The sequence below is a fragment of the Dermacentor andersoni genome, chromosome 11 (assembly GCF_023375885.2).
Source record: "Dermacentor andersoni chromosome 11, qqDerAnde1_hic_scaffold, whole genome shotgun sequence".
Classification (NCBI taxonomy): domain Eukaryota; kingdom Metazoa; phylum Arthropoda; class Arachnida; order Ixodida; family Ixodidae; genus Dermacentor; species Dermacentor andersoni.
In genome coordinates, this window is record NC_092824.1 from 104,914,177 (window position 1) to 104,969,848 (window position 55,672).

A 55,672-nucleotide genomic window follows, 5' to 3' on the forward strand; every position below is an offset into this window, starting at 1 on the left:
CGATAGCAAATTATTAGACAGATATACGAAGTAAGAATATTAATTTTATCGGCCCATAAACTTGTAAATATTTGCTTACTAACTAAATTAACAAGCATGGGGTAACGCTCGCACAGGCAAACATGAACACATCTCACTCGCTGACCACGGACACTCGCTGTCAAAACACTGATATGAGTGAGCGCGGCAGAGACAGCGAGGGAAGTGACCTTCGTGCTGCCTATCGCTTCAACGCAAACTAAGTGGCGCGAACACAACGCACACGAAGCTATCAGCCGTCGGCCTCCCCATCGCAGTTCACTTTCGAGATGGGGCCCGCGCGGCCGTGTTCAGCCGCGCCATACGCAGCCACGGCCGGAGAAGAACGCCCCCCCCCCCCCCCCCCCCTGTGCTTTGCGCACGGCACGCTTTTTCTCCGCCTTCCTCCTGGCGCGCACGAGATCGAGCCACCATCTTCGACTCACCCTCGCTCGCTTTCACTCGCACACACAGCATACATGGTTCGCGGCCACAATGTTATCGCGCTTGGACTTTATGCGGAACATCGCGGCGACGGCGACTGCGCAAATGCGCCTGGAGTGTCTATAAATTTCTATCGCAATAAGTATCCAACAGGTGTAATCAGCTTGGAACGTTGTTGTAACCTGGTGACACTTGTTGGACACTCATTGGAAGCGGTTGCTGGTACGTACAGAGCGTACTTGGAAACCTGATTAAACCTATTAGAAACGTGATGACGTTAAGAAAGCCCAGAAGCCATAATTAATCAGAAACCCTACACTACGGTGTCTGTCATAACCCGCTCTACAGTTTGGGGACGGTGAAATCCAAATTGTGCCTAATTTTAGTAAAACGTGTTAGTCGTAGTTGTTTCTGGGGCAGATCGCACTTGGAGCGTTTTTAAAACCCTCACGCAGTACGTTGGAAACGCGTTGGCAGCGATGTTAACGATACGACCGGACTGACGACGTATCGCGTGCGCAATCATACCATGTGTCTTCCACTTCTTAATAGTCAAAATATCGCGTCGTTGAAACCAGCCGACGTTTCGGATACGTGGGACAACACCAGGAAAAGAGGACTGCTCGAACTGTTGGATCCTACTGGGATTTGTTGCAACCACGATGGAAACTTCGTGAGAGCTTGTTGAACGCGTTGTTGGTACAGATACTTGTCTGATAGGTGGGACGGTTATTGAGCACGTGTGTATCGCGCTTAAGCTCAGGGCCCAGAAATGACGCAAAAAGCCAAGGCAGGTGGCGCCGCCACGTCAAAGTTCCCGCATCAGTTGGCCGTGACATCACAGATTTTGCCGGCATCCGTTCGGGCCTAGGGAATTGTTTATCGGCGAAGATAGACTGGAGTTTATTGTAGAAGCGCCGAAGGTATTCAACTTAACAGGGTTAGAGAACTATTACTGCGCCCAGAACGGTTAAAATACAAGAAAATGTAGTCGCGTTGAAAAAGACAAGTCCACTTGTCGAAACGTTGGCTCCCGCTTTTACCTTGTTCTCGTTTCTCTCATCGTATCGAATTACTATCTCCCGCCTTCCCCTTGTTTCCCCGATAAATAAAATGTTTTGAATTCTATGACGTCAGACTGATGGCACCGGCGCATAGGCTTAGGTGCGACATTCAAGAAATTGAATTTTGGCTTTCATTTCCTCTTTCAGTGATCACGCTGTTACCTCAAAATTAATTATCAGTCCTTATCAGTCTAAACTGGTGTTCCTCTTTAGCAGCTCTTTAAGAGAAAGCAAAATTATGCCGGCTAGTTAGACTCACGCTAAGAATAAGAGAATATAATCCTGGGTTTTTACGTGCAGTATCGTTAACGTACACCCAACGCACAGTACCGAGCGTTCTTGCGTTCCGCCCTCATCGGAATGCAGTCGGCAGGCATCGAACCTGCGACCTCGCGCTCTGCAATGCAATGCCATTGCTATAGGGCCACCGCGGCAAGTGTCACGGTAGAAGTGAGCATCGCAGCGTTCTAGAAGTGTGATTTACCTAGCACATCCTAACCTAACCGATTACTTAAACAGCTTTCGCTGTAGTACGGCGGTTTGTTGCGATGTCAGCACAGAAGGCAGTGAAGGCACTTCTGTGCTCTCTGAGAACGTCTGATTTGCACGACCGACTTTGACTCGATCAATGACTGTCTGTGCACGTCTCTATACCCCCCTCTCTCTCTCTCTCTCCCTTCTATCTCCTTCCCTTCCCCCAGCGTAGGGTAGCCAACCAGACTCTTGACTGGTTAACATCCCTGCCTCCCTTATATCCTCTCTCTCTATCTATCTATCTATCTATCTATCTATCTATCTATCTATCTATCTATCTCTCTCTCTCTCTCTCTCTCTCTCTCTCTCTCTCTCTCTCTCTCTCTGGCTTCAGCATGCACGCGCCTACCTGAAGGCAGCAGAAGCAGAGACAGGAAGTGCATCGTAGCGGCCGGTACAGTCGCATCACCTCGACGCTGCGGTAGTCGAACAGCGGCATCTCGAAGGCCCGGCAGTTGCTGCAGCAGCAACGGCTCGCCAGGTCGCTCTGTTCGAACCCCATGAAGACAAACTGGCCCATGGAGTTCTTCACCACGTACCTGTTCTGCTGCTCGTAGGGCACCAGCACTGCGTCCGCCAGCGAAGCGTGACGTCAGCGTTGTGTACAGTCGATGCGGATCAAATATAAGCGAAGGGCTCGAGTTCTCCTTTTGGTTAACAAACAGATGAAGCCAATCACAACCATGTGAACTCGAGAACGCACGGGCGGGGGGGGGGGGGGGGGCAGCGCCGTTGTAAGTCGAACTGGTAAAGCTTCGCAAGACACTGGGTATGTGTCCGAATAGACACATACTTGGCATGGGTGCCGCTGGGTACGTTTACATGGGTAATTACATAATATAGACATAATAATTAAATGTCTACCAGTAATGAATTTCGCATCACCAAGTTACGTATGCGCCCACAGTCGATCGAATGCTGAGTCGCATTGACGTAGATGACCATCCCCAAAGCACTCTCCCAGCATCATCTTTTACGAGGTTCGCGTGATTGCAGATTGTCCTTATACTTTCCAAGAGCTGCAGCTGCTGGTGGACGAGGAGCTGGTCCACGGCACTCAGGTACTCCAGGCCCCGCGGGCATCCCGGGATCGGTTGCATGGCCGGCTGTTGCTCGAGGCCTGGTGTCGGCGTCCGTGCCACGGGGCGAAGCCTCACCATACCTGGATCGGCTGGCGGTGGCACGAGCACTACCTGAGGCCTCGCTGGCCGATAAGGTTGGGCCGCCGACGCTGGTAGCCGCGCATATGCCATCGTTGCGGGAGCGCGCCTGTTCTTTGTCCACTCTCTCTAGACGCTTAGCTCCACTTCCCAGCTGCGTCAGTTGTGACCCACGCAGGTCATTAGATCCTGATTGATTGATTGATTGATTGATTGATTGATTGATTGATTTATTTATTTATTTATTGATTGATTGATTGATTGATTGATTGATTGATTGATTGATTGATTGATTGATTGATTGATTGATTGATTGATTGATCAGGCGGGTCTAGTCGTGACAGAATCTGGTGTCGAGTGCAGATCCCTGACCCTTTATTACTAAAGGAGATCACGGCACCAAGTAGATATGACGACCCATATTTGCCACCCGCCGCGGTTGCTTAGTGGCAATGGTGTCGGGCTACTAAGCACGGGGTCGCGGGATCGAATCCCGGCCACGGCGGCCGGATTTCGACGGGGCGAAATGCGAAAACACCCGCGTACATGGATTTAGGTGCACGTTAAAGAACCCCAGTAGGTCCAAATTTCCGGAGTACCCGACTACGGCGTGCCTCATAATCAGAAACTGGTTTTGACACGTAAAATCTCATAGTTTAATTTTCAATCCATATTTGTGTTGGACTCAATGTATACACCGACTAATAAACTCAAAGCAATAAACCTGACGTGCAGGCTGTTCGTCAATATGCAGCTCTAACAACCTGCCCCACATACCGTGCTTGTCTAGGCGTACGCAGCGCCTGACTGCGTCGCTTAAGTGTAACGTGTTATAAGAATTTCAGTGTTGATAACGTTTGCGTGATAGCGCGCATGTCACGTCGCCTGAACAATAGCCGTAGTTTCACGCGCATTACATAGTTTAACGCACTACACTGTTAACGCATCAGCGCTACCGCGTGTCATAGCAGTGTGGAACAGTCTTCCTGATAACATTGCGCCCCTAACAAATCGTGACGCCTTTCGCGAAAAATTGCGAGGCATCTTGAAGTAACATTATATAAGGATGTTTTTGACCGGCTTTCTTGCCCTGTTTTGCGTACCTGTATTATTTCATTTTTAGTGTGTGTGAGTGTATCATTGTGATTATGCTGTGTAAAGTTTAACCTGGACAAACGTTTTCTAACTTTGTTTTTCTTGTGACTGCCTTTATTAATATTTATATTAATTACTCCTGCAGAAACACTTACATTGTATCCTCCCTTACTCAATGCCCTTAAATGGACATGTAAGGTATTTTAAATAAATAATTAAACAAATAAATTAAAAAAAATAAAAAGAAATGGAATAGGAGAAAAACATACTAGGCTTCGACATTGTCACGTGACGCTTCCTACTATAACCTTTTTTTCCTTCGACCGTGATCCAAAATGATGTACAGGAGCTTCAGCAACCTACGTAGCAGATAAATGCGGGAACAAATAACCACAACGGACAGCAACTCACCGAACGTGGCCGGCAGCAGGATGCGGGAGTCGTATTGCCTTTCTTTCGCTTTCCCGTAAGAACGCTGGCGCTGTATGGTGGTGTTTCGTCTCTAAAACATGTTCGATCCGTTGGGCGGCTTGCTCACAATGCTGGCTTTCTCTTCCTCTTGAACGTGACACGTGTTCATTTTTTCGTAAACGTATGACACTCACCCAAAGTGATGATGATGATGATGATGATGATGATGATGATGATGATGGTGGTGGTGGTGGTGGTGGTGGTGGTGGTGGTGGTGGTGGTGGTGGTGGTGGTGGTGGTGGTGGTGATCATGATGATGATGAGGACGACGACGACGACGATGACGTGAAAGGCAATGCCGCTTAACCCGTCGCAAAGGAATACCATACCATACCATGCCGCTTAACCACTACGGTGGATTGGCCAAGAATGGAGTGGCTCTCGTAAATGCACTGGATATATCGTTCCTAATTAGGCGCCCACTACGGAGATGGGGCCTGTCGTAACAGTCTGTACACTATTGTGAGGGGCCCCAGACTGTGCATAGTTGATAAAGTGAGGTGGCCCAATTTTATACCATCGCATGTCATACGTGCACAGAGTTGCACTAGTCAGTGGTTGGGGGGCCCGTCTCACTGGGGCGCACAGTAGCAATGTAAGAACGCGTCATTATTCATTGGTCTGCGGCCGCGAACGCGGCATCTACCTAAGGCTGGGTAGCCCCTAAGGCTACCCTCGGGCTACCCCTCGGGCTACGCAACGGGTCGCTTCGCTCCCCTTGGCTGCAGCCCTACGTGTCAGGCGTGGTGGTGAACCATAGGACGAAGGAACCAGTGCGACATCAAACGAGAAAAATAACCGTGCAGCAACGTACGAAAAATTACAGCGACGTTTCACTTCGTGAACGCGGGTTTAAGCTCAAGTATAGGCGCTGTTCAATTTTTGTGCATTGCGCGTACAATGTTTTAAAAATTAATTTAATTATGGGGTTTTACGTGCCAAAACCACTTTCTGATTACGAGGCACGCCGTAGTGGAGGACTCCGGAAATTTCGGCCGCCTGGGGTTCTTTAACGTGCACCTAAATCTAAGTACACTGGTGTTTTCGCATTTCGCCCCCATCGAAATGCGGCCGCCGTGGCCGGGATTCGATCCCGCGACCTCGTGCTCAGCAGCCCAACACCATAGCCACTGAGCAACCACGGCGGGTAATGTTTTAAAAATGTTGATTGTGTGTAAGTGTGGCGTTTTATTATGGCTTATATTTTGTGTGTGTTGTGTCCGTTTTTTGATCTCTGTAATGCGTAAAGTGCCGTTAGGAAAGGTGGTAAGGCATTGTAAGGATGCTATTCCCTTTTTGTGCGTTGCGCGTACAATGTTTTAAACATGATGATTGTGTGTAAGTGTGGCGTTTTCTTTTATTCATGGCTTATTTTTTTTAATGTCTTCTGTCCGTTTTTCGATCTTTACAATGTGGAAAGTGTAATTAGGAAAGATAATAAGGCGCTGTAAGTAAATGTACACTCTTTATTATTTCAAGCAATTCAGTAACGAACTATTCACACCATTCATCTTCTCCTTCCTCCTCTTCTCGAGTCTCCTGAGCAAGCCAAGCCGGCGCATTTTGCCGGACTTGTTCAGCCCGTGCCCGGCGCTTGGCGACGGCTTCAGGGGCGGCTTGCCCGGACATTTATTAACAAAAATAACAACGAATTTAAAAACACGTTCTTAAATGCTCCCTAGAAAACTCCTATATAGTCCGCACTAGAGCGCATCCTTAAATTCGTTATTATTTTCTTCCTGCTCCACGTTTCACCTCCTCTATGCTTCCCCGCTTCGCTCAACGCCACATACACTCTACCAGCTATGAATTGTAGGGGTTCTCGCTTCTACTTCACTGTATCTTCACTGTATCAACAGAACTTCACTGTATATGTTCGCAGTTCTAACAGATACAGTGAATCTGTATCCTTAGATACTTGTTTAAGGACATTTAAAATGAAATAAGAGATCCCTTAAATAGGGAAGACATATACTTTAAAATTGAATAAACGAGTTCATTAAATGAAAAATGTCTCTGCCATGAATTGCATATATTTTCTTTTCAGGATCCACACGATATCATTTCGTTTAATATTTTCGTTATTGCCTTTCTTTATTAATAATACAGGAAATTTTAAACACGACATGGATGCATTCAAATACAAATGTTTTGCATTTATATTTGAATGCATTCATGCCCTGTTTCCAATTTCGTTTTTTTTCTTCATTTTATTTTGTATTATTATAGCACACAATTAGGAAGTGATTTTCTTTCTTTCTTATTTTTCCTTTTTCCTGTGCATACTGTTGCTTTAAAATGGTGTAAAAATTCAATAACGTTTATTTTTGCTAAAAAATTACTTGTAGAATTTTAGCACGTCATTAGAATCTGAATCGTGCTGTTTATAAATTTGAATGTATTTGAATACAATAACAATAGACATTCTTGGTATAACTTTTTTTTTCTCGCAATAATCAAGTCTGTTGCAACTTGCGAAATACTGCATATCTGTGTGATCTGCTGTCAAACCCGCCGCTTAAGGGGGGGGGGGGGGACATTTGCCAGGTTTTATGCCTATAGTCTCACTCTCAGTCTACCCTCGTTTGAATGAATGATAAAAAAAAATTCAACGGCGATTACGATACTCCCTAATGCGAAATTTGAGCGCAGCTCTAAACGTGTTTTCATTTCGCGACATATTGAGAGAAAGAATTTGAGAGAGGCATGTAGCAGAATCTTCGAAAATCTGATCTGCGCGTCAAGAACGTCGGCTTTCATATATGACTCATCGAAGGTTCCAGTGTAATCGCTGGTGCGGCGTGGCTCCCAGAAAGCACTACACAGTACGCGTCGCGCATACAATCAGATTGCAAAACAGTCTCAATCAAGCGCGAAAGAGACCAAACCAAACAAGCGCGAGCGAGAGCCGACGCGAGCAGACGATAGTACGAAACTAGCGGTCGGGCTGAAACCAGGTACGAGTACGCATCGAGCGGTTGGGCGGTTCCGCATGACACCAGTCGCGGGTAACCATAACGTGAACCATAAAGACCAACAAGCCGAATCCTTGTGTAAAAATAAAGATGACGAAAACCGGCAGGACATAAGAGCCCAACCATAAAGAATTGTCGTGGGCAACAACTAAAATATTCAGACGTTGTTGACCAAAAACTTAGCGCAAGGTATTTCACTTATCGGAAAAAGTGATGTCCGAACGTGCGACAGACAGCGTTGGCACAGCTAAATGACTCCAGTTAACATTCAATAAATGTGCAGAACGGCTTAGAACGGCACACAACTGGCATAACGTATACGAACCCGCGACCGAGACATTGCGTGCCGCAGAGATAGGGTGGCTCGAATGCAGTGGCCGTTTTTTCAAACGTCCTGACACCGCGACGATCACAGTGCTAGCCAACGTGATGCAATCACTGCGACACCGGCGTTTCGCTCCTGCTGTCAGCGCCTGCTGCGCGAGCATAGAATGGCTTCCAGGCGTTGTTTGCGTGGCCTGGGTTGAAAACGATAACACGCCCTTGATTGTTGAAGTTCTGATGTGAAATTATCCATGGCGTCCTTTGTTCGTTAACGTCGACGATCACCGTACTTATTTATAACACGCCGTTTGGCACTGCCGTTTTGGACAAAAGCATCTAAACCAGTTCTTGAGTTAGATGTGAATTCGTTTACCAAAATAGACTCTAGTAACACCAGCAGTGGTTTGTTACTGCAGATAGAACATATACCTGTATACTTCAGGTGCTTATGTTGTGTTTAGAAGAAATTCTATTTTCAGTCTTATCGTAGACCAAGACGTCCATAGCCGTTTCAAGACGTTTTTAAGAGGTTATGTGTTTCGTGGGCTGCAGTGCTCTCTAACCATCAAATTAGCTTGCGCCCGCTTTGTTGAACTCAAGCAAAGTAACATTACGTGAGGGCGCAAACCAGGGGCGCAATCGGAGATCGTTTTTCGAAACACGCGTTCAGTTTGTGTTCAGTTTCGCCTCGCGCGATTGGCCTAGCCGCGCCTGGTCTTTAGAGGGCCCGTGAAAGGGGGAGTCGAGAAGAGTAATGGCTCCATGCGCACCGTCTTCCCGCTCACCCCGTGTTCGCGAAAGGGAGGAAGTGCGCTCTAAGGGGGGAGGGGAGGAGGCAGGTGAACGGGCATCTTCAATTCTCGCCCGACCGTTGCTGCGCGTGAACCGGCTGAGCGGGGCTGCAGCTTGGAGGTAATCTGAAGCGGTTACAGATGATAGGCGAGCCGAGACGTCTGGCGGCTTCGTGTGCGCTGTAATCTCGCGCGTCTAGTTTGGAGGTCGCGTAGTCTCGAGTGTCGGGAGGCACGTTGAAGTGAGAGGCAGCGTGAAGCGTTCGCTCACTGACGCTCTTTACGTCAGCGCTGTGACAGCGAGTGTCGGCTGTCATAGTTAGATCTGTTCAAGTTTGTATGTTTGTAAATTTAGTTAGTAAGCGTACGTATACTTCGTATAGTTGTCTAATAATCTGTATCGCAATCAGTGCTCCGCCCTTCGGGCAAGACTGCGACGTTGTTTGGCCATTAATTTTTACAAAAATTCTTAAAATGTCCTTTGTCAAGGCGTTGGCTCAAAACGTTGGCTCTAGGTTGAGTAGGCTTGCGGGAAAATTCGATCCAAAATCATACTATTTGACATGGGTTTCAGCTTGACTTTCAATATTAGAAACGTCATCATCATTATCATCAGCCTATTTTATGTTCACTGCAAGACGAAGGCCTCTCCCTTCGATTTCCAATTACCCCTGTCCTGTGCCAATCGATTCCAACTAGCACCTGCGAATTTCCTAATTTCATAGCACCACCTTGTCTTCCACCGTACTCGACTGTGCTTCACTTCTTCTCTTGGCACCCATTCTATAACCCTAATCGTCTGCCGGTTACCTAAGCTGCGCATTACATGACCTTCCCTGTTCCATTTTATTCTCTTAATGTCAATTAGAATATCTGCTATACCCATTTACTTTCTGATCTCTTTCTGTCTCTTAACATTATGCCTAGCATTCTTCATTCCATCGCTCGTTGTGCGGTCCTTAACTTGTTCTCAAGCTTCCTTGTCAGTATGGAAGTTTCTGCCCCCCCCTTTCTTTTATTTGTCAACCTCTGGCACTTGTATCAAGACTTTGTGCAAATCCCACAACTATGTGAACTATTCCCTTCAAAAATTTTCAACACCAATTACTATACACACTGACTTTGCTTCGAACAAATAAATTTATATTTGCAAAAGACTGAGACTTCTCTTGGTCACCCACTGTTGATTGTTTCTTACAGGGTCCAACGAATCTTGCATCAGAGAAAGAACCAAAAGTTTGTGTTATAATCATTTATTCAAATAAAAATATAATATGCAAACAGCTTGCAATGCAGGTACCACTTGAGAGAGAACAAACCAGAGTATGTCTCTCGGTTTAGTCATTTATTGATGTATAAAGAGCAGTCATGCTACAGTTGTATAACTAAATCAGGATAACAATTGACACTCCAACTATGAGCAGCAACGAAACAAGTTTGCGACGGCTGCCACTTGGCTTCCATAACATTTACAAAATATATAATTTTTATTGTTTAAAATCAACAATAGTATTATGAAGACAGTGAATTGTTTTCTACACAGCTGCATGCAAAACATTATTTATGAAATAAAAACAAAAAAATACGCCCTCAGCCACATCATGGCTGCACAAAGCAGTGAAAGAAATGTTGCACTATTTGAGGTGTGCTTTTGTGAAAGAAACGGGCTTCTCAGAATCGTTTAATGAGAGGTAAAACTGGGATAGTTGGCTATTTCAGCACTGAACATCTACTGCACAAGAAAAAAACCACAAACTCGGAAGGCATGACACAAATACAAGCACTGCCCGTATCATAAGCTTGTCTCGCAAGGGTACAATTATCACCATTCTTACATACTTTACCTTCATTTGTTGCTGTGGTCTCCTAGCCACTTGCACACCAACACCGTTATTTAAAGTAAGACAACTTGCACTACTATTACTATTGAGTTTTAACCTGATGCATAGTATGCACCTCTGTTACCACAGTAACACAACACCAGTGACATAGATAGAAACTTCATGTGATAATATGTTCAACCATGAGTTACTGCAGTGTTTAGTGTTGTAGTGTGAGCAGCGCCACAATCTGTACGAAGGTTTTTTCTTCTGATTTCTCACTTCTTCTGGAGAAGGGCTACGCAGTCATTAAAACAATTTAACACATTGCACATGAAAGCAATACTACCAACACTGCTGTTCCTATCTACATGCCCAGTGTCGTGAAAATAGGCAACAATATTATGCATACATCAGGCTTAAATCCTCTGTTAATGAGAGGTACTGTAGAATAAAATCGCTGTTACTGCTATACAACAATAGTACACCTCAAAAAGTGTGTAAATTCCTACTGTGTTGTGCTATGGCTACAGTACTGCACTGTAGTCATTCCTTTACCACGCTTAGTGAACTTAAAATACCCGCCAAAGATGATTAGTGCTTACCCTAAGCATTACTACAATAAATTGAACTACTGATTTCACAAGGCAACAGTCTGTGTGAGGGGCTTCTTGTAGAGCTACTCATTACAGCCGCAGCATGGTGGCTGTGAATCAAGATATCCTTGCACAACCATGGATACCTTTCCTCAGAAAGGCAGTGACTAGAGCTACAACATTGACGGCACGACAAGTTCAAGCTAGGAATTACCCCACGTTCCTCAGGAACAAACTGTAGCAAATAGAGCATCCAGAGAATTGTTGCTCCGGTCAATCGACGTTTCAGCATAGATAACTATCACATGCAAAATGTCCAGCATTTAGCCACGTGTTACTATTTTGTTGTCGCACAATATTCCGATAGCAGGAGATGAAACTTCCAGGTAGCTATCAGGGCAGTTGGCTTATCATTATTACTCAGCGAAAAAAAGAATCAGAAATGGACTAGAAAGTGCCTCCAAAAGAGGCGCAAGCTCCTGTGCTAGCGTAATGTAAAGATTCCTTTCGCTCAATTCAATTCCTTTCTTATCATCCACTGCTCGTGACTGTCCGATCCTAATGGCAATGTGAGCATAATGCTGATCAACCCAATGATACAGCATGAAAAAAAAAGCAACACAAGGAATAGAATCAGGACATTAACCCAGCCTTGCACGCCCAGAGGCAAGGGCTTAGGAAGGGAGCACAAACTTCAGAAACAACTCTTTCCCCTGTTTTATCTTTAACAAATAGAAATTCCAAATTCATATACATTAAAGCCTGTTGCATGGGCCTGGATGGACATTGCTTCTCCGGTTAAAGAGACGCCAAAGTGTCTAGTAGCAAACACATTTATCACAACATGATATGAGATCAGGCTGTACAGCAGCTCTAGCCTTGGCATCAGAGATTAGTCTTACGGCATGATCCCGTCTTATGTGTCACAAATACAGAAGGAAGGGTCCCAGAATCTTTATACACCGTATTTTCTCGCTGTATAACCCAAAGCAAAAAAGGTTTATCTTCATGAAGTGGAGGTGTAATTAGGCATGAATTTTTTCCTCGCAGAACAATTTCTGTGTGCTTCAATATTATGCTGCTATAGAAACAGCATTTCAAGTGGTAATGAGATCCTATTTGCAGAGCTTTTGTGTTGTGCCTATAATTGTGCAAGGTTCTTGTAGATTTAGGCATCATTCCGTACTTTTATATTCAGCACAGGCTATCGTAATATTTTTTTTCTACAACAGGATTATGCATGGGTCAGTGGGTTGTATGCATATGAGGATAAAGTAAACGTCAATAAAGTATGTGGACTATGTTCTGTCGCATTCTTTGTGCGACAGAACTCATTGCTCAAAGCATTACAGGAGCTCTGACAGATACTTTCGAGCCTGTAGAATTTCTACCCATTTGCTTCTCACATGTAAAAGAATGACACCTGGCAAAATATGGAGCTTGGGAAACACTTAGGAGATGTTTAAGTTTGATGCTAAAGCTGGTTGTCAGAACATCAGACCTGGTGACATCAACATTACTGTGACATCACGACACAGAGAGTTCTACTATTGTGAAGCAATAAGGCTAGCTACGATGACTTCCCTCATAAAAAGAAAATGAGAATGCTTTGCCCATTTCTCCTGACAGCCCTCGTGTTTATCGGCTGCAGCAAACCTGGGAAATTTGACGTCGCAATGCACCTAACCCCCCTGACAATGAAACGGGTTCATGCAAAACAAGTATTATAGTAAAATATTTACGGTTCTACAACACTTGCCAATAATTTTTCGAGGGCTTTAGGGGCATATTTCATTTCACACGAGAATGGCAGGTCGAATACAATGTGTCATCACTCCTTTTAAGCAGCTGCGGCAATCTGCAGACAATGGCTACGTAGTCGAAATGACAGCAAAAAAGCAACGAGCCACTACCCATTCTACAGAAATATCCCCTTGCGAGTTTCTATGTGCAGCAAAGCATATTCGGTGAGATGTCATTAACTAAACAATATGCAAGATTGCATTGGCTAACAGCAAATTTGCTCAACTTAGCAACTGTGCAGTAATATCAGTGCAATGAAAGTACAAATACCCACTTTGAAAGTGCTCGCATGGCAGTAAAATTTTTGCATGATTTCCGGGCTATACATATATCGGGAGTACAAAAACAGGCAGGGGGGGGGGGGAAGAAAGATGATCAAAATAAAATCAGAGCTTAGGTTATCATACAAGAGACCCTCCAACACTTTTCGAGACATTGCTGAATATGATTTAAACTACATTTTCCAATGCTGCGCGCGAGGCAAGCGCAAATGGGAAAATGACGGAAATCGGTGCATGTGGTTGGTGGTTATCCAGTAGAGGAATTTCGATATCGAAACAAATGATAATGTTGCCCTCAACTTGAATTTTCACATGAAGATGTCACTGTGGAAACTCTCACCCTCTTTCCACTTGCCCACCGACATTGTCGTGTGCACACAATGCTAAGTGCCTACTGTGCACACATAAGGAAAGCTCACACACCACGTTCGCCCATTCATCATGTGACTCTGTGGTAGCTGGCAGAACTGACACCACACGGTTACCCCAACTAAGCAAAGTAACCTGAGGGAAGGGCTGTGAAGAAAGTGCTACATCTCAATGCTGGCAGAAAACAGCTGGTGTCGATGCTTGGACCACGATTAATGCCGCTCACTGCAACTCTCTGCTTCTGCGCGGCGGCTCATTTTCATACGTGCGACTAATTACCGCCGAAGCTTACATAATCCGTAAGGTGAACCGACTACCTCACTAGCAAGTATTAAAGAAGGCTCATGGTCTTTACAAGCCTGCAGGAAAACTAGCAGATGCAAAGGGGGTAGTCAATGCCTATACAATACTTTTGAGCAACGCTTCTTCATGTTTCTCGTGTGCATGCAAGAATTACAAAGGCTTAATAAATGGAAAGGCTTATTGCACCTTAACACATAGGAACTGATTAGGAACATTGCAGACACAATTTGGGCTTAACAAAGAGTTCAACAAAAAGTTCAACAAAAAGTTCAACGAAAAGTTAGAGACACTATAGATGACAATGCTTTCTTTTACAGTGGTGTAAATCACCACCGCACTGCTGTGTGGTGGTGACGGCATCAGCACCAGTATCTTGATTTCTTGGACAGATAAATAAATAAGCGATATGGGTGCTGTGACAAATGCTGACACCTACAGCCACCACTCTGTGCAGACAAGGAAAAAAAAGCAGTAGTTTAATTTGTGTTGGAGGGACCCTTTAAAAACAGCCTGGCATTTAACGCAGCAAAAATATACAAAGAAAGGTTGAAGAAGAAAGGTGGTATTAAAGAATTCAGTCATATGTGCTTCGACTAATCACAAAACATGTGAAAAAATAGAGCCTTCCTAAGCATTATGTTGGCTTCTGCTTGCTTATATAAAACCTTAACATAAAATTTATGAAGAAAAATGTATCAAGACTCTTTTCTAATCAAATTAAGATGTTCATAAAATGTGTAAAAAGAAACTCAGTAGCAGTAATGATGACTGGATGCAGCAATGAAAGAAAATGTGCTGGTAATGGTTAGTGTAAAGACGTGTTAGCATTTTGCATAGCAATGAGGTGTCTGGTAAGGTTATCAAATTTTTTACAAAGCTCCCTTATATACAGAGATTAAAAACGCAGAGATTAAAAACGCAGAAAAAAGTGTCAAGCTGCATCAAATGTTCCTCCACCTAGACCCATTACCTAAGCATGGAACATATAGTATATTTGAGGGATGGCTGGTATTGTGACATTAACTTTTGTAGCAGGTCTTACACTATGCATTCAGAATGCAGACCAAGATTTCAGATGTGAAGCTTTGGTTTGGCAGTCCCACTAAATGGGCACTGACACTTCACAGCCTGTAGGTGTTTTTCCATGTTTCACCATGTTTCAGTGCACTAACATAGGATAAAACCATGTTTCTGTGCATCAAAATTACCACAGTATAAAGCTATGTTTCTGCACAATGCTCACGGAATGAAACACGACAGGGAGCAGTTAGTAGAACCCTGAATATGTGCAAAGTGCTCGAGAGTACCGTGTCATGTCACTAGGAATCTGGTCACCAAAGGTGGCGCAGACTCCGATCTAAGTGTACGCGCCGAAATCGCGTCAATGTGGCACGAACAGCGGCCAGTGGAAACAAAAGTCTGTGCATTACTTAGCCCTAAATTGACACGTTTCATTGCGGGAGCACAGTACATCAAAATATATAATTAAGCCATGTTCCATTGCATTACCATAGCATTAAATCGTGTTTCTTTGGAGTAAATTAGAGCATTAACTCCTTCAGACACCATTAATTCTGTCAATTGAAAATTTTCTCTCACCACATTTCTTGCATCTTCAGAATCGTGAAAAGCATACTGCTGCAGAACGGATGAAAAATGCTTCATTCTTCAGTAGGTTTTGTCAAGTTTGCAGAATGCGGATTTTTTTCGATAACTTTATACAGGAACATCAAACTTGAGAACGAGCTATTTCATGTCTTGCACACTTGGAAAGCACCCATCTAACCACTTGAGATATAAGCTAGACCTATAACATTGTGAAACACAATGAAAGATGTGACACCGCCTACGTGATGACATATTGATACTGAACACAAACATCATCTACCTTCTAACTCGTTTTACTAAAACAACTTGCACATGTTATTCAATCTTGTAGATCAACTCTAATCAAAAGTGTTTGAATATGTTTGCGACACATTTTAAATATTAATATTGTCATCAGTGTTTTCATTTTGATGTACTAACCTGGTGTACGCAATTGTGTACACAGTGCCTGGATGGGTTAAACCAAATTTCTGTGCTTGTAACGACGGTGGCGCTGCCTAGGATGATACCACCACCACACATTTCTTTCAGCAAGATTTCTAAAACCAGCAGATGCTTTTCAAGCTCTGCCACTTTTTGTAACATAACACAAACACACTATGCAATTTATTACTGGTCAACATGGTGAAGCGTGAGCACCTACATTACGCGACACCAGCCGTTCTCACAACAACAGGAGGAAACGGTTGAGAGAGTTTGGTTGAAATCATATTTAATGTAACCAGCACAAAGGACAAAGACAAAAATCACTAATAATATTAACTCTCTCTCTCCCTCTTTTTTCCTTTTTACAATTCTGCAATGTTCCCATATGAGAACGATAATGTAATTTTAGGAGTCGGCAAGTCAGAATCCAAAGTATTGGATGATATGTGTCTGATAATTGCACACCATGATCTGTCCGCGGCACATTTATGAAAACACCGGATCATCAAAATGTTCTTGCAATACAGGACAGATGCTGAAAAGCTCCCACTGTTTAAGATGCAGAAAAAGGAAAACACATTTTTATGCCACCTGAGCGATGACCAGTGCCCCAACCTGTTCCTTTTTACCACCGTATTACACCGCCACTAACTTTCTCAAAGTTCAATTGTGTTGCATCATCTTAGTAAGAGAGGTCAACATAAGCCAAGGTCACGGTGCTGTAAGCCTACAAAATAAAACCATAGACCACAATACCTCCATATCCAACAATCCCATAACACCCTATGATGATGACCGGAGGATGACTTTTATATATGGAATCCTATGTAAAACCTATAAAAATATGCGGTGACTGGACATGGAGGTCAACACAAAAGATTACGCAGGATCATACAGGTGTTTGCATGGGATCCCGCCTAAAAACCTGTAAAAATATGGGGCTACTGATTATCAAGGATAATCCAACAATCTCGCAACATTACATAAAATGACAGCATTTTTTATGCAGGATCAATTATAAAAATGGGCGGGAATAGGGCGAGTATCACATATGGAGGTTATGGGGCACCCATTTCCTCCACATCATACAGTAACACATGATCGAATGAGATAGCACAGGCTTTTATACAGGACGCATGCAGCTGTTTATATAAGATACTGCATGGGATTATATTGGATACGGAGGCTATGGGTGTGTGTGGCTTTTTTTAATAGGACAACCCGAGTTTTATATTCAGCAGCAAACATGTTTTCAGGTGAGATAGCAGCGTGGGGCGAGCAGGCACTAGGCAAATATGATCAAATCAAAAGGGATGCTCAGAGTATGATGTACTCTTCCGAGTGGGAGCGGTCCGTGCTCTCCCTTAGATCCTGGAGGAAGTGGGCAAAGTCTGCTCCGTCGGTTTCCGACGTGTCCGTGTGGTCCACGCAGCTCCCTTCGGAGACGAGGAAGACAGGGTATTCGTGCCGCGACTCCATCGGCACTGCCAGCTACGAGGGCCAAGAAAAAGTGAAACCGAATCTGAATTGTGCATAAAATTTTGACACCGTGCTCCAGTTTAGGGTTAACCAGTACATATACAAGGGACGTTTGTAAAGTTTGTATCATTGGTACCACAAATTCGGGAAGAGGCATACACAGTGGGCATCAAAATTAGTGCACGTCTTTCTAGTATTAGCAGAACATAATTTTCTTTTTCTATACAGTACTGAAGAACACCACTAAGGCATCAAAACAAGAATGGCAGTGCATTAAGGAATCCTGTTGAAGCATTAGCAGTGATTCGCTTTCTCCATTTCACAGGAGACTGCCAAGCTGGTGGTGATGCACAGTAACCACCACTGTACATCCCAACATCACTGAAGAGGGCGCAGGGAGGGGAGTTGCACTTATTTTTAAAGTTTTTCCTGTGCACAAACCTTTGTACCGTACATTTGCACTATATTAACGATGATTTACCTTTAGACACCATACACAAGTGGCTGCAAACTTGAGACAGCAGAGAATGACAACACATTGCTTTCAGGTCACAGCGATTTTGGTTGCAAATTTTGCCTGCTGCAGGATCTCCAAAGCAAGTGCCCCTTTGGTGTCCTTTCACCATTAAAGAACTTCAAAGTGTATGGTTGAAGACTGGTGAGCGAAAATTTTTTTTTTTTTTCAAATGGAATTTTTTGTAGAACTTGACACAACGATCGTAAAATGGCATAACGAGCCCAAATTTGTAAACTTCATGTAAAACTCAGGAGAGTTGGCATGTATTCCCTTGGCACCCAATCTGTAAACTCTCTAGCAGCCATCAGGTATCTGTTCTACGCATTACGCCATTCCAACCAGCTCCGCTTCTCCCACTTAATCTCAAACTGAATGTAATCTACAAGGACTGGCCGTTCAGTCTCTAACCCATGCTGCTGTGAAGTGCACAGAGACACTCATCTTTAAGATAGGTGTGCGACCACTGTCGTGAAAGAAGAAATCCAAAACTGAAGACTACTTTTGGAAACATTCCATACCACATCTTGTGAAGATTGCAAGAAGCAAGCTATATCAAGAACACTCGTGCACTATCTGATCATTATTAAAACTTCCAAAGCAAGCACAAAAGGAGTAAGTAGCCCTAAGATAGCACAGGCAGAAAAGGCAAGCCCCTTATCAGATACCATTGTCCACTGATGTTAAGCTTTTGTACTGTGCAGAAAGTGCATAATTCTGACAATGTATAACTGTTCCTTTTATTTTTTCCATGCATAACTGGCTTTGTGACAAAATAATAAGAAAAGGACCACAGCATTCATGGTACTATGCCAAGATAGACCTTGGCCCAGTTGCAGGAATGCTGTCAGCCCATAACATGTACTAAATGCCGATGCGCCCGACGCAGTGTCACGGAAATTTTTTCGAAAAGTATAGTACCCCTGAAAGTGATCGCTTGAGAACACTGCCCCCCTGAGTGTCGTTCCACTTACCAGCTTAACGTCCTTCACAAACCGCTCAAACTCCTCCTCCGTTTTGCAGTAGAAACCCATGGTGCAACTTGGGTCCATTTTGTAGAAAGACATCTTCCGTGGCCATGAACAGTGAAAGGACTGCAGTAAAGAGAAACGTGCAAACAGATACAAAGCCATGATGTGCGAGATTCTGGTCGTACTGCATTCTTTTACATCTGAAGCACTGGTTCAGCATCTTTTCAGGCATCAACAAGCCATCAAAAGTAGTAGACTGGAGGTTAATTCTGAGTTGACTGACTGGCTGGTTGATTGGGTTTAACATCCCAAAGCAACAGTCAAATTCAGAATGTGCTTCTTATGAACTGCACATAGTCAGCTTCTACTGCTTTACATCGAATGTTTTTGGACATTGTAAGCCCTTCTGGCGAAATCATAACTAAAGTCCTAATGGAGATTGTCACAGTCCTCTGTGAGGCCTTGGCACAGCCTCAATTGCGATCATTGGAAAGTTGGGCACCTGGTAAGCTTGCAGGGCCAAAAACATAGTTGTGCTATTTGCTAGTCCATACAAGAGGCAGTGAAACATGACACAGTTGTAAATGAAATTCTAAAATATTGCAGACGGTCCTTCAGGCGAAGAAAGCTCTGTGACAGATTCCAATACAGAAGCCCTGCTCCATGAAATATGTATAAAGTCAAATACAGTTATAACAAAGTTGCATTCAACACTAAAGTAACCTTGTTACACATAATATTTGTTGTAAGCATATATTCATTACAAGCTGACATTGGCAAACACCTTAGATTTACTTCATTATTCCTTGCATCGAGGTTTAAGGGCAGCCAGGTCACACAATTACTTCACAAAGTTTGCACTATAAAAGGCACATGCTCATATAAGTTGGAAGCTCAGTGAACATCTATCTCAGTGGGACATACTATACATGAACCTAAAATAGTTACTGTTAAAAATATGAAAGGCTTCACGTACGTCAAGAGGAAAATCTTGTGTGCCTACATCGACTGCTTCTTGAACATAGTGAGGGTCCAGGTAGACCACTTTTTCGCCTGAAACAATGCAATGAAAAACAAGCAATGATATCAATTAACACTTTATGATAGTTACATCCCTGAATGACAATTGATAGAAGTAACAACGACAAAAAAAAAAAACTACATTTCCAGAATTACAAAACACAATTGTGACCAGCATTGTCCCAAGTGTGAATCGGTGGTTATACCACTAGAGAACACCTGATTGTTCTTGTTACGCTTTCTTATCATATATTTCAGTCATTGCCTGGAGAAGCCCAACTGAAAGTGCACTTCATGTTTCATTTCCAGCAATGGCTGCATCTCTCATCAGTCTAGACTAGACTGATGAGTGTAGGTCTAGACAACTAGACCAACACTCTGCACTAAGACGCCATTTTTCTCGTGTCCCCTGTATTCATTCTGCAAAGCAGAAACACAATTACAAATGTTTTTAGGCTTGTTAATCAAGTAATCTGAGAAATGACAGAAGCATATTACACATAAATTAGTAGCAGCATCCCCATTAACCAACCTTCAGTGCCCTTTTTGATTGGGCAGAATTTGATTGCTGATGACTCCATTCACGGAAGCCATATTTCAAATCTTGTAGGTGGAACAAAATTTGGAAAGTGATGCCTTTTAATGTGACACACATTCCACAGCTTTACAAAGGATGTTGCTGGGTTCCTTCAGTGATGTGCTAGCTATTACTGTCGGTGCTTTGCATGTGGAGCAATACTACTGCAGTTCAAGCTACACAACCATCCCAACCACACTGATACTAGCTGTGCAACAAGAAATCACTAAGAAAGGAGCCAGATGAGCGCACACTTATAACGGAGCTTATTTGAAGACAATAAAACAAAGCATGTACTGGATCACCAAGCTGTCACGCAATGAAAATGAAGAACTATTGCTCCCACCCTTCTGATAACACTTTAAAATGAATAATACAGCTGTACCTGTTCCAAAAGCGATAGATGTGAATTGTGTGTTTCAACGCGATAACCTTAAGGAGCCTGTGTCGCAGAAAATTCGGCGTCGACGCCCCACGCCGGCATTCGGCATCGGACGTCATTTCAGCAAAAAGATTTTCAAACCACCCATACGCAGGTCCTCCATATGACGCAAGGTATTTACTGAATTGATTTTCTTAAGCTAAAATACGTGAAAAAATCGTAAACTATGACTTACGCACAACCTACAGACATGATAGCTCTCGGATTGTAATTTGACTATACGAGAAAACATCATTCTGCTATGCAATAACTCAAAGAAACACCTTTTCTAGCATTTCTACCATTCGCAGACCAGTTGTGGCACCTTCCATTTGCATGCACCAGTGCGAGTGTCCTGGAGGCCACGGAGCAGCACGCCCAGTTCCTTGCAATACCTCCAGCTGGCACTCGCTTCCGTCGCATCACGGCCAACGCAAGAGGCTGCGTTTCTGCCACAAAGCCCGCCTTCATGCATGACGTTTGCAGACAGCATTTCCCGGTAAACATTATGGTCACATACGCTCCAGTTGCCGGGAAGCATGAGATGCAGTCAGGTATCTTTGAATGCTATTGAGTCCCGCTCTTAAAGGCGAAGCTTAAGCGTCCTCTGAAAATGTTTGGTTTCATGCTTTGTTTTCTTTGTTTTCTGTGTTGTTTAGCAGTGACTGTTAGGTCACGCTTATTGTCTTCAAGTAAATTCACTTGGTAGTCAGCGCTCATCTGCTCCCAATATTTCTTTACCACTTGGCAATAAATCCCCTTCACAAATCCATAGAGGTACCAGTGACCGCAAGTTAAAGCCTGTAACATGAAAGCTAGATGTCGCCCACTGCCCTGACATTGTCTAACAAAAAGGGTTTATTGCTCACGCACTGAACAGACAGACAACCAAACAACAGTCTTGGCACCAACTGCCCATGACCAATGCTTGCACCTTAGCGATGAGAATGCACCAGCACTGATTGCTTTTAATGCGAATCGCATTCTAGCCTACTTCAGCTACTTTGTGTCTATACACCTAGCCTCTTTACGTTGCTCTTCCCAGTGGTTGAAGTCTGCCTACTAGCTTGGGCCACTAGGTACATGCTTATTGAATTTGTAATATACTCATGAAATAAAGATTATTATTATTATTATTATTATTATTATTATTATTATTATTATTATTATTATCATCATCATCATCATCATCATTATCATTATTACTGCTGCTGCTGCTGCTGTCTTGCTGAGCAGACAACATGGCCCACAGGGTACGTAACGGATGCACACCTTACACTACCATAATTACGTAATATATAATAAATTTCCCATCACTAAATTGTGTGCACCACCACTTGAATGCCGATTGCATTAATGTAAATAATCGTCTCCAGAATATGTGATCTGCCATTTTTTTCATTACGACACAAACATACCCTGCCAGCCGAGAAAGTACAGCGAGTGGCGTGGGCGACCACCGATGACACCTATGCAGTTGGGGTGCGACAGCATGCCCTTGACGCACGGGATGTACGTGGCATTCAGGTGCTCGCCGCCCAGGCGCACGGGCACCAGGACGATGAGTGAGCGCCACAGCGGTGTTCCGTCGGGCCTGGTGCCCCGGCAGAGCGCCCGCACGTCCTCCAGGTAGATGGTGCAGTCCTGCGCAACGTAGATGCGCAAGTCCCACAGCAGGCGCTCCATCTGGCAGGCACCCTCAAGGGCCTCCTTGAGGATGTAGGCGGCACTGGACGGACCATACCAGTCGCCTGCCTGCTTGCCACTTTCGTGACCCATTTGCACCAGCTTGTGCAGAGAGAAGGGGCTTGCATCGGCCGTCCGGTCGCCGAACCACCTGTCGGGAATGAGGAAGCCAGCACCACTCGAATCTCAGGAGACCTCAAAGCGAAAAATAATTTGATCTGTAGGTAGATTACTTTTCTACAGGCCAAAACAGACCCATGGGAATAGTCCTGGTAAGCCATAAAAGATGTAAATATGATAGATGCGTGGTGACGTAGCTTTGAAGTTCCCGCAAGTGCTTGCCGTTACGAATTTTGACATCATTTGCTTGGTCCTGGTTAACTTTTTGATTGCTAAAGATGGGCTAAAGACTGAACCGTAGACTGAATTTAGCAAATTTGATGAAAATTTGCAGAGTCACGATTGCCCACATATGGAAATATACTTTTAAATGCGTGACATTACACTAACATACCAGCGGTATGGCTGCTGTGCGAAATTTTAATTGGGTTTAGCGTGCTGAAACTTCACATAGGGTTATGACAAACGTAACGAGAGTGTCGTTGACACTAGGTGCTGCATTTTGAGATTTGGTTTAGTATCAAATTTAAGCTTCTTATAACTAGGTGTGTTTGAACATAAGAATTCAAGGGGGAGGCACACCAGGCATGAGTTATAGCATTCAACAACATTCGAACAAACATTTCACAGCCTCGAATAGTGAATTCTTGCATCGAATAACAACACTTATTTGATTCGAAATATAGAATATTTGCACACCCTTTATTATAGGTATATCCCAACCTTGATAATGGCTAAGTACCATCCTTTTATGTGCGAGAGATGCATGATATAGAGTTTCTACATTTTCAATAATATAATCCAGCACTTTCTTAATGCACACAATATGTTACAGAAGCATGAAACAAAACTATGCGCAAACACTATGCGAAACCTCCTCCTTTGCTTTCAAGTACACACAAAGAAAGCTAAAGTCCCCAAGAACAGAAATGAAAAAAAGAGAGAGAGACAGCCAATTGCTGAAAGCTGGCATTTTTTAGCATATAGCACAACAACAGTGAGGCACATGGCTGACACACAAGTGCCTTGTTTGGTAGATACAGGAAGCTACGGTAATCTCACGGGAAGCCACGGTAATCTCACTCGCTGTCTGATGCCAGTTACGGCAGATAACGTCTGTCTACGTTGGTTGTACAGTACACTGACTCTTCCTACAAGGCAAGGCGAATGACGGCCGATGACTTCAAACTATTGCTGTGGTCCTGTAGCACAGGCTATACGAACTACTTGACATTTACCATAAGGCAGAGGAATGCAAAGCGCAACATCCATTGCACACGATACAAATTGTCTCTTGTGACGTAGTCAGCAGAGTTGAAGCTGTTGGTGGTGCACTTATTTCATTAAAGCTTTATTTTTCTTTCTTTTATGGTTGCCTAAAGGGTAGTTTTCTCTGGTTTACATTTCTTTATCATGGGAGAGTAAGAGTGCCTTTCAATAGGAGGTAGCGGCAAGTGTAACTACTTTCTTGTAAATTCTAGAATTCCCAAAGCCCTCAAAGCAATGCTAAAAACAAACAGTAATTCAATTTATATGGACAAACTCTATTTTTATTATTTCCACAGAATGAGATTGATTACTAGAAAATAAAATGAAAACCAAACTTTCTTGCTGTGTAATTCAACATCAAAACCCCCCAACACCAATACATCAGTGTACCACCACATATTTCAAGGTATTATTGGCCATTTGTGGCCCAGTGACTAGCATACGGAGCAAATGCTCACGTACAAGTTCTGTTGCTCAACCATGGATCAACCAGCAAGGTTTAATAAGCAACGAGAGAAAGATGAAAATGTGAGACAAGTAGGCTGAACGAGCGCTCACTCAGTACATTTCCTGTCTCACGTTTTTGTCTTCTCCGTGGCATTTATTCTACTACAGTCACAAGACTTGCCCAACTATTCAATTCTTGCACCACAGTTTGACATAACACGCACAACAAAGTTGCAAATACTGCACCTTAAAGCAATGCAAAGTACATCGAATCTCAGTTATAACCGTACATGTTGAATTGACAGTTACTTGCTTTTTGTGCATGGGTGCACATTGGTGATGTACAATCAAACTCTTTCTTTCATTACAGGCTCTCACTCTATTGTCACTTTGTGATTTGACGTCAAGAATATGTATTTAAACAGAAGCAGGGATGCAACACTAGAGCTGGTTGCAATACACACGCAGCAAGAGTGAAATTAGTTGCAAATTGATATGATGTGCACTACAATACTGCTGATTAGCCACTCATTGGATGCGTGCACATTCGGAACGCTGCACACCCACCGCGATACCTGATAAATATAAAGAAATTAAATGAGTCCGCGAGCTATAAAAGCACGTGAAGCGCATTTGGCAGCAACAAAATGGGCAATCCGGGTAGAAATGTTACAGAAGACTCGGTATAGCGAATCGCATCGGTACGAAAAGCTCGGTAAAGCGAATCGGGCGCAATTTTACATGCACACACAGAGGTGGTAGTAGGTTACGCAAACTACGAAGCGCCAATGAATCGCACCTCATCGATACGGAAATTATTCTACGTAATGCCCTTCACGAGCAAGGCTTTAAGCGCGCGCTGTGAAAGCTGACCTGACGATGGTGCGATGCATGTAGTCGGAGGCCTCGGTCTGGCGGTTCCTACGGTAGCGCCAGTTGCGGCCAAGGACGTGCGTCATTAAAGCTTGCGCAAGCATCATCTGGCTGCTGCGAAGCATGCATCCCCAACCGCAGTCCGAGGTGATGTCCGTGCCCGGGATGGGCGAGAACTCGCGCCGGTACGTGAACCACAGGCGGCTCGAAAAGTCCTCGAGGAACAGCTCGTAGCTGGCGAGCCTGCCGTCGTCCTCGTCCGCCACCGCCGGCTCGGACTGGCCCCAGATCGGCCTGGACGAGAGCGTCATGGGAGTCCAAGACTTCTGCGAGGACATAGACGACGTGCACGACCAGAGAGGGGTCGAACTCTTCGTCTGTATCTTGCGGTGATACATGACGCCCAGGAGCCAGATGGCCTCTTCGTCGCTGAAGTTGGCCTTCTTGCGCATCGTCCAGCCGTAGCGAACGTTGTTCCACACTGACATTAACTTCGTCCTGACCTTTTCCGGGGACTGCGGTGGTTGCTTAGCGGCAGCGGCGCCGGTTGGTACTGGCGCTGACGCGGCGAACGAACCGAACGAAGACGACAACGACGAGGAGGAAGACGGGCACTCTCGAGGCTGCTGATGGTCGTCGTCGAACCTCAGGTCGTCGCACGAGCTGGTGCGGCGATGTCGCACGACGATCTGATCGGAGTTGGGCGCGTGCTCGCAGAACGGGAATATCGACGGCATATTGGGCACCGTCGTTTGCGTCGTGCGCCTGGCGAGCATGTCGGCGCCGTTGAACATGGTGGTTATTTGGCGCGTCGCCGACACAGATAAGAGGACGAAAACTTCCAGGGCACTTCCCAACTATAATTCGATCAGATGAGCACGGCCTGGCACCGCGCTGCCGTCGCACTCCTCGTTGGGGTGTGACATATCAGCAGTTTTGGCACGACACACAAATAGAGGACAGTTTAAAGAATTTCTCGCCTCGTAGCTTGCCCTGCCGACAGTCCATGGAAATGAAAGTAAACCTAGACACATGAACTTCAACGAAAGTGACTTTTACGGCTTAAAAGAAAAGTAGATTATCGCTACCTTCGCCCCATTAAGCACCGTGCCTTTAGACACCACTTTAGCTTTTAGCTCCACCACTTGCTATCATTACTATGGCCTTACCGTGTTTGTTCATAAGGTAGTATGACATATAGATGTCGCTAACAACTAGTTGATATTCAGTCCACTTTAGTGTTGTAAAAGTGACGTCCAAACCAACGTTCATGACGCGTTTCCGGCTCCCAAAATCGCTTCCGCCACATTCAACCAGCGAAAGCATTGCCTTAAGGATTTGCGTTTTAACCTTAGAGAGCGTCAACCTGTGAGACGTGTATTTGGACACCACCCTTCAACAGCTGACTAAAGTAACATTCAAGTGTAACTACAATAGCTGTTTGCCCGCTATATTGAAAAAAAAAAATTCGAAATGTGGTACCCCAAGGACGTTTATCTAGTGACAGTGCTGCCATGCTGCCCTGCACAAAGTCACGTCTTGTCAATTTACTGCCCCACTACTGTATGCCTTGTGCACCCGGCTTGGCAGAGCGAAGGAAAGGTATGTGTGTGATTCAGTGTCTGGATGTAAACTTCCGTGAATGCTATTGCGTGAGCGAATTTAATGTTTGTCATAGTACCTTCGCGGCCTATTGTCGGTTCAGCTAGAAGTGTGTCAACTGCGCTTGCAAGGGAGCTATACCAACTTTAAACTCAATCTCCGCGAAACGACTGAACATGCTCCGGTGACCCTGCAAATAATTTTTTTTGTTTATTTTTAACTTCGGAGTTCTTGATGTGCGATCGCAAGCCTCAAAGTAACAACCGTTCTTTTGCAGTAATTCTGCAACCTGTGGTAGCAAGCTTGATATGCACGCACGCCAAGTTTTTACTCTTAAAAATGCCGCAGTAAGCAGGGACGCTTGTTTACGTTCTTTTAGCACACCGAAACGCAGAATTCCTTGTGCCTTTTCCTACTTTTTCTGCTAGTTTTGTTAACGATTTAAACGGTACGTAACGAAGACGCTGAGCGCATTTTGCCCCTTTGTGCCCGTGGTCTCTTCAAACTGCGGTTTTCAAGTTGACCGTGCGTACCCGGGCGGTTTAACACGTGTCCCTAAGTGGTTGGCAGTGAGACTGCTTGAAATAAAAGAAAAATTCAGTGATAGAGAGGACACCTGCTTTCATTAGCAACAGTTCAATTTAGACAGCTGATGATATTGTTACCGGCATCCACGGCCGGATTTGATGTGGCGGTCAGCCGCTGCCTCGTTCCTTGAATTTTGCTGTTTAACGTTGTGGTCGATGTCATCGTTTCCGGTGATGTCGTAATTTTACGCCTATTTCCCCTTTTCATGGATGTTGAGTTAGCGTAGCGTACGGTCACTGGTACAGCAGCTTTCTACGAACCGTAGATTGACGCGCGTCGACTCCACAGGTCATGCCCGAGTGCCCGTGTACCTTTACTTTAGGAACGCGAGAGGAAAATGTTACGCTAGCTTGGTACACTGCGATTCTAGGACAGCAAATGCATAGGAAGTGTTAACTTGTGTCGTGAGCGGATGGATTTGCTTTGACCGAAAACGACGCACGAAGAAAGACCAGTGGCGACGGCGCGTTGAGGTTTCCGCACCATGTGCGGTGACGTCACAGATGGCAGCCAGCGGTCGATCCTAGTTAATTCTTTATTTTGGGGCAAAACGTACTCGTCATTAAAGAAAAAAAACGACACCCATCCCGGCATCATTCGTAGTCATTTCCTGCCGCGGGAAGACCCCATTCACGGAAAGGTTGTGGGAGTTGTGACGTTATGCAGTGACGCCATCCGTTCATTCCATGCGTGAGTGAAATAGAGGAAGGAAAGTTCGGCCATAAGAATGCAGTTATTAGCCGTTCTTCATGAAACAAATTGTCATTATTCAAGGAAAATGAAGTACTGGCATAGCATGATCATGTGTTTCTGTGGTTGGATATTGAGCTGCACGTGTCGAAGTGTCCAATCAGTAAATGTAATTGTGTGGCTACAGTGAATGTGTGCCAAAAATATTATGAGAAGGCTGACGACATGTGTTACCTGTCTTCTTCATATATATATTTTTTCTAATTGTCTGCACTTCTCTCCTGTCTCCTCTTCAAGATTGCTGAACAGACGCTGACTGGGACAAAACAAATTTTTTCAGTGATTGGGAATGTCGCACGTCAAGAGGCTCGTGCTTTCCATAGTCCAGTTTCTTCGTCAGCAACTCCAGACTGCTGACTTGAGTGCAGACGCTAAGGAGAGCGTTGAAGGTTTGTTGTTCTTTCGAAATGTCAACATGAATATAAATTCACCCTTAGGTGCACAAATGGCAGTTTGTTGGCTCGCCATTTTGAGAGTGAATTGTTTGATTGCTTCGGCATTGCACTTGCGTGACATGCTTGCCTCCTTTGTGTCGTTGGTTGATAGAGGATCCAGAACAGGTGTGAATGTGTGGTTGACATAAACAGCCACACGTATGTGTATTATGATATTCATCTAGGGAACATTTTGCACGTCCTTTGGGAACCTTTGGAAATCCACCTGAGCTATTTGCTAAAGTCACTTCGAAAGCTTGTGTCCACCTTGAAATTTCATTGGCGACTCTTTTAGAATAATGGATACCAATTAGGAGTAGGATTAGAAGCAGGGAAAAATTAAATTTATGACTGGCCCTGCACTCTCTTATGGCTCGCTTGCAGTACAGTACTCAAACAGTTACTGAGGTGACATGATCTTAATTACCTTGTTCACCTTCATAACATTGCGACAAAGGTCTGCGTGTGCATTAGAATTTGCAGGGCGTCCAAGATTGCTGTGTTGCAGTCTTGGAATCTCTGTTGCAATCCGACAGTGTCTTGGCAACACTTCTCGCAACTCAAGAACTTTCATTTCGAGGCTGCCACTGTTTGTCACGTGCTCATTTTATGAGTGTGGCTGTTTTTTAATTGTGGAGTTCTGCAACAGAAACAGTTAAAAAGTGCTAACTCATATTTTCGAAGTTCTAGAAGCCCTATCAAACATTTCTTGCCTGATTTATTTATTTATTTATTTATTTATTTATTTATTTATTTATTTATTTATTTATTATCTTCAGAGCCTGTAAGTGTAAGATGTTACAGGAGGGAGTGCAGCATCAAGTGCTACAAACAATAATTGCTCAGTGGCTATGGTGTTGGGCTGCTGAGCACGATGTCGCGGGGTCCAATCCCCACCATGGCGGCTGCATTTCGAAGGGGGCGAAATGCGAAAACATCCGTGTACTTATATTTAAGTGCACGTTAAAGATCCCCAGGTGGTCGAAATTTCCGGAGCCCTCCACTACGGCATACCTCATAATCAGAAAGTGGTTTTGGCACGTAAAACCCCATAATTTAATTTTCTTTTTCATAATTTGGACACACTGTAAGATCTTTTTATTTGATACAAAAATTAATCTTGAAATACTAGACCTTGCATCATTGGCATTATCATGATGTCATTACGCAGGGCAAAACTTACTGATGATGTATAGCAATAAAGCTAGGTGTCTGGTGGCAACATTGCTCATAAAATTTAAATAGTGCTGAACACGTTTCTTCCGGATGCGCTTGCATGTGGCCGCTGCAGGGATCGCGGGAATGGGGCAAGTCATGACCAAATTCTTTTCCCTGTGTATTGTGAACACCTCTACAGCAAAGACTATTACAATGAAAGTACCAGTACAGCGAAGAAATTTAGGCTTACCCGACGGCTGATCTGCTACGTTGCAACAAACGCACGTAACGGCACCAGCACAGCCCTCCGCAGCTGCAGCACGCATAGGGAGAGTGCCGGTTGGCACAACAGTGACCGCGGAAGAGTCTCCGCACTCTGCAGTATTTTGACATACACTTACACTATGACACACTCGAAACTGACAGTCGAAGCCATCCTGCACAATAACGAGGTGAAGGTAGCGGTGATAGAGACCTTCCCGATGAACCAGTTTTGACAAGGGAAACAATAGTGCCATTTGACGCCCTGCAGCTGTACTTAGCGTCGCTGCTGCATTTCACCACAGAGCATGATGTAAGCGTCAATGCCATTAGGTCGGCTGGAGTCCAAGCTTCTGTCAGACCAAATGTGCACGAGAAAATTTGTGATTTGTTTAGCTTAGTACCCTTTGAAATCATTTGAAAAAATTTTTTTTGCTGAATGTGATAGGCTTCTCTTCTGCAAGCGGTATGGTGTTCAACCTTTTCAATGAAGTGACCTGTACAGTGAAGAATTTTGGAGTTCCCGAGTGCTTCGTTATAAAGGCGTTTGAATGTATTATGGTACATCATTTAGGACTCCCTGATGCTTGCCGGTGTTTGTTCTAGGGTTGAGGGGTTTTGGACCTTGACTTAATGCAACACACAACGATGAGGAAAAATCGTCTGTCGGTGCTCATTTAAGTAGTCATCATAACATTAATCAGTCAGTAATTGAGCTACACAGTAGTACAGAAAGTATGACAAGTTTTCCATCTAATCTGTGGTTCACGGCTATGCAGTTGCTGTACAGTGTCTGGAGACTGCCTATGGAGTCAGCCCTGAAGACCTTTCAAATGAGAGCCTGGTAGTGTCGAGGTCGCTACTAGACATCTTTCGTGACGTGCTTCCTCGAGAACATGTAAGAGTTTTGACTTGCTGTGTTGCTTTCCAATCCTCTGTATGTTGTGTGTGCACGAAAACGACGTCCTCTAGATTATATAGAGTGGATTTGCACACCTTTGAACTCTCCTCAATTTTCCTTAAGGTATGCGAACTTCGATCAAGTATTTTGAAAGATACGGTTAGCAAAAAAGTTTAGTCCATGAGATTTAAAACTTTGCATTGAATGTGAAAGGACACCAGGGGGGTATTTGCCTGAAGCAAGTTTATACAGATAATTCCTGAAGCAGGCAAATTAGGCAACAGCAAAGTAAGGAAAGGGTCATTGTAATATGTAAAAAACAATGTGTTTCTTCTCAGTTTTTGGTGTTCCAAGCTTGCAGCTGCTTGTGCACTGGCATGTTAAGGTGTCTTATTGTTAATAAAGTGTGTACGTGTCAATGGCATAACCAGCAACATATTTTCGGAGAGAGAGGGCAGAAGGAAGTGAGTGAAGAGTGTGTCCACCCTGTCACCCCCTGGCTACACCACTGGCACGTAACCCACAAAAGGAATATGCTCAAGGCATGCTTTAACTAAAATGTGTACTAGTACTACCCCCCCGCCCCCCCCCCAAACACACCCCCTTCTTTCAATGTTGTGTCTGTGGGTTTTTTACAAGTATAAGTTGGTCATACGTTGGGAGGTATGGAGTTCGTATCAAAGGCAGTCTGGAGTCCGACGTCAGTATCGTGATGGGCACAAGCTCATGCATATGGCTGACTCAAAAGCCCTAGTCAAATCACACCTTCATTCTTTCGGCAAACAACACTTGTTGCTATGACATCTCTGTACTCCATCTTACCAAACTACGTACAGTGCAGTGAATGGTAGCGCCCGTGTTAGCCAATTCGTAATGAGTGCGAGCTGGAGGTTCCAGGTAAAGGAGGAGGGCTCGCCCATTGTGTGCTGCTCATCCTTCCATGATGCTGCCACTTAGTTGGTTCTGCACTGAGAGCGATTAGAGGCAGACAGGGAAGGAGTGCTTTTTCTAGGCCTTTTTTCTGATTGGCTAACATTGTAATCTCTTAAGGACAACCCTTGCAGGAGAATCGAGAGCTGGGGTAGTTGGTACATTATGGGACACCCTACTCAGTTTCTTACATAGCAGGCAACATTGCGAAAGCTGCAGAAGTAATACAGTTATAAAAGTCGCGCTCCGTGCATTTTGCTGTGCAATCATTTTAGATCCACGACGCTTCCTACAGGATAACTGCTTCATATGTTCCAACTAAAATTAATGGACGTAAGGCCACATTTAATTGGCGTACCACTTTTGAGCTTTGTCCTTCCAGTGCATGACATACTATGCCTCTGCGACGAGCGCACTGTGGCGCAGTTTGGCCGCTTGGCGTAGAAATGTTACTCCACTCATTCGGTGGTAAATGGATTCAAATCTCCGACGACTTCCGAATTATGATACTATGTCATATTTTGCGACATAAGAGTATTACACTTAATGTTACACTGAATTACGTGACCTATACCTATCTCTCTTTCTTTGGATTGCAAATGCGAGCAGAGAGAGAAATCTCTCTGCTCTATGCAATGTTGTCTGCTATGTATAAAACAAGTAATACTGCACTAAGGACAAAGGACAATGAACGACAGCACCCATGTTGTCTTTGACCATCCATCAACATTAGTGTTCTATTGCTAGTCTCTCAAGGGCCCCTGGCGATTCGTGAACAAGCATTTGAAGAATACTGACGTGGATTGTGCACATGTGGGTTCTGCCACATAGTGAAATGCTTACATTTGCTTTCACCTCCCCACCCCCCCCCCACCCCACTCCACTCCCCCCAGGTACAGACTAGCAGTGAAAATGTACCTGAGCCAACCGAAGCACAGAAAGTTGAAGCTGAGAAGTACAAGCAGGAAGGTATGTTTGAAAGAAAGATGGGGGGTGCACTAGTGGCATACTTCGAGCTTTAAATTTAAAGCTTGTAGTAATTTCCCTCTTCCTGCACTGAACTGAAAAAGTTCCTTGAGGGGGATGTCGTGTCACGAGAACTACTCTGTTTTACTCGATTCTATTCCATGCTTGATTTTCGCAGCCAGAAAAATGAAAAATGTGGCACTCGCAATTGTAACCACATCCCTATTTTCATGCTTACAAAAAAAAAGAAAGTGGTAAAGACTCTACACCTACCAGATTTTTATTGTAAGAGAGAGAGTAATGGCGTTTTGTTCGGACTTTGAAACAAAATATTTACTGGATCCAAGCCACAGCGGACTGGACATCTCTCATCGTCGCCACCGGAGGCCTTCTTATTGCCATCAACAGTCCAGAGTACCAGGCTTCGGTACTGGCTGATGCACTTGTGATACAGTGAAACCTCGTTAAACCATAGTTGGCCGGAGCTCAGAAAAAGTACGTACTAAATGGTAATACTGCTTAACCGAAATAGCATGAGGCCGCCCACTTACCTGTCAAAAACGGAAGTTAGAGTGTGATGAAAGGGGAAAAAACATGCAGTATTTATTTACTTCGCACGACAAAAGTGTTATTTTCGTTTGATGCCGCAATGGTCTAGCAGCAACGACAGCGGCCTCAAACTTACTGAAGCTGCGAGCCAGCATTTCAACAAGCCCCCTCTTCTCTGCGAACACTCGCATGGCAGATTCCTCGTTGGCGTTGCATATTCTCCGTGCACGGGCGTGGTAGTGCAGCAGAAGCCGCGGGCAGCTTTTTCATTGCGGGGTGCTGTACTCGTTGCGACGATTGCATTCATGAGGCTGATGTAACGTGCAGCTTCTGCCACTGTAGGGCCTGAATCGCCCGTGCTGCCGCTTCCCCTGTCGTCCTCATCACTGTCGCTAGACCGAAACAACATAGGAAACATAACTTAGCGGCTTATGGCGCATGTGTTGCTGATGCTGTATCTGTAATGACAAGACCTTTGCCCACTGCCAGCATGCCGCAGTAGTTTCCGCTTCGGGCCAACTAGAACGCCTCGTTATCATATGCAGAATTCACTCTTGTCAGCCAGTATCTCAAGTTCTTGAAGAAAAAATTTTGGCTTCGGTGGTCGTAGTTTTTGAATGGCAATTGATTGGATTTAGATGGGCGCCATTTTGAAAGAGCTACAATGCCATATCTCATTATTTAGACGAAGCCTTTAATGAAAACTTGCAGCTAGTTGCGGAAACGTGCCAGGAACAGAAATTAAGATACTGAAAGTCAAACTTTCGGACCAAAGTGGTGTTGAATCGTAACTGTCAATGCCAGCTTTAGCGTCTTTCGTTTTTGCATGTTTTGAGGGGCGAATTCGCATATAACGAACTGATGCAGCGACCACTTCTCATGTTACTATCGAGTTTGTTATAAACGGGTTCAACTATATTCTATTTTGTTTATAATGAATCTTGTACACCTTAATTTATTGGTTTCATTTCGTTTGGTTTTATCACTTTCTGTATTTATTTGTATGTTGCATACTATCACCCCTACTCAAATGTCCATTGTTGGGTACCATAGGCAAGAAGATAACGAAATTAATGCATCCTTTTGTTTCCACTTTCTAAATCTCTTATGGTGTTGACACAATCTTAGCATCAATGCTTAGCTTGGAGCTTATACCGTCTTTAGCATTTGAATACGTAGCATTGCATAACCATTACTTGTAGGAATATCTCGAAAAAAAGTTTTATTTGTCCGATATAGTACATTGTGGCACTAGTGTTGCTGCATTTGTAACTGTGCATTCTTTGCAGGTAACAACATGATGAAGATTGAGATGTACACAGCTGCTCTGGAGTGCTATACAAAGGCCATTAGTTTGGATGGACGCAATGCTGTCTACTACTGCAACAGGTGCTATTTCTTGGCATGCTAGTACGGCACTGCTTAAAGCTGAGAGACGCATTTGGAGAGCATGGACAGTGCAAGCAATGGAGGGCGATGGGGACAGTGACACCATCTTGATTTGGTCAGAGAAATGCATGGGGAAGTGCGCTTGTGCTTCTTTCATATCATCTATAGCTTTCAAATTTCTGTTGCCATTTTCCAAGATGGCCCTCATAAGGAAGATGCCTTATTGTGTTTGCATAAAGCAGTGCATCGAAGGTCTGAAGCAGCACGACACTGTTTATATATGTTTTTAACAGGGCGAGAGATGAGAAACATAATGTCAATGTATAAAGATAAAAAAAAAAAAACTTGCTTTATTGAATTTGCGTAAAACATCACCTGTAATAATAGAAGGTCTGAAACTGTACAACACAGTTTACACATTTTTCATGGGACCAGAAAAATGAAATATACTGTCAGTGCTAAAGAAACAAAAAATTTGGAGGGGTGCATGTAACTTTCAGCAGCTACACCATAAAACTATGAACATGTGCCAGTATTACTTAGCTCCTGTCAACTTGTCTCTTGATTGCAACTGCTTTGTGCAATGAGGTAATGCATGGCAAGCGCTGCGTGGGAGTTCTTTGTTGCCTAGCAAAGACAAGGTCTTAATGAAGAAGGGAAGGGGAAAGGGTCTTCATTGAAATTTCTAGCATTAGAAGAAGAGTGCAAAGCTCCAGTGATCTAAGGAACGGGAATTTCCATTTAGGCCTCCAGTTTCTCCAGAGGCCTAAACTGGAGGCTGGAATTGTAAAATATGGATGCTCTGTCGAACTGTTATGTTTACAACTCTAGGTTTGTAGCTAAAAGATGTGAGGATTGTGTAAACAGCAACTGTCATAGTGTTTGAAGTGGACAGAAAGCTGACTCTATGTTTTGTTTTAGTTTCGTGAATGGCACTTTTGTGAGCTTGCTGTTAATATCAATGGTTGCAGAGCTGCAGCCCACAGCAAGCTCAATAACCACCTGGACGCCATTGAGGACTGCCAGAGAGCATTGGAGATTGACCCCAAGTATGGCAAAGCATACGGCCGAATAGGGTAGGTGCAGCATCCTGAGGGCGGGGGGGGGGGGGGGGGGGGGGGGGAAGGAAGGAATATGCCTTACCCAAATGCTTAAAACAAACTAAAATAGGCATTTAACATGTTAACAGAATACATGTTGACGGTGGCCAGTTAAGGTTAATACGCCTCACCCAAAGAAAGACATTTAACTTGGTTGACAGAACACATGTTGCAGGGTGGCTAGTTGAGATCATTATGTGATAATTTTGACTTTTCTCCCATGTTGTTTGCTGCATTCTCCACTCGAACCTCATGTTTTTAAAAGAACATGCACACTTACAGCAATGTCGTACCTTGTCTAATTGCACCCGAAAGTTGAAATCTAGTCTCTCTGCACAGAACAGTGTTTAGCACCTCTTGATCCCATATTTTTTCATAAAAGTTTGCGAATAAAATAACATTTTTGGCCTAGATTTTGTAGCGATACCTTTCCCAATGCTGTTGTTTTTTTCGCTTCATCAGAGGGCAGCGCGACACTCCGGCCACATTATCAATGAGATCAGCCGGCTGTGAATGGTGGATGATAAGAGTGGCATAGAATCGAGCAGAAGGAGTCTGTACAATATTGTAGCAACAGAAAAAACAGCGAACATGTTAGCCAATCTTCAAAATGTGTCGCTTCGATGTCCCAGATGGCAACCAACGGCTGACACAAGCATACTGTCTTTTTTCTTTCTTGGCTTTTGCCAGGGAGTTGGGGCTATTGCGCTGGTTGTAGTCGCCAATCCTGGTAGCACAATCTCTCACTTCGACTACATACGCGTAGTGCACTGCCCATAGAGGCGCCACTGATAGCCACCTAGCGGGTGCTTCCAACAGTACGCTCAGGAGCAGTAGCAGACGACAACCCTTTGCAGCAAGGATGGCTGAAGTTGGCGGCTGCAATTTCTCCTTTGTTAGGGTGCCTCCTACTTCGTTAGGGGGCCAGACTGCTTCTTCTGCAGTGACATCTGCAGGTAAGATGCTGGCCTCTATGGGAGCGGGCATGAACTGCTTACCGGTGCTTACCAGTGGTTACCGATGCTTGGGACAACCTGGTCCACATACGTGCCAGGTGCGTCCCACAGACAAACGCAATGAACCCCATTTACACGAACTGAAGCTCATGTTAACTAGCAGTTAGGTTTTGTTGAATAATGCAATGTCCTGATCGTATGTTTTTTAATGCCACCTTTGCCGTAACATTGCTTCTGTACCTCAATAATAGGCACACGTCGTTAGCACAGACTTATATCTCAAACAAATCCACGGGGTGCAATGTCTGCACATGTCATAGTGATCTTTCTGCCGATGAATACATGAACATCGTCAAATAAGTGCCGTCAAAGTTGCCTCAAGAAAAGCAATTGCAAATTTATTGATGGAACTGCTTACACTAGTCAGCAAAGTCACCAAACGCACGGGTTAACAAGAGTGCGAGTTAGCACTGTACCAGCGATGCATTTCTGCTGCATATGCCAATGAACTGTCGTTCCTGCTGCAGTTCTTGCAATTTTAAATTCCCCAAGGGAGCTGCTTGGAGACGTACAAAGTTAAAGTCTGACCAACTTTTCAGTACTTTTTTTAATGTTACTAGAGAGAGATGCCACATGGTATATTTAAAGGCAGAGCAACGCCAGTCGAAGTAGATGAGCGCTGGCAGCAAGGCCGGCTTTAGTCCTCTGCGGCGTAAGCATAGTAAGAAAGAATTAAACTGAGTACAAAATTCACATGCAAAAAGGGGCTACGTTGTGGAACAAACAAATCACTCGGCATGGTAAGTCTGCTCAGGCAGCATTGAGGTGTGATGACCTCCCAAACATGGCGCTAACTTTTCAGCGAAAATTGAACAGAAATACCATATTCAGCAACTATTAGCAATTCTAGCCCTTAACTGCCTATTTTCTTTACACAATTCCCAAAAAACCACAATATCTGAGATGTCCTCGGGCGAACAGAATAACGCTGTTAAAGAAGCACTTCCCTTGTCATTAAAGTTCTTTGTCTGTCTGTCTGTCTTGGTATCATTCCGATAAGACGCAGCGTGATTTAGACCCTTTACAAACGAGGCTGGGTGAAAACCTTTCACCACAAAAAAATCAACAACAGTTATGCATGAAGCAACTAGCAACAGTTCAACATGCGCAAAGCCACACATAAGAAGATGCAGAAACATGAAGTGCGTGACAGCTGGTGCGAGGATTTATCCGGCCGCATAAAAACCATTTCAGTGCTTGCAAGCTTCAGTAGCTTTACCATACAACAACACCATGCACTCGTGCAGTCGTGCTGCCTAGCTAGTGCAATGCGGTAAAGTAGTGGCAAGCGGTAGAAACGGCAAATAGCATTCAGAACTTTAGCGAAATGCCTTCAAACCACATGCTGGACTGCAGACTAACTTCGTCGCTTACCCGTCTAAATATGATCGAGTGGAAAAAACATCGACACGATAAAGGAAGGGATGAGAACAAGAAATTTCCTGCCGAATAGCAGCGATTCATTGCTATCATTGTTACCACTGATGAGGCTTTGGGGGTAGAATTAGAACTGTATCGCCAGCACGTTATTGCCGGTATTTGAGCACGCCACCGTGCAATTCTTTGACATTCCTTGAAGCTTTGGCCACCCCACACATGCGAAGGGTGTTGCTGATTTTGCTCTGAAAACGTAAATAAGACAGAGAAGCATGATCAACGACGCAGTAAAGTACGGCAGGCGGCTGCCTGCTTTCCCGAGCGGACTTCGCGTGGCCACCACCAGTGGCGCGTCCATCGGCGCACACTACGCGTATACCTCGCTCCCTTATCCCCTCCGACCAGCAGGCCAAGATGCATTCAAATGTCTTGTCATCATCATAATTTTTTGGTATTGCTTGCTTCCACCATTTTCCTTGCTATCAAACCTCGATGGCCATAAAGCATGATAGAAATAATCAATAAGCATATTCATTATGCTCGGAGATGTTCTGGACACTCTTTAAGTAATATGCTAGCATGCTTCTGCTGTAGTTGAAAATGTGTGTTCATCCCATTTCATCTTAGTTGCAGTGTGACTTTCTCAGAATGGCTAATTGCTGGTTGGCCTAAATCTATATCTGGCTGTCCTCATATGTTTGATTTTTGCTTCCTGCTGTACAGGTTAGCATATGCAAGTCTAAACCAACACCAGAAGGCTAAGGAGTGCTACCAGAAGGCAGTAGAACTTGACCCCGAAAACCAAAGCTACGTCAACAACCTCCGGGTTGCCGAGGAAAAACTTCGTGAGATGTCGGTGAGTTTCTGGCGGCAGGTGGCCTCTTCACTTGCCCAAGCTGGTGCGATTTTGATTTTTAGTTTCAACATCTGGAAATCTTTTCATATGTGGGTGTGATGCCGTATGCTAGAACTAACTTCTTTGGAACACTGTAGGTTCCTTCGCAAAGTGGGCACCTGCTGCAGTACCTTAGTGGCTATGGCATAATGCTACTGCATAGAGCTTGCACTGTCGCTAAAGCTTAAACCCTGTGTAAGCGGTTTCGAGCGTGACATGACTTGGGCAACCAGATGCACAACCTTATAGCTTGTTCTAGTTGCTCGATCACTCAGTTCTAGAATTTTAGAACCTGTCGCTTGTCTCCCGGGGGCACCTTGACTGACTTGCCAATGAGACACTGGATGGCTAAGTTGGCGCTTCTTTTACGTCAGCACTCCTTTTACGTGTGTTGTGGTGAAGTGCATCTCCTTTTCCAGTGGTACAATTCACTGTGTTTCGCGAGTCCATTGCCATAGAACCTTGTTCTTGTGCAGCCCAAGACAAAAATATGGCCAAACGCTGTCTGCCCGGGTACAATGATCGGCTGAAAAGTTGTATAACGTTTTTAAATTCAATTTTCCACTAGGCACTAATATGACAAGGTTCCGTGTAATTAGTCCTGCAAGTTTTGGCTGCGACGTACTGCGGCCGCTCAATCTCTGATATCTTTTTGTTCAGGCAGTGGGCACAAAAGATGCTGTGGGACAAATGTCTGCTGTAGTTAGTACACTTGAAAGTACAAGCGTCATCGCGTCTCCTGCATCTATCGCTCATATGTGGTTTTATCTGCAAGTGACGGTCTGTAGCAACAGCAATCCCATTCGTTTAACTCGGCTTTTCATTCAAACGTGGCCTATATTTAACTTCGTTCTACAGCGAAAAGTCATGGATAACTCTCAACGCCATCATACATCCATCTATGGCATGCACCACAAACAAGCTACCGTATGCAACATTTGTAGTGGCTTTGCTTTGGGCGTCTGCATGGAGGTTGTCTAAATTTTCTTCATTACTCATAGCAGCTGTAAAGCCCTAGCCGTAGTGACAAAGAATTCTCGTGTAAGCATATTTCTTTTAACCAAATACATATTGGCACTTCGACAAAGCGGAATTGTATGCTTGATATCCTTAGCAGTATCATGGTTACAGTAAAAATGATCATAGCCTGACAGACTGCTTCAAAGCGAGGCCTGAAAAAGATCATAACGGAAGTCGGCGCACATATCAGTTTTGTAAGCAATGTGGCTACACCTGTAAACATTAATGTTTCATACTTGGCACGCAATGCTGCAAAAGCTATGGAAGCAGTACGATCATACAAGTCTCTCTTCATGCATTGCACTGTGCAGTCGTTTTTATCTACGACTCGCTTTCTACAGAATAACTGCTTCGCATACTACAAGCGCAACTTGTGGGTGTAAAGTTCCATCAAACCACTCGTTTGGTGATTAATCAGTTCATACCTATGCACCTTCCACACAATAATTATGTCGCATTTTGGACATAAAAGTATGATACTAAACATTAAATTACATGACACATCAAGTTACATGACACATACCTATATACCTTTGTTTCATATGTGACATGCTATTCTTTGGTAGCAAGTGCACGCAGCAAAAGAAGGCTATCTTTAGCCTTTGCAGCGTTGCCTGTTCTGTATGAAATGGAGTATGTGGGACACCCTCCTTCTAGCAAACAATGTGACTATATTACTAAGCTAGGACAGCACACTAAAGTTACTACAGTCACGCATTCTTTGAAGTCAGTGTGGAAGAAAGATGGCCATTCAAGCAGAACTATGATGCCACATTCACAGCCATTGAGGCACACAAAGTTACCATAACAACAAGACATGATTGCCTTAACATGGTTTTTGTGCAACATGCTCACAAAAACAAGTTTGTGGCCACAGCAAAGTGAAGGAACAGCCATAGCTGTCCAAGGTGGCAGCAAGGTTCTGCTTCGGTGACCCTTTGTAATTACGCTATCGGCATAAATGCAACGCCACCTGATGGCACGTCGTGCACTTTGCAGAGCCCCGGCAATGGCGATACACACAGGCCCGCAGGCGGTGGTGGTGGTGGCGGCCTAGACTTTGGAACCTTACTGAATAACCCCACGCTCATGAACATGGTAAGCACTCTGGGCTAGGAGCAGGTATGTGGGGGCATAGGAGAGGTCAGTTTCAAAATTTCTGGGGTGTTTTTTGTCGTTAACAGAAGTTTTAAAAATTGCCCATGGCATCTAGCACAAGTCTACTTCGTGAGCTAGGTTACTCTCAGAGGTGGACATTATTTTCACGGGAAATCAAAATGAATTTTTGACTAATTAATGAAGTTTCACTAATTGAATTTCAGTCTACATTTACTCCGGGGCACATATTGCAACTGAGAAATTGTAGCCAGTGACTTCGAAAGTGATATCCACTTGGAACGAATTCTTAGGATGACACCAGTTTCAAAAATTCATGACAATGCGTTGGTGTTCCAGTAACTTTATAGCTGCAATACACAAAAAGGCATATTAAAAAAGGGAAAATGAGACATCCACCCAAACGTAGCTCATTGCTACAAAGGAAACCCATACGGGATCCTCGATAGAAAAGCCTCACAGTTGAAAAAAAAAAAAAAAATCGTCCTGGTCCAGGACGAATTCCAGGTCCGGACCTGGATGAATTTTTCTTCAACTGCGAGGCTTTTCTTTCGAAGAACCTGTATGGGTTTCCTTTGTAGCAACTAGCTGCGTTTGGGTGGATGTCTCATTTCGCTTTTATTAATTACTTCTCTCCACCTTGTGGGTTTCCGCAGAACTATTTCATCAAAAAGGCGTTTTGTTTAAAAAGTAAGTAGAACAGTGCATACTTACACCTGGTTTGATGGTGCTTATCTCAAAACTTGTGCTACTTCTGAAATTTGTTTCAAGTGAATGTGCCTTGTGAAATAACTGATCTCAATAGTAGTGTACTAGAATATGTGCGCTAAGATAATAAAAAAGTTGCTTAACGAAATTTTGGATTAATAGTCAATTATGCATTTTGGATTCCAGAGTAATGTCTGCCTCTTCGAGTAATCTAGCTCAGTGAGCAGATTTGCACTTTATGCTATAGAATATTTTTAAAATAACTGCTAACGTTAACAAAAAAGCACCCTTTTTTTTAAATGAAGCTTAACAGGAAGCTATAGCTCGGGGACAACTCTGATTTTCTCATTCAGATAAATGTAAAATGCAAAAATGCTCTCATGAGACAACCATTAAACCCATTTGAATAAATTTGTTGCATTTGAAAGAGAACGTTAAATTCTAGCAGCTGTAGAAAGCAGAAATGTTATTTAGGACCTCATACATTTAGAAAAATTGTAGAGAATTACGAAACTTCTTGAAGAATTAGTAAGCACGCAGCTTGCAAATTTTACACCAAGAACGGATGTCACAGTTCTGTAAGCTGCATCTGTGAGACCACCTGAAGTGGACAAATTCAGTACACAGTTAACCCCAGATACAGCGAAACCTTGTTAAACCGTATTTGGCCGGAGCTCGCAAAAGATATGTACTAAACGGTAGTACTGCTTAATTGAAATAGCGTGAGATCATCCATTTACCTGTCAAAAACGGAACTTAGAGAGACTACAATGAAAGGGCAAAAAACATACTGTATTTATTCACTTCACGCGACAAGTCTTATTTTCATTTGATGCTGCCGTGACCTAGCAGTGACGGCAGTGGCCTCAAACTCACTTATACTGCGAGCCAGCTTTTCCGCCGGCCCCTTCTTCTCGGCAAACGCCCTGTTACGGCTTGTCACCCGTTCGCCGTCGGCACAAAGTCGTCGATGGGGTATACAAGCCGGTTGGTTGTTCCGTACTCAAGCGAACACCAAGAAGGAGTCAAAGTCGGGAGAAAGACAGAAAAAAAAATATTTATTGACTAACAATGACGCAAACATTAAAAGAAACACACAAAAAAAAACAAGAACACTAGCACACATACACCTAATCTAGGTCAATGATGAATACAAAAGAAATACAACAATCGGTTAATAGTAGACATAGAAATTAACACTACACAAAACACACTTGACGGTGCTCAACTAAACAGAGTTCAAAAGAAAACAAATGATGGCATACGCATGGCCGGGCAGCAGCAGCGGCAACTCCATAAAACGTGAAGTCGACGGCAGAGCTTTCCCGAAAAACGCTGGCAAGCTGATCTCGTTGCGGTGGATGCGATTGCTGGGTTGGGTTTCCCGGGAGTCTGGGTCTGACTTCTTCCCTCGAGCAGGTTGTGCTAACTTGAGGGGAACTACCGTGAGCTTCATTGCAGACGTTGGTCTGTTGTCTCTTACGCCAACTAGTAACTCGCAGTTCAGACGTGGCTAGGCGGCCCGGGCGATATTGGACGGCACTAGCTCCTTGATGCTTTTCAGCAGATTGTAGGCTCAGCTTCTAGACTGCAGACTGCCAGCTCGGTCTAAAACCTGCATTTAAATAACTTCTCCTTTCCTTAGTTCCCTGTGGTGGGGAACGGCAGATATTGGTGACAATCCAACCAAGTTCACCCAATTGGATCCTGGCTCCTCCCAAGGTCTTAGCTGCACCCCTTTTAATTAGGGGCGAGGGAACGTGGGATTCCTCCCTGCATTTAGAGGTCGTGCACTCATATTGCACCATGCACGCACACCCTTGAGTGTGTGCGTGCATGGTGCACAACTTGAAGGGGATCACAGAATAGTTCAATATATCAATAATTCATAATTATAAAAATAGTCAAGGCTTGCCTATGCAAATCCAACTTGCCTATTCAAAACTCCTCTGAAAATTCAGCACATTTAGGACAGTTTGCTGGAGTAGGGAAAAGCTGGTATCCAATAGATTGTTTCCCAAAGGACATGTCGAATGCACAAAAGCTTGCCTATTTTTTGTACACGAATGTCGCAAGTTACTCGCACTGTGGAATGGTCTTTGATACACTGTTGCAATGCCAACCTTAAAAGCATGTCGCCCTGCCACGAGACCGCAGTGCTCCTCCTGCTCGTTAAAGTACTTGTGTGTTTTACAGCAAAGCTGTTTATGGCTTGAAAATGGCTGACAAGTTGCATGATACTGCGCAAAGCAAACTTTTTCCCTCTTGTCTTTTGTTTGTTTTCACGCTTGGCTTATTCAAATGGGGAGGGGGGGGGGGTGTGATGCGTTAGAATGGAGTCATGGCAGAGTGATGTTAATCGCCCTGGCAACAGAAGTGCGATCGGTGCATTGGCACGGCCCCTCTGCTGGCCTCATGACAGCCAGTGTCTGGTGCTACTGGCTCACCAGGACCTCCTCGCCAGCTCCACTGGGGATCACGCGGTGCTTCAATTGTTCATATCATCCACAGCGACACGAAAAGCTGTTCACAACATTCGAAATTTAGCATGTTGTAAGCTAATGAACTTGGCCCTGGACATTGGAAAAATTAATGTCACCAAGATTCCACTGTACTATATATGTACATTTGATGCTGCGACAAAATTTTGTCGCTGCACAAAATCGGTGTTTCAACTGCGTCAGGATGTGTACCAAAAGCTCAAATGGATTGTACCACCACTGAGAAGCTGTTAGATTTGAAAGCGACTTTCAGCTTGCAGAAAATCAGAGTCCATTCCCATTCACGTGTAACCCCATGAGCACAAATGAAACACATTCATCCTGAGCTGCAGTCCCATGAAATCCAGATATGGTGTTTTGTTAACCTCGGACTGTACTGTAAACATCTGTCGAAGCAGACTTGCAGACATCATACGCATGGAAAATCAAGTCGCCGACAGTGTGCCAGTGGGCAATGGCAGGGATGGTTATGAGCCCACTTGTGCACTCACTTAAGCAACAGTTATCGAGCCTGCAGTTTTCTCAAGTGTAGCGGTGGGGACTGTGAGTTGCTGTGCATGATTAGTCGGCTAAAGATCATGACTCTTGGTGCTGCAAACGACCATACTAAGCAATCCTGCATCAATTATTACTTCAAGCAGTCCTGCTGCATGAAAAATGTGACATGCTTGCGACATGCAGTTTTGCACTTCTTTTTGTGGGTTGCTTGTTCATTTTGGGTAATTCAGAAATCCGCTTAATTTGGCGATATCTGTGGTCCAGTGGACTTTTAATTAACAAAGTTTTACTGTAATTCGATATGTCCGGATTTGATTTATCTAGGATCAACTGTATTGGTTAACAGCTTACATGAAATATTTACCGTGCTCACGAGTGTTGTGCAGAAGTCCTGACTCACAAATTTGTGGTATACTTGAGAGCAGTACATAATGCATTGATTTTGTCTGCTTTATGCTATATCGTGAGAAATCTAGATTACAGATTTGTGACATTGTTATTTCTTACAGAGTTTGATGCTGTTATTTATTGCTGAGAACAAAACTAGGTTAGTGGTCTGGCATAACACAGCCCCAACATTCTGAGCAATTTAGCCCACAGCACCCAAATGCAAAACACAATCGTATCTGTTTGTTCACCACTGCATGTCACTAGCACACTGTTGACCATTTAGCTGAATGTGAAACGTCTCAAGTACTTTGCGTGCCATCATGTGCTACCTTTTTCTGAAGCAGTATGCAAGGGAACTCGGTGCTATTCATCAGCAAATGAGCAAGCATTGTATTTCTAATTTAGTGGCCATTTCACATTAGATGAAATGGCCCATGACATGTTAGTGCTACATAGGGTTAACCTAAGAAGCAGATTCCTTTTAATTCATGTGCAATGTCCATTGACCAATGCGTCTGAGCCTGCATTGTGTATACAGTAGAACCTTATTGATACGATACCGTTACGTGCATCCACCTTTTGTTCTTTATGTTCGTTCCTACAATTTCTTAGCGCCAACGTTCACGATCAAGAACACAAAAAGAAATGACCCAACGCTTATTTTTTATCGGTTCATACCTTCCCGGAAAACACAATCTTTCGGCACCAACGTTCGGTACATCATCAAAATGCAATCGTATGATTAGTTCCAGCCACTAGATCCCACGTAAACAAGAAAATGTGCGAGGTGTGCGATTGAGAACCGTAGTCACCTGCTGCAGCAGCTTCACTGCAATACTCGCCCACCCGTCTCATGTAAAAATGCAGACGCACACTGTTTCTTATTCTGGTACCAAAAAATCTTCTCCCTGGTCGTCACACGCCGCATTCATAGCTATCGCCATCAACCCTATTGCAATGAGCAACTTCACTTATCTGTCTTACAGCTTGTGGGGCGTAGTGATGTTGGAAGTGTACTGCACGCTTTTAGTAGGCGATAATCCAAACGCCGCCATTCCCCACTGTTGTGGGCGGTGCAATGTGAGCATCACATTTTGCTCTGGCAGCATCGGGCATCGCCCATCCGCTCAATATCTTTTCGCTTCCCTGTTGCCATTTTAAAACACTACGCAATAGGAAAGCAACAACACGTGTCTGGGGCCGATGTCTTGTGCCACAGTAATTCACGCAATTTTTTGCATTATGTAATGTAAACTACAGTTGAGTCGGTCAAAATTTTTCAGTTACTCCAGATTGTATGTTATCCTGGTTAGTATGTTTCTCACGCATCTTTTTCTGAAAACGTATGAACAAGATTCTGCTGTATTGATGTGCCGTTCTGAATAAGTAGGCACACATCTTATTGCCTTTTTTGTAATCATGCTTTCTTCTTGTGCTCTCTTTTTTTCTTATATATCAGCGTGTAGAAACTTTTCCAACAGCTTACAATAATCAAAAAGAAGCAATGTTGCTTATAAATATATCCTACTGCTGTGCCCCGCAGATAGAAACCTTTTTGTATCAAGATGAACAATACCTTAAGTTACATTTCAACCTGTGCCTCATTGTTTATTGAGGTGTAACAACAAATATTTTTTTTCTTTCTAGGCTGCCACACTAATGCAAGACCCCAACATGCAAAACATGTAAGTCTGCTGTTTAAAAAAAGATGTGCTGTGAAATGTTTTGTCTGTTACCCAAAGAGCAGGGTTTACATCTTGTTTTTGTTATTGCTTTGCAGCATGAGTGGGCTTATGTCTGGAGGTCTGAGCCAAAACACAGGTGGTGGGCTGGACGCACTTCTTCAAGCGTAAGCATTGGGCCTTGCTGAATCTATTGAGGACTGTCACAGAAGCTAATGAATTGCATTAATGGCACAAGATTTTGCCTTGACCAGACTGTTATAAGAGTACTGATATTGAATTTTTATTGTTTTCTTCTTTTATAGGCGCTGAACAGTAAATTGCCAAATAAGAATTTCAATTGAGTTTATATGGCTGCGCAGAATGCGTGGTTGACCATATGCATTTGATGTACTATGTGCCCTTTATGGTACTTCAGGTGGTCATAATTTATCTGGTTTGTGCCCACCTCATCCATGTGACATCCCTCATAGCTGAAGTTTTACTCTGGCATGCTAAACCCTTCATATCATCATTCGCTGCTATAAAACTGTTGAATGGTTTACCCGTCAGCATTAAATCTTACCCTTTCATACATTTAGTCATGCCCTTAAGCTGTTTTATATGTGTAACTAAGTTTACATCATTCATTACACTACATTTGCCATTTGTATGTATTGACAGTTTTTTTTTTAATGCACTATAGGCTTGTATACATACAATTTTTATTTATTTTATTTTTCTGTGTTGTATTTTCACGATTGTGTTCGTTTCTTTTAGTTAGCTTGCTCTTCTTTACTACATCTCTACATTGTTATTATTAACCAAGGGTCCCGTTGCAGACTTCGACTTTGAGAGCCTCGTCTGTATGTTGTATCTTACCAATTCATTGTACTTAAAGAATAATAAACTGAAACCAATCGGGCAACTATCTGAAGTAGGCAAGGCACAACAAGTTTCTGTGCATTCATTGTAGAAAAAGGTAAAAGTTTGCAAACAAAGAGGTTGCTGCGAAGCAGGCTAGCATTTATTAAGGTTCAAGAAAAATGAAAGAATGCCTACCATGGTTCTCTAAGTCATCTTTGCCATCCACTGCTCTGAATGCTCATCTTCGGAATAAAGTATTCAAGGACTCGCACCAGGATACTCATCCTGCCTTCTGAAGAAGCTAGGCAGTTTTAGCATGACATTTTGGTCATCCGCATTAATTAACACAAAATGGCTACGGCCCATTACAAACGTCTTCAGGGAGGCTCTTAGTAGACAATTTCACATTTCCAATGCATGGCCAACACTAAATCCAATGGCGCGATCTGTTTGACGGGAATCAAGGCATTCTTGTACAACCATGTCATTATTTGATATAGCTTTAGTGGTGTTAAAACGGACCGTTAATGTCAAAAACAGTGACACGCAGTTGCCAAAAACAATGCCTTCTAAGTGAGATGTGACCAAGTGATAAGCAGCCTTACTGTTTACTTTCTAAATATATTTTTATTTGTTTATATATATATATATATATATATATATATATATATATATATATATATATATATATATATTTTTTTTTTTTTTTTTTTTTTTTTTTTTTTTTTTTTGCAAATGCGAAGGAGAGCAAGAAACCATGGTGAATTTGAATTAAAATGGAAAAGCAGGTGCAGCCATGTTGCCACGTTATCAGCATTTAGCGAAACTTCAGAATTTGGCTAAAACATTCTAAGCAGCAGGAGCTTGATGTGGGCGAGTTGGTGTAACTTACTTGAAGAAAATACAGCGCTACAAAGACATAGATTAAAAGAAGAACATCTACGACGGACAGGCGCTATTTATGAAAACAGGGAAGAGCCCACTGTAGAAGAAATCTGAAGCAGCAGCAGCTTGATGTGGGCGAGTTGGTGCGACATACTTGAAGAAGCGCCTATCCGTCATACATGTTCTTCTTTTAGTCCGCGTCTTTGTAGCGCTCCTTTTATTTCAAGTAAAACATTCCAAGCTTATTGCTGGCCATGGCAAGACTCACTGTCGTCTTTTATTTATTTATAGCGGTTGTCTGAAATCTGTTTATTCATGCACGTGACACGCAGAGGCCAGCAGCTAGCATCCCAGATGCAGGCAGCGAATCCTGAGCTGGTGGAGCAGTTGCGGCGCCAGATGAACAACCCCAGCAACCGCAACCCCTCCGACCAAGAAGGAGGTCCAGACAGGAACAACTGAGAACCTGGTGCCTTTGAACTTACGCTTCAAGGGATCACTCAAAATCTTCTCACGTTCCTTGTCTCGTAGCGAAACTTACTAAGGTGGATTTAAGAAGAAAAAAAAAGCACGTCAATGAGCATGCATAGCTATGGTGTGGTGGAGCGGTGCAGATGGCTGGCGAGTGGCAAGAAATAAAAGCTCATCCAGTGTGCAACCTCAGGGCGGTTGCCGTGCCACTCTGGAGATGGATTTTCTAACAGGTGTGCAAGTCTCATTTGTGTATAGCTAACAACCAAATTTATGTTCGCACACGTGCAACACAGCCAGGTGCCAGTTAATTCTCTCTATTGAAACTTTCATCATCATCAGCTGCATCTTCAGAATCATTAGCCCATTCTGGTTCAAGAATTTCTGTAGGAATCGCAAGGGTCTTGCAGGAAATATGCGACATCAAGAAAAACAAACAGCATAACTATTCTCAAAAGTGCAAGTGTCGGCGGTACTACCTACATGATTTGACGGCTCTGTGCCACAGATAAATATGGCTATTCCTGAAATTTAGCAAATGTCCATGCGCTGCATTATCCTGAGATTAGACCTCTGCAATCTATTATTCGAGCTTCCTGCTGAATGCAAATAACCTGCCTTGGGTGGCACAAGCATGGCCTTGTTTGATAGCTTTAACAGGCCATATTTAAAACCACTGTGATTGGGAATTAAGAAGTCCTGCTGCAAGCAAAACAACACATTGTACATAAATTACAAGTAATTAATTGCATTTTTTTGTAGTCTTGTGATTGATCAATTACTTTTTTCTGATAACGCTCACTGTAATTCAGTTACTACTTTGAACCTGCGTTGCTATAGCTTGACAGAAACGGTCACATAGGACTGACGCCAGGAAATCTGCTACTTTTTTTTTTTTTTTTTTTTTTTTTTTTGCTTTTTCACCGGAACTTCTGAAAGTGCCTTCTCCGAACCACAGCAACAATGAAGCAATGTGCTTCACAGAGGACCCAAACACTGGCATCGTGCCATTAAGTGACTACAACCTTGTGCGCACGGTGTTCATACATTGCAACCTCCTTCCAGTAAGCACATCAAGCAGATTTTCAGTGCCGTTGCAGGTGTCTTTACAATAAAACGAGGAAAGGTGACCGATGAACATTTTGGAAAACGATTGCATCAGCGAAGATAAACATGTGAAGGGCTTCTGAGGGCGCACTGGTAGAGCCAGGCCAGCTCGCTCTGCTGAGTGCATTTGCGCAATATAGATGAAGGTTGGGAGGAAAGTAACATAAAAGTAATTGATCACATTTCAGTAATTGGTCATATACTTCCTTGGGGCAGTAAATGGTAGCTGTAATCAATTATATTGTTTACAAAATTAGTTGTAATCGGTTACCTCATTTTGCAACATGTACACGTCTGAAACAAAGTTATTGGCAGTTCATAAGAGGAAAATTTGATTCATTGCCAAGAACTCCAGTGGAAATTTCGTTAGTTTTTCTTGTCTATTCGTTCTGATGCACCTATTGTAAAATTTTCATTTCATTGAAAAAATTTCAGGCTAGAAAGGGCAAAATTATGCTATTTTAGGTGTTGAGAAATATGCTGCAGTATCCTTTTGAGTACAATGCAGCAGACTCCATGCGCATCAGCTGCAGCCAAAACTTTGCAACATCGAACTGAAGTGAAAGGTAAACGTAAGCAAAGCTGTACTGCTACTGTTCCAAAAATCTGGCTATAGTTCCGGTTTAACGAAACTGAAACTGCTGGAAGTGCGTGTGGGAATTTTGGTATTCTAATATCGTAGTTTAGCAACCAATGAAACAACTTAATGAAACAAAAATGGGAGAAAAACCATTGCGGGTGATTGTCAAAGTCCAGTGTCCAAACCAGTCCAGGCTTATTTCACATACATACGTTATCAGAACGGGCACTCCAAAGGGCGTAAACTGTTCTATGCAGGTAACGCGCGTGCTGTTCGTTACTGGAAAGTTCCGGGCTCGCAGCGTCAAAGAAAGGAAACGCATCAAGGCAGATGACGATTATTGTTTTGTGGCAGAAGGGGCAAGCCAAAGGGTGTAAACTGTTCTTAGAGTGAAGTCGGCGTCTGCCGCCGCAGCGACCACAAGCCACCGCTCTTGCCACGCGGGCGCGCGCTCCTGCGCGTCATCTTGTACGTCACAAGATGTCGCGGAGCTGCCACTGGTCGTACGGATCGCCGCAGCCGCCGTAGCTAAGGGCGTATGTGTTAGTGCGTGTAGGCGAGCGGCATTCATGGGCGCATTACACACGTTTGTTCTGACGGCAACGCATTGCGTCTGTAGTACCTCGCTTTCGCTTTTAATACGCCAGCGAACGCCCGACTTTTACATGATAAAGTTGGTAGACCGTTCGCCCGTGATGCTGTCATGTTGGCAAGAATGGAAACGCTAAAGGAAATGGGACAATTAATGCTCGAGCAGGCAAAAAAGCGCAGGCGCCCGAACTGTCAACGCAGTGCACCGACAAGCCGTGAATCGCGCACACAAGCAGAGACAAGGCAGACGCTATCAGCTCCGACATGCCTTGTTATGAAAAAGAAAAACGCCGGCTCAGAAATTGACGACTGAGCTGGCCGAGTCGCGTAGAAAACGGTCAGTCACGAACCCTCGTCCCCATTGGTTGACTGCGCTCCGTGTGCCGAAAGCCGCGCGTTTCGTTGTTCGCATTCGTGTCGCAAAAGCATCGCCGCCATCCTGATTGCTTTCCTGTCATGGCTGCATCGCTAACCGACCACGAAAGGTAAGCGTATATGCCATTGTCAAACCTTTAAACATTGTCGCACGACAACGTTGATTGCCGTCATGACATCGCACGCATTTTTAAAGGTTTTGGCGTCCGTCGGTTTCTCGATACCAGACTGCGTAGTCAAAAGTCTTGGTGAGCTGACCCTAATACCAGCGTGCCATGCGCGCGAAGCTTCCATAGTGAGAGCCATACTTGGCTTCCTTCCCCTTGTCCACCTCCCCGAATAAGCCTAAAGCCATCATTCTGTGTCCTCGCACTGCCGTTTATGCCGATGCCGGAGGCCATGCGATCAGAGGTGCGGTAAACTTGGGTGGGTGCTAACGGTGGTTACCCCAACTTAATTTCCCTTACCTTAAATGAACACTATAAATATAAACATGATCTTTTCCTGTGTCAGTAAACTACTCTTCTACAATATCACAAACACCACTCTTACCCCGATAAGACTCAATTGGTAAGACAGAAGAAGCGCAATAATAAAAGACGGGTGGTGACGTCTATTTGAAGTTCCCGCAGCAGTTCGCTATGACGTCAAACTTTGACAGCCTCATCTATAGGGCCTATTTAATTCTTTAACGGTAAAGATGGACTACATTGTGTACACTTTTAGCTTCCTTGTCGTGTACTAAAGAAGCCAGATATCGAACATGAGCTTCGGAAGCTTTTGCTGAGCCAACGCAGCCCAGATACGAAAAAAAAAATTGAAATCCGTGACGTCACGATGACGTACCGGCGATGAGGATTCGGTGCGAAATTCGAAAACTAATAACGTATTCTTTTGAAATTAACATCGTGCTTAAGGACCGCTTTTCTCCAGCTGATTTAATGTTTTGCTTTAGTTACCCTTCGAGCCCTGGCCTAGGCGTATGATTGCAATAGCAATTATGTGTCGACACTCCAGGCGCATTTCTGCCGTCGCCGTGATGTTCTGTATGAAGTGCATGGGCGACATCATCATCGCCGCGCGCCGTATGCTGTACGTGCATGTGAAAGCGTGCGAGGGTAAGCCAACGATGGCAGCTCGATCAATCTCGCGCGCGCAAGGGAGGAAAGCGGGGAGGAAGCGCGCCGTCTTCCATCGCGTGCAAGGCATCGGGGGGAGGGCGGGGTTCTATTCTACGCGATCTGCGATGGGGACAGTCTAGGCGCGAAGAGGGCCGATAGCTCCGTGTGCACTGTGTCCTAGCCGCTTCGTTCGCGTTGGAGCGAGAGGCAGTTCGGAGGTTAATTCGCTCGCTGCCGTGCTTCCTCACTCCAGTGTTTTGACACCGAGTTCCCGCGGTCATCGAGCGAGACGTGTTCATGTTTGCTTGTGCACGCGTTACACCATGCTTGTTAATGTATTTAATTGAATGTTTTGCAAATTTACACGGTCGATAGGACTATCCTTATTTCGTATAGCTCTCTACTAATTTGCTATTGCAATCGATGCTTCGCATTTCAGGCAAAACTGCGACTTTTGAAATGCAACAGATGGCACCAGTGTGTGTATATAACGAAGTACCTTATTTACTCGCTTTTAATGTGCCCTCAAATGCAACGCGCGTCGAATTTTCATGGTTGGAAAATGTGAAGGACTTCGATTGCAACGCGTATATTGTCTGATCTGTGCCAGCTATTGAAATATGTTGCATAAAAAAGTGAGTAACAGTGCAAGACACAGGACATAAGGAGGAGACGGACGAAGCACCTCGTTGGTCCCCTTAGAATGCAGTGAAGCCCTTAGGTACCAAAATGCAATTTAATGAACCCGAGTAAACGCTGTCAAAATCCATGACGTCCCAGTGGGCTAGTGTGGAAAACTTGGGGTGGCGTTGCCAACAGATTTTCACTTTGTGGGTTCTCACCCATGCTCTTAGGACAAAGGAACAACACAGCAGTGTAAACAATCACAAGGGCATTTATTGCACCTTTCATAGGCCAATGCCTGCTAGCCGAGTTGCTATCCACAAAACATGCCGATGGGCGCGCGACAAATCGCGGAAGTACGACTCACCGCGACCGGATAACGAGCGAATATGTTCGCCCAATGCTGGACACCAGCGCCTGGTCGTTCGCGCGAACGGTGGCGCTTTCGAACGATCGTGTTCGTCCATTCCGGAGTAGGCCTCACGAGACGGTCTTGCAGAAGCATGGATTGGCGCACGCGCAGAACGTCCGCGCCGCTTGGCGATCCCGAGCCAAAGAGGAAGAGCCTTCTCCTTTCCAGGCCCAAGTAACCCCACTGTTAGGTGGCGTTAGCAGAGCCGCACTCACTATGCCACACTCGCGCCATCTCTGGCACCAAGCCACGAGGCGAAGCCGGATTGCAGGAGACGGGAGCTATGCGGGAAAACAACATATCAGGGGACGCGTGAGAGTCGCGCATCCTCACAACTTTTTTATCTTCTCTGTGCACTACGCCTCCTGTAATAAGAGTGTTGATTTTGCTCTTTCACAAGCCGTAATTGACTGTTTGTCGCTCCTTTAAACCAGTCAATCCAACGCGGGGCCCACCACCATCGGTACTACCTTGACAGGCTTTATAGCGGAGGCTCGTACAGCGAGTATAACCGATGTCATGCCTCGTGCGAAAATTTTGGTTATATACTAGAAGTTGTAAAGCGCTGTCCAAAATGCATTCTGCTATAAGAATGTTTAAGGATTTAGTAGTAGCCAAGATAGAAGCAAATGGAATCGTGCGAGCAGGCAAGCTACCCTTCCCACATCCACGGTAGCTAACTAAGGCCCTTTCTCGTTGCACTCTGCCTCACAGCAGCGCTTCGCTCGTCCTAGAGCTGTACCTAGGCGTGTACAATATGCTAGAAAGAAAAGCATCTATAGCCTACCTGGTTAACCCAAGCAGGATACGTGAATTTCACATCATGCGGTTTCAAAGGGGATGCAAATAAATCATAATCTTTGTTTTTCTGTAGCAGACGGGGTAAGTTTGACAGTTCCTAAACATGTTGGCACGGTGCTCTGTAGCAGGCGTTGGATGTAGCTGTTGATCACGCCCCTGTGCGTCACGCGTTCACTGCAACTGCGCGAACTTTTTCCCACGTTTAAAGTTTGATGCCTGAAGCCTCCTCAAATCAAGAAGTACATTTCAAGCTCCCAACGAACAGCAATCGTCAAGACTGACCGCGTCTGGTTGGAGAGTTCGTTTCCGTACTGTAACTGTACAGAGTGCGCTTTTAACATCCTTGCATTGTGTTTACACAATGAACAGGAGTATTGTATGCTCCATGCTCAAGCACTGTTATCAACAGACCTTTAGTTTGGGCCAGTTTATGCTTGCAGAGGCTCTCGTTTTGGTGCTGAAAAACACGAACACGAAAACACACAAAAGACACCACTGCAGAAACACCACACCGAGGATCTACAACCACGAAATCCTCCTACTTTTAGTCTTGTCCTCTGCCACGTGCA

The 55,672-nt window shown here is 44.1% G+C and overlaps 3 protein-coding genes across 4 annotated transcripts in view; 1 reads left to right on the top strand and 2 right to left on the bottom strand.

Annotated features, from left to right (window-relative positions):
* The window catches only part of LOC126539005 (phospholipid scramblase 2-like), an 8,332-nt gene extending 5,019 nt beyond the window's left edge, over positions 1 to 3,313 (bottom strand). Inside the window, exons 1-2 of the mRNA XM_050185692.3 lie at positions 3,070 to 3,313; positions 2,410 to 2,627 (exon numbers count right to left, since the gene is read on the bottom strand). Coding sequence (XP_050041649.2) covers positions 2,410 to 2,627; positions 3,070 to 3,313 — 462 coding nt within the window. The remainder of the gene's footprint in view (positions 1 to 2,409; positions 2,628 to 3,069) is intronic.
* Positions 3,314 to 10,113: 6,800 nt separating this feature from the next.
* Positions 10,114 to 26,869, bottom strand: Atg4b (Autophagy-related 4b). Its single transcript, XM_050186001.2, has 5 exons — positions 25,460 to 26,869; positions 22,483 to 22,901; positions 20,023 to 20,099; positions 19,050 to 19,169; positions 10,114 to 17,573 (listed from the first exon to the last, which is right to left on the bottom strand). Exons 1-5 carry the CDS (start codon positions 26,251 to 26,253, stop codon positions 17,400 to 17,402), a joined length of 1,584 nt encoding a protein of 527 aa, XP_050041958.1. The 5' UTR covers positions 26,254 to 26,869; the 3' UTR covers positions 10,114 to 17,399.
* A 102-nt stretch (positions 26,870 to 26,971) lies between these two features.
* LOC126539238 (small glutamine-rich tetratricopeptide repeat-containing protein beta-like) lies at positions 26,972 to 49,722 on the top strand. 2 transcript variants are annotated; one of them, XM_050186012.2, is made up of 11 exons: positions 26,972 to 27,061; positions 28,637 to 28,788; positions 31,032 to 31,150; positions 32,977 to 33,052; positions 34,888 to 34,987; positions 35,959 to 36,063; positions 39,204 to 39,336; positions 41,395 to 41,493; positions 47,256 to 47,293; positions 47,389 to 47,457; positions 49,354 to 49,722. In XM_050186012.2, the coding sequence occupies exons 2-11, from the start codon at positions 28,689 to 28,691 to the stop codon at positions 49,481 to 49,483; spliced, it is 969 nt and encodes a 322-aa protein (XP_050041969.1). In that variant the 5' UTR covers positions 26,972 to 27,061; positions 28,637 to 28,688; the 3' UTR covers positions 49,484 to 49,722. The 2 variants fall into 2 exon arrangements, with proteins under 2 accessions (XP_050041969.1, XP_050041970.1); XM_050186013.2 differs by lacking the exon at positions 41,395 to 41,493.
* The last annotated feature ends 5,950 nt before the right edge of the window (positions 49,723 to 55,672 follow it).

Coding starts and splice junctions, on each gene's coding strand:
- Atg4b (XM_050186001.2), bottom strand. CDS start 26,253: ATGTTCAACGGCGCCGACATGCTCGCCAGGCGCACGACGCAAACGACG. Junction 20,100..22,482: donor GTACTTTCTCGGCTGGCAGG/GTATGTTTGTGT, acceptor GCATTGTTTCAG/GCGAAAAAGTGGTCTACCTG. Junction 19,170..20,022: donor CACAAGATTTTCCTCTTGAC/GTACGTGAAGCC, acceptor TCTTTACTGCAG/TCCTTTCACTGTTCATGGCC.
- LOC126539238 (XM_050186012.2), top strand. CDS start 28,689: ATGTCGCACGTCAAGAGGCTCGTGCTTTCCATAGTCCAGTTTCTTCGT. Junction 31,151..32,976: donor ACGTGCTTCCTCGAGAACAT/GTAAGAGTTTTG, acceptor CACTCCCCCCAG/GTACAGACTAGCAGTGAAAA. Junction 47,294..47,388: donor GACCCCAACATGCAAAACAT/GTAAGTCTGCTG, acceptor ATTGCTTTGCAG/CATGAGTGGGCTTATGTCTG.